Below are 72089 nucleotides of genomic sequence, written 5' to 3'. Positions count from 1 at the left end.
GGTGTACAGTAAATATTCTAGACTAGTATGCTTAGGAGAGTTTTACATCAACATAACTGTCACAATTGCAGGGTAAGTACATGTGTATTTCCCCTCTCCATGGTCCCTCAACTGCACCTATTTAAAGGTTTCTGGCTCCCAGCTGTCACCTCTCTTGAGTGGAGACCCTTGTCTGACTGCACTTTGACTGGGTTTTTTAAGGACGAAGAGCTCCGTGCTTTATACTGTAATATCCCCAGCAAGCCAGTCTGTCAATAAAGGCCAGAGCCTGAGCTAGTTTGAACTGGAATATGCAAGTCTCCACAGAAGGTGAGGTGGAGGTGTTCTTACTGGAGTGTATTTTGTTAATCACCCCATATTATTTTCATTTTCTGGAGGAGCTGTGGTAACCCTACCCGCGTGGAGTGAATACGGCCCCTGTGCCCCAGTGGTACATAACCTATTCATACACTTAAAACAATATAATTTCCCAAAGATATTGCAGGAAGTTACCCTATCTCTCACAACATTATTTTACAAAAGAAAGGACAAACATAAAACACGCACCACAGAAGTTCAGTCTGAGGTCTGTGCTCAGATATGATATCCCTGAAGGACCTATAGACTTTCACAGCCTAGCATTAGTCTTATACTAATTCAGAAGAAAAATGCATCCATTACTCAGAAAAAAATTCAGTCAATAGGCTCTTATTCCATTTGCACAGAATCATAAATCCACATTTCCCATGGTAATGCAAAGAAAATTATATCTTTGTATTTGATTATACAGAATGTTGAACAAATTCAGTCTGTTGAAATCCACTCAAGCAAGAACAGCTCTCCAACGCACATTGTCAAAATGCCAAATATCAGAGCCTTAAGGAACAATGTCTTTTATGAAAGTTTATACATTAAAATGTTGATTGAGAACATATTTTTATAGTTAGATAAACAAGAGCTGTCACCAGCTTTCAACTTACAGTGATACCTCTTCAAAATTGTCTATACGCTCTGAGCCAGATTCTGTTCTCACTTATATAAGGAGCCTGTGGATATGCACTAGTTGGAGTTGACCTACTGAAGTCAACAGTTGGGAATCATGGCATAGGAGGAAGGAAAGGGCTAAATGTCACATACTACAAGTGTAGCCTGTGCTCCTCATACTCTCTTTAGGTTGTCAATTGCAAAGTTGGTTGACCAGCAAGCTGAGATGGAATATTTCATGTAGACATGGAAACAATGAGATACAGACATCATAATTTGTTAAATGCAAAGGATATAATTTTTTTTTTTAAGTTTTTACTTACCTAGGGTAACTACATGGAACTACTTGGCAGGTTCATTCCAATGTGGATATCAATGGGTACCAATGGCCCAAATGTACTACATACCCAAGGGTGGCTATGAAGGCCATGCCCCTTCTATACTCTCAGGCCTACCAAACAACTCTGACTGGAAGCCAGAATCCCAGCCTGTTTCACTCCACCATGTTGGAGGTATGAGAGCTAAAATGAGAGGAGCCATGAACTGCCATGAACTGAACCAGATGTTGAGGCACACCCCTTCACCAATCAATGCTGTGCTTAGCACCAATGCCCAAGCAGCCCATTGGGTTACAGGAATCACAGCGTTTTTAGAACTGATCTTCCACACTGGAACCTGCTGAAGTTGCAACAATTGTCATTAAATCCCCAAAACTAGACCTCCTGCATGCCAAGTGGAAGGTGAAAAACCCCACAACAGTTTGCCAATTATACTATATGAGAATAATCCCTTCCAGACTCCAAAACTGGTGATCAGCCTAGCCCAGGGTTGGCAACCTTCGGCACGTGGCCCATCAGAGTAATCTGCTGGCGGGCCGTGAGACATTGTGTTTGTACTGGCTGTCTGCAGGCATGGTCCCCCACAGCTCCCAGTGGCTGCAGTTCACCGTTCCCGGTCAATGGGAACTGCAGGAAGCTGCGGGCCACAGGGATGTGCTGGCTGCCGCTTCCCACAGCTCCCATTCACTGGGAACGGCAAACCACGGCCATTGGGAGCTGCGGGGGGCTGTGCCTGCAGACGGTACAACATAAACAAAATGTCTCGCGGCTCGCCAGCGGATTACCCTGATGGGCCATGTGCCGAAGGTTGCCAACCCCTGGCCTAGCCCCTGACATAATCAGAGATCCCACAGCTAGATGTAGGGTGGGGTTGAAACAGGGAACCCACAATGGATACCCTAAGTAGGTAGCAAACTGTTTCAACCCCTCTCCTGCTTCACCCCAACCAACTAATGACAGCAGCAATGGGGGAGGTTGTGACCCAGGAATGTCTTCCTACCAACTGGCAGGGGGGGTTACAGGAATCTCCTGATTCCAATATGTACATTTTGGTTCACCAAAGAACATCATCTGAGGTCTCAAATGAAAGTTGTGTCACACTGACTATTAATATCTTTGTGAAATATATGTAGAAATACTATGTAAGGAGTGATATATACTGTAAATATGTTGTTAGAGTCTGTATCAAGGTATTAGTCACCAGCAAAGGTGAAAAACAGGTTTTCTATCTATCTGTTTACATGTACATTACATCTGTTACATTATGTACATGTACATCTGTTTACATGTTCTATCTCTGTGCTGATGATGCTGAAATCTCTCACTCTATCCTATATCTTTCATCTCCAACTAATTTCTTCCATTTTTCTACTCCTGGATATGCTACCACAATCTTAAACTCAATGGACAAAGCTATACCAAGGAGGAGTTTGTTCTCATATGTCCAAACCTGAATTTCTCTATTCTCTGACACCTTCTCTTCTCCCTTCTGGAAGGGCCCAGATATGAAGGGGGAAAAGAAAATCAACCGCCCCTCTGCTGATTTAAGGTTTCTGAGAATGGCAAAGCATGCCTTAAGGGGGGAAGACTGAGGAGTCACAACAAGTAGGATGTGAGATATCCCATATCTCTAGAATTATGGAAATAACTGTATCACTTGCAACTCAATCCCTTGCTTCCTTCTCTTGCAAAAATTATATTCTTACCTTGTATGATGAAGCTTTTCTTGGACTGTGTCCCATGCCAGTTTATGTAATACGATGTAGCCTAAACCTTAGCTCTTAACGTCTGGGCAACTCATTTCCTCAGATATTTTTTCTGACAATCATTCTTTGCAAAATGGCTACAAACCAACTTAGGCTATGTCTACACTATGAAATTTGGTCCAATTTATAGAAGTCGGTTTTGTAGAAAGCGTTTTTATACAGTCAATTGTGTGTGTCCCCACACAAATGGTCTTCCTGCACTTATCCGGCATTTAGTCGGCGGAGTGCATCCACAGTACCAAGGCAACCGTCGACTTCCGGAGCGCTGCACTGTGGGTAGCTATCCCACAGTTCCCGCAGTCTCCGCTGCCAATTTGAAATCTGGGTAGAAATCCCAATGCCTGATGGGGCAAAAACATTATCGCGGGTGGTCCTGGGTACATATTGTCAGGCCCCCCTTCCCTCCCTTCCTCCATGAAAGCAATGGCAGACAATCGTTTTGCGCCTTTTTTCCTGGGTTACCCGAACAGACGCCATACCACAACAAGCATGGAGCCCGCTCAGCTCACCGTCACCGTATGTCTCCTGGGTGTTGGCAGACACGGTACTGAATTGCTACTCAGCAGCCGCTCATTGCCTTTTGGCAGCAGACAGTGCAGTATGACTGGTAACCACCATCGACATACTCCAGGGTGCTCTTTTAACCGATCTCGGTGATGTTAGGGGCACCTGGACAAACATGAGAGTGACTCGGCCAGGTCATTACCCGTTTAAGTTTCATCTCATGGTGATTCAGTCATGCCAGCAGTCCTACTGCACCGTCTTTTAATGAGCAGCCAGGAGATGATGATGGCCAGCAGTCATACTGCACCATCTTCTGCTGAGCACCCAGGGCATGATGATGGCCAGCAGTGGTACTGCACAGTCTGCTGCCAGCAAGATGTATAAAGATAGATGAAGTGAATCAAAACAAGAAATAGACCAGATTTGTTTTGTATTCATTTTCTCCTTCCTCCCTCCATGAAATTAATGGCCTGCTAAACCCAGGGTTTGAGTTCTATCCTTGAGGAGGCCATTCTGTCTCTCCTTGATGCAAAGCCACCCCCTTTGTTGATTTTAATTCCCTGTAAGCCAACCCTGTAAGCTATGTTGTCAGTCGCCCCTCCCTCCATCAGAGCAATGGCAGGCAATCGTTTTGAGCCTTTTTTCAGTGCAGACGCCATAGTACTGGGAACATGGAGCCCGCTCAGATCATCGCGGCAATTATGAGGACTATAAAAACCGCGCGTGTTATCCAGCAGGATATGCAGGACTATAATCTGCAAGAAAAGTGAAACAAGGTGAGGAGGAGGCAACTGCAGCATCATGACGAGAGTGATGAGGACATGGACACAGACTTCTCTCAAATCACGGGCACCTGCAATGTGCACATCATTGTATCAGTTGGGCAGGTTCATGGCATGGAACACCAATTCTGGGCCTGGGAAACAGGCACAGAGTAATGGGACCACAAAGTGTTGCAGGTCTGGGACGATTCCCAGTGGCTACAAAACTTTTGCATGCATAAGGGCACTTTCATGGAACTTTGTGACTTGCTTTCCCCTGCCCTGAAGCACAAGAATACCAAGATGAGAGCAGCCCTCACAGTTGAGAAGCAAGTGGCGATAGCCCTGTGGAAGCTTGCAATGCCAAACAGCTACCGGTCAGTTGGGAATTGGAGTGGGCAAATCTACTGTGGGGGTTGCTGTGATACAAGTAGCCAACGCTATCATTGATCTTCTGATATCAAGGGTAGTGACCCTGGGAAATGTGCAGGTCATAGTGGATGGCTTTGCTGCAATGGGATTCCCTAACTGTGGTGGGGCCATAGACGGAACCCATATCCCTATCTTGGCACAAGAGCACCAAGCCGGCGAGTACATAAACTGCAAGGGGTGCTTTTCCATAGTGCTGCAAGCTCTGGTGGATCACAAGGGACGTTTCACCAACATCAATGTGGGATGGCCGGGAAAGGTACATGACGCTCGCATCTTCAGGAACTCTGGTCTGTTTCAAAAGCTGCAGGAAGGGACTTTATTCCCAGACCAGAAAATAACTGTTGGGGATGTTGAAATGCCTATAGTTATCCTTGGGGACCCAGCCTATCCCTTAATGCCATGGCTCATGAAGCCGTACACAGGCAGCCTGGACAGTAGTCAGGAGCTGTTCAACTACAGGCTAAGCAAGTGCAGAATGGTGGTAGAATGTGCATTTGGACGTTTCAAGGCGCGCTGGCGCAGTTTACTGACTCGCTTAGACCTCAGTGAAACCAATATTCCCACTGTTATTACTGCTTGCTGTGTGCTCCACAATATCTGTGAGAGTAAGGGGGAGACATTTATGGCGGGGTGGGAGGTTGAGGCAAATTGCCTGGCTGCTGGTTACGCGCAGCCAGACACCAGGGCGGTTAGAAGAGCACAGGAGGGCGCAGTACGCATCAGAGAAGCTTTGAAAACCAGTTTCATGACTGGCCAGGCTACGGTGTGAAAGTTATGTTTGTTTCTCCTTGATGAAACCCCCCGCCCCTTGGTTCAGTCTACTTCCCTGTAAGCTAACCACCCTCCCCTCCTCCCTTCGATCACCGCTTGCAGAGGCAATAAAGTCATTGTTGCTTCACATTCATGCATTCTTTATTCATTCATCACACAAATAGGGGGATGACTACCAAGGTAGCCCAGGAGGGGTGGTGGAGGTGGGAAGGAAAATGCCACACAGCACTTTAAGCTTTAAAACTTATTGAATGCCTGTTAGCCCTGGTCTACACTAGGACTTTAGGTCGAATTTAGCAGCGTTAAATAGATGTAAACCTGCACCCGTCCACACGATGAAGCCCTTTATTTTGACTTAAAGGGCTCTTAAAATCGATTTCCATGCTCCACCCCTGACAAGTGGATTAGCACTTAAATCGGCGTTGCCAGGTCGAATTTGGGGTACTGTGGACACAATTCGACGGTATTGGCCTCCGGGAGCTATCCCAGAGTGCTCCATTGTGACCGCTCTGGACAGCACTCTCAACTCAGATGCACTGGCCAGGTAGACAGGAAAAGAACGGTTAACTTTTGAATCTCATTTCCTGTTTGGCCAGCGTGGCAAGCTGCAGGTGACCATGCAGAGCTCATCAGCAGAGGTGACCATGATGGAGTCCCAGAATCACAAAAGAGCTCCAGCTCGGACTGAACGGGAGGTATGGGATCTGATCGCTGTGTGGGGAGAGGAATCCCTGCTATCAGAACTCCGTTCCAGTTTTCGAAATGCCAAAACCTTTGTCAAAATCTCCCAGGGCATGAAGGACAGAGGCCATAACAGGGATCCGAAGCAGTGCCACGTGAAACTTAAGGAGCTGAGGCAAGCCTACCAGAAAACCAGAGGGGCGAACGGCTGCTCCGAGTCAGAGCCCCAAACATGCCGCTTCTATGATGAGCTGCATGCCCTTTTAGGGGGTTCAGCCACCACTACCCCAGCCGTGTTGTTTGACTCCTTCAACGGAGATGGGGGCAACATGGAAGCAGGTTTTGGGGACGAAGAAGATGATGATGATGAGGAGGAGGTTGTAGACAGCTCACAGCAAGCAAGCGGAGAAACCGGTTTTCCCAACAGCCAGGAACTGTTTCTCACCCTGGACCTGAAGCCAGTGCCCCCCGAACCCACCCAAGGCTGCCTCCTGGACCCGGCAGGTGGAGAAGGGACCTCCGGTGAGTGTACCTTTTAAAATACTATACATGGTTTAAAAGCAAGCATGTGAAAGGATTAATTTGCCCTGGCATTCGCGGCTCTCCTGGATTTACTCCCAAAGCCTTTGCAAAAGGTTTCTGGGGAGGTCAGCCTTTTGTCTCCTTCATGGTAGGACACTTTACCACTCCAGGCCAGTAACACATACTCGGGAATCATTGTACAACAACGCATTGCAGTGTATGTTTGCTGGCGTTCAAACAACATCCGTTCTTTATCTCTCTGTGTTATCCTCAGGAGAGTGAGATATCATTCATGGTCACCTGGTTGAAATAGGGTGTTTTTCTTCAGGGGACACTCAGAGGAGCCCGTTCCTGCTGGGCTGTTTGCCTGCGGCTGAATAGAAATGTTCCCCGCTGTTAGCCACGGGGAGGTGGGAGGGTTGAGGGGGTAGCCACGCGGTAGGGGAAGGCAAAATGCGACCTTGTAACGAAAGCACATGTGCTATGTATGTAATGTTAACAGCAAGGTTTACCCTGAAAGACTGTAGCCACTGTTTTATAAAATGTGTCTTTTTAAATACCGCTGTCCCTTTTTTTTTCTCCACCAGCTGCATGTGTTTCAATGATCACAGGATCTTCTCCTTCCCAGAGGCTAGTGAAGATTAGAAAGAAAAAAAAATGCATTCGTGATGAAATGTTCTCTGAGCTCATGCTGTTCTCCCACACTGACAGAGCACAGACGAATGCGTGGAGGCAAATAATGTCAGAGTGCAGGAAAGCACAAAATGACTGGGAGGAGAGGTGGCCGGCTGAAGAGAGTAAGTGGCGGGCTGAAGACAGGGCTGAAGCTCAAATGTGGTGGCAGCGTGATGAGAGGAGACAGGATTCAATGCTGAGGCTGCTGGAGGACCAAACCAGTATGCTCCAGTGTATGGTTGAGCTGCAGCAAAGGCAGCTGGAGCACAGACTGCCACTACATCCCCTGTGTAACTAACCACCCTCCTCCCCAAGTTCCATAGCCTCCACACCCACACGCCCAAGAATGCGGTGGGGGGGCCACCGGCCAACCAGCCACTCCACCACAGAGGATTGCCCAAAAAAAAGAAGGCTGGCATTCAATAAATTTTAAAGTTGTAAACTTTTAAAGTGCTGTGCTTAAAGTGCTGTGTGGCATTTTCCTTCCCTCCTCCACCACCCCTCCTGGGCTACCTTGGTAGTCATCCCCCTATTTGTGTGATGAATGAATAAAGAATGCATGAATGTGAAGCAACAATGACTTTATTGCCTCTGCAAGCGGTGATCGAAGGGAGGAGGGGAGGGTGGTTAGCTTACAGGGAAGTAGACTGAACCAAGGGGCGGGGGGTTTCATCAAGGAGAAACAAACAGAACTTTCACACCGTAGCCTGGCCAGTCATGAAACTGGTTTTCAAAGCTTCTCTGATGCGTACTGCGCCCTCCTGTGCTCTTGTAACTGCCCTGGTGTCTGGCTGCGCGTAACCAGCAGCTAAGCGATTTGCCTCAACCTCCCACCCTGCCATAAACGTCTCCCCCTTACTCTCAAAGATATTGTGGAGCACACAGCAAGCAGTAATAACAGTGGGAATATTGGTTTCACTGAGGTCTAAGCGAGTCAGTAAACTGCGCCAGCGCGCCTTGAAACGTCCAAATGCACATTCTACCACCATTCTGCACTTGCTTAGCCTGTAGTTGAACAGCTCCTGACTACTGTCCAGGCTGCCTATGTACGGCTTCATGAGCCATGGCATTAAGGGATAGGCTGGGTCCCCAAGGATAACTATAGGCATTTCAACATCCCCAACAGTTATTTTCTGGTCTGGGAATAAAGTCCCTTCCTGCAGCTTTTGAAACAGACCAGAGTTCCTGAAGATGCGAGCGTCATGTACCTTTCCCGGCCATCCCACGTTGATGTTGGTGAAACGTCCCTTGTGATCCACCAGAGCTTGCAGCACTATGGAAAAGTACCCCTTGCAGTTTATGTACTCGCCGGCTTGGTGCTCTTGTGCCAAGATAGGGATATGGGTTCCGTCTATGGCCCCACCACAGTTAGGGAATCCCATTGCAGCAAAGCCATCCACTATGACCTGCACATTTCCCAGGGTCACTACCCTTGATATCAGCAGATCAATGATAGCGTTGGCTACTTGTATCACAGCAGCCCCCACAGTAGATTTGCCCACTCCAAATTGATTCCCGACTGACTGGTAGCTGTCTGGCATTCCAGAGGGCTATCACCACTTGCTTCTCAACTGTGAGGGCGGCTCTCATCTTGGTATTCTTGTGCTTCAGGGCAGGGGAAAGCAAGTCACAAAGTTCCATGAAAGTGCCCTTATGCATGCAAAAGTTTTGCAGCCACTGGGAATCGTCCCAGACCTGCAACACTATGCGGTCCCACCAGTCTGTGCTTGTTTCCCGAGCCCAGAATCGGCGTTCCACAGCATGAACCTGCCCCATTAGCACCATGATGCATGCACTGGCAGGGCCCATGCTTTCAGAGAAATCTGTGTCCATGTCCTGATCACTCACGCGACCACGCTGACGTCGCCTACTCCCCCGGTATTGCTCTGCCAGGTTCTGGCACTGCATGTACTGCTGGATAATGCGTGTGGTGTTTAATGTGCTCCTAATTGCCAAAGTGAGCTGAGCGGCCTCCATGCTTGCCTTGGTATGGCGTCCGCTCAGAAAAAAGGCACGGAACGATTGTCTGCCATTGCTCTGACGGAGGGAGGGGCGTCTGACGACACGGCTTACAGGGTTGGCTTCAGGGAGCTAAAATCAACAAAGGGGGTGGCTTTACATCAAGGAGTATTTCAAGCAGGACTTCACGGAGGGTTCCAATAAGAAATGGTGCACCTAAGTTATTATTCTTATTGGAACAAGGAGGTTAGTCTGGCCTATGATTGATACGTGGCTAGATTTACCTCACTGCACCTTCCCTGTGAGTGACTGCCGTGTGACCTAGAGGAATGAGTCCCCTAGACGGGGGAGGGGGGGAAGCAAATGAGTACAAAACAAATCTGGTCTATTTCTTGTTTTGATACACTCCATCTATCTTTTACATCTTCGGCTGGCAGCAGACGGTGCAGAAGGACTGCATGACATCCACATCTCAGGGCTGCTCGGCAGAAGATGGTACAATACAACTGCTAGCCATCCTCATCTCTTGCCTGCCTGGCAGAAGATGGTACAATACGACTGCTAGCAATCCATATCGCCTGCCTGCTCACCATAAGATGGTTCAATAGGACTGACTGCAGGACTAAAGAGAATGACCTGGTCAAGTCACTCCAAATTTAGTCCCTGCTCCCGTGTCTGTCCAGGCGCTCCCGGCCGACGCGGCCAGGAGCACCTCGGACATGACGATGACGGCTACCAGTCCTATTGCACCGTCTGCTGCCACAAGGCAATGGGTTGCTGCTACTGTGTAGCAATGCAGTACCACATCTGCCAGCACCCAGGAGACATACGGTGACGGTTACCTGAGCGGGCTCCATGCTTGCCATGTTATGGCGTCTGCACAGGTAACTCAGGAAAAAAGGCGCGAAACAATTGTCTGCCCTTGCTTTCACGGAGGGAGGGAGGGAACGAGGGCATGAGGATATGTGCCCAGAACCACCCGTGGCAATGTTTTAGCCCCATCAGGCATTGGGATCTCAACCCAGAATTCCAATGGGCAGCGGAGACTGTGGGAACTGTGGGATAGCTACCCACAGTGCAACACTCCAGAAGTCGACTCTAGCCTCGGTACTGTGGAAGCACTCCGCTGAGTTAATTCACTTAATGCACTTTGAGCATTTTCTGTGGGGACACACACACTCGAATATATAAAACCGATTTCTAAAAAAACAACTTCAATAAATTCGACCTAATTTCGTAGAGTAGACATACCCTTAGATATAGATATTCAGCCCTGTCTGTTAAGTCCTATACTCTAATTTAGGTGTATTCTTATCACTTGGCTAGTTATAGAGGTATTAAAGAAAGAATCAAAATCACTGTCTGCCGGTGTAAGGGCCTTCTCTTACTGTGACAGTCTGAGGCCCTGTTCTTAGGCTAAGGCCTTTGGCTAAGCAGCAGATGCAGCCGTAAACTGGAAAGTGAATGGTCACATCCTCACATTCCAAACTAGTCACATTGAAATAAGGTGCCATTGGGCTGTTAGGAATATAATCCTGTCCTGATAATGCCTATCACCTCCAGAGAAAGGGAAGTGCCTAGAAGATTTAAAAGAAACTTAGCTTGATAGCATCCTGTCTGGCAAGAACTCACTTATCAATAGATGAGGTGTGAAATCCTCATGTCTTTGTTGTTCTCTCACTGTAGTCCCAATTTCCCTATTGTTTGTCTGTATAATCTCTGTCTGGTTCTGTGATTGTTTCTGTCTTCTGTTTAATCAATTTTGCTGGGTGTAAACTAATTAAGGTGGTGGGATATAATTGGTTACATAATCATGTTACAATACGTTAGGATTGGTTAGTTAAATTGCAGTAAAATGATAGGTTACGGTATAGCTAAGCAGAACTCAAATTTTACTATATAGTCTGCAGTCAATCAGGAAGTAAGGGGGGGAAATGGGAACAGGGAATGGGAGTGGGAGATTGGAATCATGTTTTGCTAAGGGGGGGAATGGGAACAGGGACACAGGTAAGGCTCTGTGGTGTCAGGGCTGGGAAAGGGGACACTAAGGAAGGAAACTGGAATCATGCTTGCTGGAAGTTCACCCCAATAAACATCGAATTTGTTTGCACCTTTGGACTTTGGGTATTGTTGCTCTTTGTTCATATGAGAAGGACCAGGGAAGTAAGTGGGTGAAGGAATAAGCCCCCTAACAATGCCAGCCTTCTGTTGCGTGGGCAAGGCTCTGGGGTGGAGTGGCTGGGTGGCTGGAGGCCCCCCCACCACGTTCTTGGGCCACTCCACCCCAGAGGATTGCCCAAGCAACAGAAGGCTGGCATTCAATAAGTTTTAAAGTTTTAAAGTGCTGTGTGGCCTTGTCCTTCCCTCCTCCACCACCCCACCCGGTGCTTCCCTCCTCCAACACCCCTCCCGGGCTACCTTGGCAGTTATCCCCCTATTTGTGTGATGAATTAATAAAGAATATATGAATGTGAAGCAACAATGACTTTATTGCCTTTGCAAGTGGTGATCGAGGGGGGGAGGGGAGGGTGCTTAGCTGACAGGGAAGTAGAGTGAACCACGGGGGGAGGGGGAGTTTCATCAAGGAGAAACAAACATAACTTTCACACCGTAGCCTGGCCAGTCATGAAACTGGTTTTCAAAGCTTCTCTGATGCGCACCGCACACTCCTGTGTTCTTCTAACCACCCTGGTATCTGGCTGCGCGTAACCAGCGGCCAGGCGATTTGCCTCAACCTCCCACCCCGCCATAAACGTCTCCCCCTTACTCTCACAGATATTGTGGAGCACACAGCAAGCAGTAATAACAGGGGGAATATTGGTTTCGCTGAGGTCTAAGCGAGTCAGTAAACTGCGCCAGCGCACCTTGAAACGTCCAAATGCACATTCTACCACCATTCTGCACTTGCTTAGCCTGTAGTTGAACAGCTCCTGACTACTGTCCAGGCTGCCTATGTATGGCTTCATGAGCCATGGCATTAAGGGGTAGGCTGGGTCCCCAAGGATAACTATAGGCATTTCAACATCCCCAACAGTTATTTTCTGGTCTGGGAATAAAGTCCCTTCCTGCAGCTTTTGAAACAGACCAGAGTTCCTGAAGATGCGAGCGTCATGTACCTTTCCCGGCCATCCCACATTGATGTTGGTGAAACGTCCCTTGTGTTCCACCAGAGCTTGCAGCACTATGGAAAAGTACCCCTTGCGGTTTATGTACTCGCCGGCTTGGTGCTCTGGTGCCAAGATAGGGATATAGGTTCCGTCTATGGCCCCACCACAGTTAGGGAATCCCATTGCAGCAAAGCCATCCACTATGACCTGCACATTTCCCAGGGTCACTACCCTTGATATCAGAAGATCAATGACAGCGTTGGCTACTTGTATCACAGCAACCCCCACAGTAGATTTGCCCACTCCAATTCCCGACTGACCGGTAGCTGTTTGGCATTGCAAGCTTCCACAGGGCTATCGCCACTTGCTTCTCAACTGTGAGGGCTGCTCTCATCTTGGTATTCTTGTGCTTCAGGGCAGGAGAAAGCAAGTCACAAAGTTCCATGAAAGTGCCCTTATGCATGCGAAAGTTTTGCAGCCACTGGGAATCGTCCCAGACCTGCAACACTTTGTGGTCCCATTACTCTGTGCTTGTTTCCCAGGCCCAGAATTGGTGTTCCATGCCATGAACCTGCCCAATTGACACCATGATGTGCACATTGCAGGCACCCGTGATTTGAGAGAAGTCTGTGTCCATGTCCTCATCACTCTCGTCACTGCGCTGACATCGCCTAATCATTGTCTGCCATTATTCTGAGGGAGGGAGCGGCGACTGACCAAATAGCTTACAGAGTTGGCTTACAGAGAATTAAAGTCAACAGAGGGGGTGGCTTTACATCAAGGAGAAACAAAAAGAACTCTCACACAGAATGGCCCCAAGGATTGAACTCAAAACGCTGGGTTTAGCAGGCCAATGCTCAACCCACTGAGCTATCCCTCCCCTTGGTATTCCAGGCAGGACTGAATCTCCATTAAACTTTTCAAGGTGCCCCTGACAGACCTCACTGAAATGATTGTCGGTCTTTGATTTCTTGGAGGGATGGGGGAGCAAATGAATACAAAACAAATCTGGTCTATTTCTTGTTTTGATCCATTCCATCTATCTTCTACATCTTTGGCTGGCAGCAGATGGTGCAGTAGAACTGCTAGCCATCCTTATCTCCTGGCTGCTTGCCAGAAGACAGTGCAATGGGACTGCCGGCAGGACTAAATAGAATGACCTGGTCAAGTCACTCCTATTTTAGTCCCTGCACACATGTCTGCCCAGGCGCTCCTGACCGACCTTACCGAGGTGGCCAAGAGCACCTCGGACATGATGCTGATGGTTATCAGGCCTATTGCACCGTCTGCTGCCACAAGGCAATGAGCTGCTGCTGTGTAGCAATGCAGTACCACGTCTGCCAGCACCCAGGAGACGTACGGTGACATTGAGCTGAGCGGGCTCCATGCTTGCTGTGGTATGGCATCTGCACAAGTAACTCAGGAAAAAGGTGCAAAACTATTGTCTGTCGTTGCTTTCATGGAGGGAGAGAGGGAGGGAGGGCCTGACAACATGTACCCAGAACCACCTGTGACAATGTTTTTGCCCCATTAGGCATTGGGATCTCAACCCAGAATTCCAATGGGTGGCAGAGACTGCGGGAACTGTGGGATAGCTATCCACAGTGCAACGCTCCGGAAGTCGACGGTTGCCTTGGTACTGTGGAAGAACTCTGCCGAGTTAATGAACTTAATGCACTTAGAGCATTTTGTGTGGGGACACACACAATCAACTATATAAAAACGATTTCTAAAAAAACGACTTCTATAAATTCAACCTAATTTCGTAGTGTAGACATACCCATAGTTTGCCCACCCCTGAGCTACAAGATCACTTAGTTACTTTCGGGTTCACCAAACTACACCTAAGCTAACAACCCAGTAACGTAACCTTACCGGAATATCTCTTGTTTTCAGATTTTTTCCTCTTACTTAATCTCATTTAATTATTCCTAAGTATATTTCATTGTGCCATCTTAAACAATCTCTCAATGTTCTTGATGTTTACACTTTTTAAAAGCTACTGCATGATTCACAGAGAAGGCTAGAGATCTAATATGGGTTTAATTAATCCCTCCTGCACAAGTAACCAAAGGAAAGAATTTATATCTTATTGTATGTGCAATTAAATGTATGCATTTCTTTCAAGGTATTGTTTCCTCAAGCCACTAAGTAGTCCAATCCTCTTCCATTCTTTCCATCTGCTACTGGCTAATTTCAGTCCTTCTACACTAGATTTTCATGGATAATTTGTAAACAGATGCAAACAGTTATATGTACCAAATTAATTATTCCTAATTAAATCCACTGTGATAATGAACTTCTTTGTCAAGTACTATAATGTTTATCAGTGCATAGAGGAATAGGTGCATGCATTTATTTAGTGAATATTAAACTCACATCAGCCACACAGCTAGAAACAGAAAAGACATATGTTGTACTGAGTCATTTTACTCAGAGTATATAAATATCAGTAAGTTTTTTTTTAAATTAAAACACTGGATTTTGAATTTAAATTAGATTTTTAAATTTAAAATAAATTAAAATATATATTTAAACTTATATTTGAAATTGACAACTTATGCTAAGTCCCAGATTTATTATAATCTATTAAAATCATTTAAATTAAATACAAAAAATAATATTAAGCAGTAGGTTTTCTGCCAAGTTTTTTAAAAAAGTCAAACTACTGAACTAGTGGAAGTCAATGGCTAACCACAAAGAACCAGAGTTTTCTGATGTGCCAAGCAAGCTCTTGACAGCAGCAATCTCTTCTGAAGGTGCAGAGAGAATACTTTCTTCATTTTAATTTATTCAACTAATTCAGGTTTCAGAGTAACAGCCGTGTTAGTCTGTATTCGTAAAAAGAAAAGGAGTACTTGTGGCACCTTAGAGACTAACCAGTTTATTTGAGCATGAGCTTTCGTGAGCTACAGCTCACTTCATCGGATGCATAGCATATCGTGGAAACTGCAGAAGACATTATATACACACAGAGACCATGAAACAAAACTTCCTCCCACCCCACTCCCCCGCTGGCAACAGCTTATTTAAAGTGATCATCAAGTAGAGCCATTTCCAGCACAAATCCAGGTTTTCTCACCCTTTCCCCCCCCCCCCACACACACATACAAACTCACTCTCCTGCTGGCAACAGCCCATCCCCCTTTGAAACCCCTCTTTATAATGCGCATGATAATCAAGGTGGGTCACCTCCAGCACTAATCCAGGTTTTCTCACCCCCCCGCCACACCCCCCCCCCTCCAAAAACCACACACACAAACTCATTTTCCTGCTGGCAACAGCTCATCTTACAATGTGCACAGCAATAATCCAAGTTTAACCAGAACGTCTGGGGGGGGGGGTTTGCAGGAAAAAAACAAGGGGAGACAGGCTACCTTGCATAATGACTTAGCCACTCCCAGTCTCTATTCAAGCCCAAATTAATAGTATCCAATTTGCAAATGAATTCCAATTCAGCAGTTTCTCGCTGGAGTCTGGATTTGAAGTTTTTTTGCTTTAAGACAGCGACCCTCATGTCTGTGATTGCGTGACCAGAGAGATTGAAGTGTTCTCCGACTGGTTTATGAATGTTATAATTCTTGACATCTGATTTGTGTCCATTTATTCTTTTACGTAGAGACTGTCCAGTTTGACCAATGTACATGGCAGAGGGGCATTGCTGGCACATGATGGCATATATCACATTGGTGGATGTGCAGGTGAACGAGCCTCTGATAGTGTGGCTGATGTTGTTAGGTCCTGTGATGGTGTCCCCTGAATAGATATGTGGGCACAGTTGGCAACGGGCTTTGTTGCAAGGATAGGTTCCTGGGCTAGTGGTTCTGTTGTGTGGTATGTGGTTGTTGGTGAGTATTCGCTTCAGGTTGGGGGGCTGTCTGTAGGCAAGGACTGGCCTTTCTCCCAAGATTTGTGAGAGTGTTGGGTCATCCTTCAGGATAGGTTGTAGATCCTTAATAATGCGTTGGAGGGGTTTTAGTTGGGGGCTGAAGGTGACGGCTAGTGGCGTTCTGTTATTTTCTTTGTTAGGCCTGTCCTGTAGTAGGTGACTTCTGGGAACTCTTCTGGCTCTGTTAATCTGTTTCTTCACTTCCGCAGGTGGGTATTGTAGTTGTAAGAATGCTTGATGGAGATCTTGTAGGTGTTTGTCTCTGTCTGAGGGGTTGGAGCAAATGCGGTTGTATCGCAGAGCTTGGCTGTAGACGATGGATCGTGTGGTGTGGTCTGGGTGAAAGCTGGAGGCATGTAGGTAGGCATAGCGGTCAGTAGGTTTCCGGTATATGTTTATGTGACCATCACTTATTAGCACCGTCGTGTCCAGGAAGTGGATCTCTTGTGTGGACTGGTCCAGGCTGAGGTTGATGGTGGGATGGAAATTGTTGAAATCATGGTGCAATTCCTCAAGGGCTTCTTTTCCATGGGTCCAGATGATGAAGATGTCATCAATGTAGCGCAAGTAGAGTAGGGGCATGGATCGTGTGGTGTGGTCAGGGTGAAAGCTGGAGGCATGTAGGTAGGAATAGCGGTCAGTAGGTTTCCGGTATAGGGTGGTGTTGATGTGACCATCGTTTATTAGCACTGTAGTGTCCAGGAAGTGGCTCTCTTGTGTGGACTGGACCAGGCTGAGGTTGATGGTGGGATGGAAATTGTTGAAATCATGGTGGAATTCCTCAAGGGCTTCTTTTCCATGGGTCCAGATGATGAAGATGTCATCAATATAGCGCAAGTAAAGTAGGGGCGTTAGGGGACGAGAGCTGAGGAAGCGTTGTTCTAAATCAGCCATAAAAATGTTGGCATACTGTGGGGCCATGCGGGTACCCATAGCAGTGCCGCTGATCTGAAGGTATACATTGTCCCCAAATGTAAAATAGTTATGGGTAAGGACAAAGTCACAAAGTTCAGCCACCAGGTTAGCCGTGACATTATCGGGGATAGTGTTCTTGATGGCTTGTAGTCCATCTTTGTGTGGAATGTTGGTGTAGAGGGCTTCTACATCCATAGTGGCCAGGATGGTGTTATCAGGAAGATCACCAATGGATTGTAGTTTCCTCAGGAAGTCAGTGGTGTCTCGAAGGTAGCTGGGAGTGCTGGTAGCGTAGGGCCTGAGGAGTGAGTCTACATAGCCGGACAATCTATTCCTGTTTTTCTATTAGGGATACCATGTCCCTACCACTACTAATCACCATTTCTGGAAATAACATATATAACTGTTCTGCAGTGTACTGAGATCTGGTTATGCTTTTTCCAACTTTGAGATGGCTGCAGCATTTCTAGATGGAGTATACATAGAGAGAGACTGATTCCCCTTTCAGAGCCATCTCAAACCACTGTAAAACCATTGATTAGAGTGGATCAAATCCTGATTTACAGCAGTGTTAGTGAGAGGAGGATCAGAGTGAGAGGGCCAAGATTATTTTAAAATGGAGCCCTGGATTAGCCACACAGAGCTCTTCTGTTGTAATAAGTCTGGGAAAGGTATTCCAGACATCACAGCAACATGCAAGGTGGAACAGATTGTTTAGCATAAGTTAGTGTATATTGTAGGGGACGATTCAAGTTAGTGACCTATTAACATCTCTGCACTCACTGGAGAAAAAGAGAGGGTTAATGCTGTGGTCCCCAAACTTTCTCTGTCTCGCCCCCTTTACCAGTAATGGGATTTATCAGTGACCCCCAGCAGGAGCCATGGTCAGGAGCCAGTCCAGGGCCGGGAGCAGAACCGTGACCAGGGCCTGGGGGCTGAGTCATGGTTGGGACCCAAGACTGGGAATGGAGCCTTGGTCAGGACAGGGAGCTGGGATCCCAAGCTGGGACTAGAGTGGAGCTGAGGGCAGATCCAGGCTGGATGGCGCTCCCTCCCCAGCCTGGCCCCACTATCTCCCCCCCCCCCCCCCGAATATTCCTCCATGCCCTCTAGGGGGATGCACCCCACAGTTTGGGGACCTCTGGGTCAGTGAGTTACAGTTTATTGTAATAAGCAATAAATCCAGTGTCTCTGTTCAGTCCATGATTTTTAGTGTCTAGGAGAATAATGAATTTAAGTTCACAGTCTTGTCTTTTGAAAGCATTGTGCAGGTTTCCTTTAAGGATGAGGACTGCTAGGTTAGATATAGAGTGATCACTTTGCCAAAAGTGGTCACTCAGAAGTGATAGGTTGTTTTGGTATTTTATCATTTCCCTGTGTGAGTTTGTTTGAGAGTGCAGTGATTGTCTGGTTTCACCTACATAGTTGTTATTGTGGTAATTATTGCACTGGATGAGGTATACCATGGAAAGGTGTGTTGTGGGAGGTGTTGATCATTTTAGCAGTGGAGATATGTCTGCAGGTTTTCCATCTCTTGTTCTGGCAGGATCTGGTCCCTTAGAGAGTACAGATAATTCAGCTCCAGTGAGGGGAGACTTGATAAATTAATGATGTTTGGGTGTTATGTAATGTCCATGTGGTGGGGTACTGATGTCATGTTTTCTCCCAGTGGTGGTGTTCTGTGGGTTGTGGTGTAGTTTTAGTTGGTTCCACTTTTTGTTTTTATATTGGATGGGAATATCTTTCCCAGACTTAAACAAGAGCTGTGTGTGGTTAATCTAGGGTTCCATTTTTAAAAATCTTGGCCCTCTCACTCTGATCATTCTCTATTCCAATAGAATATATTACAATACAATATATTACAATATACAACATAACTACTTTTGTTAGACAGTCTGTTCCACCTTGCATTTTGCTGTGATGCTGGAAGTACATTTCCCAGTCCTGAAGAAGAGCTCTGTGTGGCTCAAAAGCTTGTCTCTCTCACCAACAGAAGTTGGTCCCATAAAGGATATTACCTCACCCACCTTATCTCTCTAAGAATATGATTTGTGAGGATGAAGTATAATAAAAGTTTAAAATTGGAATGAGAGCAACATACAGTTGGCAAATTTCCAGTTCTGTTCAGAGGGTTAATTTATGACATTTTGTACACAGAATTTTTGTAATGAGATTTTAATGTCTGCTAATATACATTTTTCAATGGGAGTTAAGGGTGCTCAGCACTTCCCAGGAGACACTTAGAGCTAAACTTAATGGACTCATTTTACACAGAAGGTGAAAGGAGGACATGTTAATGTCCCCCCAGGCTTATGATGCAGAACTGGAGATCAACTGCTTGTTCCTTTTAACCCTGACAATCAGATTACAGTTTCAAGGTCATTTGCACACAAAAAATGCTGTGAACTTTATTTATTAAAAAGAAAAGTGAGATTTTCCTTTGCACTTCAAATCAGTGCGACTGATGGAAAAGCCTGGCCCTCACAGTCCTGTTTCTCACCTCGGTCCTGATTTAGCAATGTAATTAAACAAGTGTTTGATTTTAGTCAATAGTCCTGTTGAAATCAAATTACCACTTACTTTCTAACATAAGTCAATGGATGACTCACATACTTAAAGAAAGGTATGTGCTTAAGTTCCTTGCTGAAATGAGACCACATATGGCATCATAAATGCTGGAACTAGGGGTGTTGCTGCACCCCCTGACTTGAAGTAATTTACAGTTTGGTTTAATAGCACTCAGCCTGCCCACTATAAAAAATGTTCCAGCACCCCTCTATGGCATGGAGATAAAACTCAAGCCTGCCAATTGAAACAAACAAACACAGGGCTGTGCTAAAGGGGAGTTTCAATTAACAGGTAATTCATAGGAAGCCTTTTATCATTTATGGACCAGCCATTTGCAGGCAGTCACATACATATAAGCTAGACGGTATATTACAAGTTACAAGTGTAAAGGAGCTTCTCAGTGCAACAAAAATAACATTCTACTCACTGGACTGTAGGCTGGAAACTTCCTCCTTTATTCAACTGTATCACAAACTGAGTGGGGGAAAAACTCCCACTGACAAATCAGGATGTGGGTTTGGGGGCATGTGAGTCCATCCCCTAGCTAACCCTATAATGGCCACTTTATTACAATAACACTTCTAATGTTGTAGACAGTGGTGCTGGAACAATTATTGTAGTGGGTGAGAGCCATTGAACTGAACTCTAAATCTTCTATATAACAGAAACCATTTCAAGACAGGGGGTGTGGCAGCACCCCAGCACCTCCAATTCTAGCACCTATGGTTGTAGATTGTGTTTAAATCACTTCAGAATTTTGAGTACATGCAGTCTAGAGAAGAAATTGATGAGACAATACTATTTCACCTCTAAAAACAGTACTAACAATATAAGCCACTGTTCGTGGCACCATACATAATTGGATACTTTTGACTGAAGCAACGAATTAGAATAACACAATATTTCAAGTTTCAGAGTAGCAGCCATGTTAGTCTGTATCTGCAAAAAGAGAAGGAGTACTTGTGGCACCTCAGAGACTAACAAATTTGTTTGAGCATAAGCTTTTGTGAGCTACAGCTCACGAAAGCTTATGCTCAAATAAAATGGTTAGTTTCTGAGGTGCCACAAGTACTCCTTTTTTTTTTACAATATTTCAAGTCAAAATTAACTATTCCTTCCAATGGTAGCAACTCATAAAGAAGATACAAGATTGTATATGTTGCCATGTTTAGTAGTATTTGCACAGATACTATGTAGAGAGAGATTTACTTTAAAAGATTACAGCTCAATACAATTTTATTTTTTAGTGTCTTTTATACAATAAGTATAGAATTAAATAATACAACTGCAGAGAGAAATTAAGAGGTGTAAGCAAAGGAAAAAACACCATGTTTTAAACTGACTTTTGAAAGAAGATGGACAGCTGACATGGTAGAATCATAGAGTCATCACAGAATCATAGGACTGGAAGGGACATCAAGAGTTCCTAGGAATGGTACAGGAAGTATGTTCCAGATTTCAGGAACTAAATTTTTGCCCAGACAATAGCTTGATTGTCTTGAAGGGACACAGAAGAAACCAGAGCTAGACAGCCCAAAAGAATATACCACAGGTTGCCTGACAGTCCCATGATAAGATCCTGTTTTCAAATGCTTATGACTTTGCCAAACTTCAACCATTCAGTCTGACGTTTTCCATGCATGGTGTCTGCCTCAAGCTGATTTTTTTAAAAATATTATTTTATTTAAATCTTAAAGTTTCAGCAAAAATGGTTCAGCCATTTCCAAGAATAAGATTAGAGAAAAAAATAAGTTATTTTGCATATTAAAAAAATCTTATATCCATTTTGCTGGATAGCACACCCATGATTGCAAGGATGGATTTGAAATTTGTCTAAAGGATAGTATTTGCAAGGGAAGTTATTTTTGTTGTTCCTGTGAAAATTGTCCAAATTTGGCCAAGCTATGAGACTTTGAAAAATCTTCTTATCACACTTGCTCAATAAAGACATGTTTGAGTTTGACAACTACATTCTCTGAAGATTCCATCTGCACTGAGAAGAGTTGGTGGCGTATGAGCCATAAACCTGGTAGTAGACAGTAGCAATGTGCCGTGGTCACCAAGGATAAGGCAACATTTGCCAAAAGGCACAATGCAGTCAGACTTGTGGTATTACAGTTTCCTCCTAAACTAAGGTGAAAAAATAGCTGCTAAGTAGAATCAGTCAAGCAATATTAAAAAAAAAATATTTGATGAGTTTTCCTCATCAAATATACTGTATGTGAATAAATGTGTTCATGATATTGAAGGGCAAAATAATAATTATTAAATTATTCACAATTTTTGTGTCTCATCAAATAAATTAATAATTCATTAATATTACATATTCATTACTCAGGTAGATCTAGTGATACATCTGTGATAATTTTAAAGCATCTGTTTGCAAATGTTGACTTTTCAAACAGTGACTGCTATATTTTATCTTACTTTGCATTGATCATTGTAGCATTTAGGAAAACTTTCCACGTGGCTCATGTTCCATTGGTATAAGTCTCACTGCACATTTTGGATCTTGCTATTCCCCAAAATCATATGTCCATTATGTTAAATGGGATTTAATATTTTTAAAATCCCTTTCCCTATTTTCCATAGATATTTAAAAGTAAAGAATCCAGGTTCTAGCTCACATGTAAGCTGATGCGTGTAGGTGTCACAAGTCCCTTTCCCTTCCCCTATGTTCCCCCTCCTCCTAAAGTTAAGCATGTGCCTACGTGCTTTGCTAGACCATACTATTGTGCTCTGTACCTGGCATAATAAATCCCGGAGGGGAAGGGGAAAGAACTCATGATACCTACAAACGTTAGCTACATTTGCAGTTGGACCTCGATTCTTTCCTTTTAAATATCAATGGAAAATAGGGAAAGGGATTTTTTTTAATCCCATTTAACATAACGGACATATGGTTTTGGTGTGTAGCAAGGTCCCAAATGTGAATTGAGACTTCCACCAATGGGACATGAGCCACATGTGTCAAACTTAACTTTATTCATGTGAGTGGTTTTATTGCAGTGGGACAATTAACATGTTTAAAGTTAACACATGCTTAAATTCTTTGCTGGATTAAATCAGAATACTCAGCAGGAAAAAGTCCTAATTCAACTGGTCCAGTCCCACAATAGCTCCAAATTCAGCTTTATGAAAGAATGTTAACACATCATGTAAGTGAGCTGCTTCACAAGTGCTACTAAATACTGCTTGTGACCCAGAGAAGAAACATCCTGTTTCCCTTTGAATTACATCTTTTTGAGAAGCTATAGCATTAAAGGGAAAGTGACACTTCTCTCCCCCAGCCTGGTCCCCAAACTTCACAGGCATCTGGACTAATTGAAACATACCTTGTATCCCATAATATCCCCAGGCACTTGCTGTCTGTAAATGCACATCCTTTTGAAGTTCATTGATACAATTATGTCAGAGATAATATAGTTTTTAGCTTCTCTTAGTGCAGCAAGAAGAAAAGGAGTACTTGTGGCACCTTAGAGACTAACCAATTTATTTGAGCATAAGCTTTCGTGAGCTACAGCTCACTTCATCGGATGCATAAAGTGGAAAGTACAGTCAGGAGATTTTATATACACACAGACCATGAAAAAATATACATTGTAAGGAGAGTGATCACTTAAGATGAGCTATTACCAGCAGGAGAGTGGGTGGGGGGAGAGAAAACCTTTTGAAGTGATAATCAAGGTGGGCCATTTCCAGCACATTTCCAGGAGTTAACAAGAACCTCTGAGGAACAGTGGGGGGCAGAGGAGGAGGAATAAGCAAGGGGAAATAGTTTTACTTTGTATAATGACTCAACCACTCCCAGTCTCTATTCAACCCTAAGTTAATTGTATCCAATTTGCAAATTAATTCCAATTCAGCAGTCTCTCCTTGGAGTCTGTTTTTGAAGTTTTTTTGTTGAAGAATAGTCACTTTTAGGTCAGAAATCGAGTGACCAGAGAGATTGAAGTGTTCTCTGACTGGTTTATGAATGTTATAATTCTTGACATCTGATTTGTGTCCATTTATTCTTTTACGTAGAGACTGTCCAGTTTGGCCAATGTACATGGCAGAGGGGCATTGCTGGCACATGATGGCATATATCACATTGGTAGATGTGCAGGTGAAAGAACCTCTGATAGTGTGGCTGATGTGATTAGGCCCTATGAGGTGTCCCCTGAATAGATATGTGGGCACAGCTGGCAACGGGCTTTGTTGCAAGGATAGGTTCCTGGGTTAGTGGTTCTGTTGTGTGGTGTGTGGTTGCTGGTGAGTATTTGCTTCAGGTTGGGGGGCTGTCTGTAGGCAAGGACTGGCCTGTCTCCCAAGATTTGTGAGAGTGATGGGTCATCCTTCAGGATAGGTTGTAGATCCTTGATAATGCATTGGAGAGGTTTTAGTTGGGGGCTGAAGGTGACGGCTAGTGGCGTTCTGTTATTTTCTTTGTTAGGCCTGTCCTGTAGTAGGTGACTTCTGGGTACTCTTCTGGCTCTGTCAATCTGTTTCTTCACTTCAGCAGGTGGGTATTGTAGTTGTAAGAATGGTTGATAGAGATCTTGTCGGTGTTTGTCTCTGTCTGAGGGGTTGGAGCAAATGCGGTTGTATCGTAGAGCTTGGCTGTAGACAATGGATCGTGTGGTGTGGTCTGGGTGAAAGCTGGAGGCATGTAGGTAGGCATAGCGGTCAGTAGGTTTCCGGTATATGTTTATGTGACCATCACTTATTAGCACCGTCGTGTCCAGGAAGTGGATCTCTTGTGTGGACTGGTCCAGGCTGAGGTTGATGGTGGGATGGAAATTGTTGAAATCATGGTGCAATTCCTCAAGGGCTTCTTTTCCATGGGTCCAGATGATGAAGATGTCATCAATGTAGCACAAGTAGAGTAGGGGCATTAGGGGACGAGAGCTGAGGAAGCATTTCCCAAACTTTTTTGGCCACGGAACACTTTTTAGCCTATTACAGAACACTTATAATATTATTTTGTAGTCGTTTGGTTTTCAAATAAAAAATTGTGTTATTTATGCTCAAATATATATGTATTTTATAAAACAAAGCAAAAATACAAATTTAAAATAACTTGAACTAACAATTTTTAACTGGAAAGCGCATACAAAGTACTACAAAAATCAAGAGCAAGAGTCAAAATTAAATTCTATAATCTTTCACGGAACACCTATTCACATCAGGCGGAACACCAATGTTCCGCAGAAAACAGTTTGGGAGACGCTGTTTTAGTGTATGTCCTGTTCTAACTTGCTGGATTGAAAGCATTCTATAATCTATGCTGCAGTGCAAGACAAAAGCATATAATAATCCTGAGCCAGAAAAACACTTAGGCGTGTGTTTTATTTTAACATGTGACTAGCCTCATTGAAGTGAATTAGAATTTTTCTCAATTAAGAGCTGGAAAATTTGGCCCATTTACAAATATAATTCTGAAAGGGAGCCAGATGCACCCATTATAATGTAATTCATATAACCAAATCAAAGAGATATTCTCAGACATTGCAACAAACAGAAGGTTTTCTTTACTATCACATCATTTTTATCCCTGACATCTCAGAAAGAAAGTCAAGATGCCAGAAATGTGGTTTGACTAGGCTGCATCTTTATTAAGTAACACATCTGGGAACTACCCCACAATAACGTATCCAATGCAAGTCACCATTCCTATTATAATCAGCCTTCCCTTCCCATCCTAGCACCATTCCTGGGACCCTACCATCTTCCCTTCATACAAGGGTTAAGGGGTTGTCTGCTTGCTGTACCAGATACTTGGAGTCCTAGCTTCATCCCCCACCATTTTTATGAGATGCCTTCTGCTAATCTACTTCAAATTCTGGTTTATCAGGGAACCACACCCTCTATTGAACAAGTATCTGTACTGGATACTTCCCAAGTTGTGACTAAATGAATTTTACCTAACCTACCCCTGCCATGCTGAGAGGAAGGTGAAAAAAATCCTATTATACTAAAGCAATCTGGTAAAGAGGAGAACATTCCTTCCCAGCTCTCACTAGATGATGAGCATGATGCTCACAACAAGGCCCCCAAACCCGGTCCTATTCAAGTCCTAGTCAGGGCAGAGAAAGGATGGCCACAGATTTTCTTCCCGCATGCCACTCCCATGAAGATGGAATAGTTCATAAACCCTCCCTTTGGTGTGTGGGAGCTAATAGGTTTATGTTGCTCCTTTCTGTCAAGCCAATCACCCACAGATTACCCCCTGTCACTGGGGTCCTAGTGGGGACCAGTTATGGTCACTCAATTAGGGTGAACTGCAAATAATGGGGCAGCCAAACCCCCCAAATCTGGTGGATATTCCAATACTTAGACTCACCAAGCCAGCATAAAACAGCTTCTTTATTACCTTACTGGTTACTCAGAAGTCCAAACAACAAAGTTCCCTTAAAGTGATCCAGCTTCAGGCCTTCATCCAGGTACCCACGTCAAATATGATGAACATTTCTCTAAATCTTATTTCATCATATAAAAGAAAAGGTTCTACCAATCCCAAAGATTAATGAATGATTCAGATCTTACCCAAATACACGCGACAGCCAATTCTTACTAACTAAACTAAAATTTATTAAAAAACAAGAGAGAGAGAGAGTATGGTTAAAAGATCAATATACATACAGACATAGTGTTCAATTCATTGAGGTGCAGATTCATAGCAGAGATGGTGAGTTTTGTAGTTGCAAAAAGTTCTTTCAGAAATAGTTCACAGTTTATAGTCCAATGTCCAAATCTCATATTCAGGGCATACCAGCATAACTGGGACCTCAGTCTTGTGACTCAAACTTCCCCATGAAGTTTAAGCAGATCTGAGACGACAGAATCAGGACCCAACGGTCTTTTTATATAGTGTTCTAGCATCCATTTGACCACACAGTCCTGGTTAAACAATAGGCTTTTGATGTAACCTTCTGCTTTCTAAATACCACCAGTAATTAGTTATACAAATTAACATAGGGCAATTTATCCATTAGGCAGTTTATCACAAACTTCAAAGAGGCATATAGACAATGACATTATTTTACTCAGGTTTCAGAGTGGTATCCATGTTAGTCTGTATCAGCACAAACAACAAGAAGTCCTTGTGGCACCTTAGAGACTAAGAAATTTATTTGGGCATAAGCTTTCGTGGGCGAAAACCCACTTCATCAGATGCATAGAGTGAAAAATACAGTTAGCAGTTACTCAAGATTCATCCAAATGTTAATATTCCCTTTTGATCTCTGAATCAATAGTTATAGTGACGGACAGGAACTGCCTGTTTATGGGTAGCATCTAAGGCCTGGTCTACAGTATGCGGTTCTTTTGGAATTAGCTGAGTTACTTCGAAATAAAACTGATTCCGTCCACATGACCAAACCAGTTTTTTTTTTTCGATTTAAAGGGCTCCTTAATCCGATTTCTGTACTCCACCTTGGCAAGTGGAGTAGGGCTAAAATCGAGATTGCAGTTCCGGGTTACAGGTATTGTGGATGCAATTCAACGTTATTGGCCTCTGGGAGCTATCCCAGAATGCTTCCTTGTGACTGCTCTGGACAACACTCTCAACTCCAATGCACTAGCCAGGTAGGCAGTAAAAGCCCTGGGAACTTTTGAATTTCCTGTTTGGTCACCATTAGCACAGGTGACCATCAGAACAGTCCACCATCACAGGCAACCGTGCAGAGTCCACCATCACAGGCGACCACGCAGTCCTGGATTTGCAGATGAGTTCCAGCATGGTCCGAACAGGAGGTACTGGATCTCATTGCATGTTGGGGAGACAAATCTGTTATGGCAGAACTACGTTCCAAAAAAAGAAACGCAAATAAATACGCTAAAGTCTCCAGGGCCATGACGAAAAGAGGCTACTCCAGGGACACAGACCAATGTCGAACAAAAATCAAGGTGCTCAGGCAAGCGTACCAAAAAGCCAGGGAGGCAAACGGGTGCTCTGGGTCACAGCCCCATACATGCCGCTTCTACCATGAGCTGCACACAATTATGGGGAGTGACGCCACCACTACCCCACCATTGTCCATGGACACCTGCAAGGCGGGAGTAGCACAGAGAGAGGAGGATGAGTTTTTGGAAGACGAAGAGGAGGAGGAGGAGGGGGACAGTGCACAGATGGCAAGTGGGGAATCTGCTTTCCCCCCAGCCAGGAACTATTCTTAACACTGGAGCCCATAGCCTACCCCCCTCCCAAGGCAGGCTGCTGGACCATGACCCTGGAGAAGGCACTTCTGGTGAGTGAGAGCTTGATCGGAGCCACATGGTGAGGGGTGGGGTGAAACCCAGCTGTGCTGGGCTGTTCGTGTTTAGTTTAAAGGGCTCATCCCTGCTCAGAGCCTCGTCGGAGCCACGCAGTATGTGTGGGAGGGGGGAGGGTGTTGTGTGAAGCGATCATCCCAGAGAGCCCGCAGGCCCTCCTTTTATATGGCAAACCCACCAGGAATTGCTTGCTATGGGAAAGGGGGCCTGGCAGTTTGAAAGCATTGAAATGAATGTGGAAGAAGCAGAACCCCGCGTGCCCCTAGGGCTTACCATGGCTGCCTGCAAGCTGAATTCTGTTGCCCGGCCGCATGTGATGGCTTACTCACACCAAAGTGGCAGGCACTTCAGTATAAGAGGCAAAATGAGACCTTGTACAGAAAGAACATGTGCTCTGTACTATGAATTGCCTGTTTCACTGAGAAAGAGTGTCCCCTTTGTTCTCTAAAATGTATCTTTTAAAATACTACCCTCCCTTTTTCTCCTCCCGCAGCAGGTGCAAATGTTTCAACATGACCCCTATCTACTCCATCCCAGAGGCTGGTCCAGATTTGAAGGTGGAAAAAACGAACTCGGGACAACATGTTTGCTGAGCTCATGCAGTCCTCCCACACTGATAGGGCCCAGCTGAATGTGTGGAGGTAAACAATTGCGGAGTCGCGTAAAGTGTTACATGAATACGAAGAGAGGAGGGACGCACGCGATGAGAGCAGGCAGGATGCTATGGTCAAGCTCATGGGGGAGCAAACTGACATGCTCCGCTGTATGGTGGATCTAATGCGGGAAAGGCAGCAAGAAAACAGACTGCCGCTGCAGCCCCTGTATAACTTCCCTGTCGTTGCTTCCTTGCCCGGTTTTGCAGGTATTGCACATACTGCTGGATAATGCGAGAGATATTTACAGTGGTTAAAACTGCAGCGGAGATCTGATCAGGCTCCATAGCTATGGCGCCTGCACGGGTAATCCTGGGAAAAGGGCACGAAACGTAGGAGAGCAGAGTGGCAGCGGAAGAGGTGCTGTTCGGTTCACGGTAGCCAAAAAAAGTCAGGAAATGGTTGTCTTCTGTAGCTTTCACGGAGGTGGGAGCCCAGGACAGACAACATGGGGAAGCTCAGAAGCACGGCAATAGAGGGAAAGCAGAGTTGGCGGCAGAAGCTATGCTGCTCGGTTCACGATGGCCGAGCAGAGTTGGCAGCGGAAGCGTTCGATGAGGAAGAGAAAAATTAGATAGTAGAGATTACATAGGAAAATGAGAGGAAATGAGAGGTGGATTCATAGTAGCAGAAAAGCAGCGGTACACCATCTGCTGAAAGTAGTATGGCATCTGCACGCCAAAAAGGCGCAAAACTATTGTCTGCCTTAGCTTCTACGAAGGGAGGAGCAACTGACAACACACACCCTGAAACACCCGCGAGAATGTTTTTGCCCCATCATGAACTGGGAGCTTAACTCAGAATTCCAGTGGGCGGCAGGGACTGCGGGAACTGTGGGATAGCTACCCACAGTGTACCGCTCCGACATTCGATGCTAGCCTTGGTACTGTGGACGCAATCCACCGAATTCACGCGCTTTAGTGGGGACACAGAAGACCAAATGTATAAAATAGCTTCTGAAAATTGGAATACAATAATTTCAAAATAATTTCATACTGTAGGCGTACCCTAAGATACACACAATTAGTATTACTTCTAACAATATAAGTTTGCATTTCAAAGTTCTAGCCTATTTAGCATGAATGGCCCTAATTATCATTCACATACCTTTCTAACATGCCTTTAAAGGTGGGCTTTGAGTCATTCAGCCTGCAAGCTGTTTAACCCCTTCTAGCCATGTGTCACACCCCCTTTTCCCCTCCTCAAGCCCATGAAGGAAGAGGGGGTGCAATCCTTAGAGGGGGCAATTTTTTTTTCTGCTGCTGCCCCTGATGCAGCCTCCCCATCTCCGAGTCTGTGGTGGGGAGCAGTCTAAAGAAAGAATACGTTTAACAGTCTCAGTTATCTAAGAACAGTCAACAAAATATTGGGCCATTGTTTTTAATCTTTATCATGAGTAGTTATATTGAAGCTGATGCGCCAGATTTTAATCTCAGTTACAATGTAACTACTGAGACATTGCAATCAGTGGGGTTGGTTTATGAAACAGAGCAGATTTAGCCCCTCAATTTTTTTTAAAATATCTCTTTATTGTTGAAATTGAAATTAATATTTTTTATTTCCAATACCTGAAATTGTCTAAAGCAGTGTTTCCCAAACTTGGGACGCCGCTTGTTCAGGGAAAGCCCCTGGCGGGCCGGGCCGGTTTGTTTACCTGCCACATCCGAAGGTTCAGCCGATCGCGGCTCCCACTGGCCACGGTTCTCTGTGCCCAGCCAATGGGGGCTGCAGGAAGCAGCAGCCAATAAGTCCGTCAGCCCACGCCACTTCCTGCAGCCCCCATTGGCCGGGCACAGCGAACCGCGGCCAGTGGGAGCCGCGGTCGGCTGAACCTTCGGATGCGGCAGGTAAACAAACCGGCCCGGCCCGCCAGGGGCTTTCCCGGAACAAGCGGCATCCCAAGTTTGGGAAACACTGGTCTAAAGCCATTTGGCACACAGGTAGTTTTAAAAACTACCATTAGACATAAGCCTTCAGAAAATGCTCGTTCCATTAAAGATTTTGTTTCTTCACAACTTATGGAAAAAATTTAGAAAACAAGGTGTCATAAATATAAAGGGAAGGGTAAACCCCTTTAAAATCCCTCCTGGCCAGAGGAAAAATCCTCTCACCTGTAAAGGGTTAAGAAGCTAAAGGTAACCTCGCTGGCACCTGACCAAAATGACCAATGAGGAGACAAGATACTTTCAAAAGCTGGGAGGAGGGAGAGAAACAAAGGGTCTCTGTCTGGCTATATGCTGCTTTTGTCGGGGACAGAACAGGAATGGAGTCTTAGAACTTTTAGTAAGTAATCTAGCTAGGTATGTGTTAGATTATGATTTCTTTAAATGGCTGAGAAAGGAACTGTGCTGAATAGAATGACTATTCCTGTCTGTGCGTCTTTTTTGTAACTTAAGGTTTTGCCTAGAGGGATTCTCTATGTTTTGAATCTAATTACCCTGTAAGGTATCTACCATCCTGATTTTACAGAGGGGATTTCTTTACTTCTATTAAAAGTCTTCTTGTAAGAAAACTGAATGCTTTTTCATTGTTCTCAGATCCAAGGGTTTGGGTCTGTGGTCACCTCTGCAAATTGGTGAGGATTTTTACCAAACCTTTCCCAGGAAGTGGGGTGCAAGGGTTGGGAGGATTTGGGGGGGAAAGACGTGTCCAAACTACATTTCCCAGTAAACCCAGTTAAAGTTTGGTGGTGGCAGTGGAGATCCAGGGACAAAGGATAAAATTAATTTGTACCTTGGGGAAGTTTTAACCTAAGCTGGTGAAAGTAAGCTTAGGAGGTTTTCATGCAGATCCCCACATCTGTACCCTAGAGTTCAGAGTGGGGGAGGAACCTTGACACAAGGCTTAATATCTATATCATTGTGTTTATTTTCAGTACATGTTTTACACTTCCCTGGCTTATTGTTATTCTTCTCTTTTCTATGTAAAAAATTGACTTTTTTTTTTACCAAGGGAAAATCTTATACTGATTAAATAGCCCAATAATTGAATTTCATATCTGTAGCCAACACATCTGTGTTATTTATAAATGTGTGACCACAATAAGGAAGCAGCATGTCTGGAGTCTTCTCCAGCTCCTTTTGTCAGGCGCCTTCTGGGTAGGTCTGCACTCCACCCCAACCTCCTCCTTCTGAGCTGGGTTGCTCCTTTTTTAACCCTGTCTCCATTTGGAACATGCTCTGCAGGGTTGGAGAGGCAGGGCTACCTGGGCCCAGGGTAGTCCTTTAACTCCTTCCATTCCACTGTGGGCTTTGTTTACCCCATAACAACCAGATAGTAGTTTCAGCCATGCTCTGGGAAAGTAACTATGAGTATGATCTCTTTAAACTTAGTTTGCCAGCATCCTTTCAAAAACACATTTATAGGTTTTGTACCTCTTCACTGGATCTGTGGATCCTTAAAGGGGGATCTGCAACCATAGACAGCAGCCAGGAGGCAGGGCTGATGGTGGGGAAAAGGGAACAATTGTACTGGGACCCTGAGCACTGGCATGTGGAAAAGTGGTGGATCATGGATAAAATGTTATGTAACATATATTTAAATAAAGTAAAATGGGAAGGAGTGGGGACCCACTGAACATGATGTACCAGGGCCCCAACTTTCTCTTAATGAACCTGCAAGGAGGGAGAACCTCTCCACCCCAAATACTAAATGCTTCTTCCCTGAAAGAGGCTTTAACCTTCTTATACTTGGTTAGATTTAAATGAAGCTTCCAACAGGAACAGTTACACTCCAGCTCCAGGTAGGATTCAAGCAGCTGATAACACAATGACTGGTCAGACAAGTCCTGCATCCCTGTGGAGGGCCCTGTAGCATCCCACATTGTTACAATATCATTTTGAAGACTGACCATAGGAAAGATCTGGAACCATATAACACAACTTCAAAATGTTTTTTAAAACAATTTTATAATTCTGCATGCCCAGTTTTAAAAAAAAAAACTTTTCTATTTGTCAGCAAAGTATGTTAGGTCACTTTCAAAGTCCCCAATGGTGTCTCTTAGCTAAGTAATTCTCTCAAAGCTGCTAAAACTATTACACTATGTATAATGAACACCTGAATCAAAATGTGTTACTACTCAGTGTTTTAAGTGAATAATTAGGGAAAGAGAGAAAAATGGTTCAGACTTCCATATACCTTTCATTTTGTCTGTATAATGACTTTTAATATGAAAAATGCAGAAGAAATCTCCATATTTTTCACTTTTCATAAATTTGATGAGAACATGATTTTTCGCTAATTTCACCAGCAATGTTGAATTTGTCCCAATTCTCCATTCTGAACCTCCAACTCACTTAACTGTGAACTAGAAAATGTGTGGTTATGTTTCATGAACGAAGACTAAGTATTGACCATCAATTTTGCATTTGTGTGTCAAACTGCCATTTCCCCCTCATTTTTCAGGGATTTGTGTATTGCCCCCTAAACACTTAAAACAACCCCATAACATAAAGCAACTATAAATGTATACAACTAGTGAGGACATGCACAAGTAAAGGTTGGAATAATTCATTTCTAACAGATCAACAGAGAGATACAGCGGGAGCTACAGAGGTTCCACAGATTGGTGCTAAAAGACAGGAAAGTGAGTAAAACCCACAATATGCAGAAGGATAATGGATAAAATGATGGGGGGGGAAGGATACCAAGAAAAAAAAAATAGGAAGACTATTTGAATGACCAGAGGATAGTGGAGGGAAATAGAGAAAATAAGATAAGGAAGACAGGTTATAAAACATTCAGAAATGGTGGGATGGTCCAATAATAGAGAAAGGTTCAGACAATAACATCTGTCTCAAAGAGAGAGAGAGAGAGAGTGAGTGACAGATGGTAGGATTGGAAAATAAGCAAGAGTGGATTAGAAGCAAATAGTTAGTTGCTCCCATAGGGACAGTTCAGAGCAGCATTCAGCCTGTTTTAGCATTTGGCATGGAATCTAAAATGATATAGTACAGGAAAGTGAAAGCTTGGCAATACAATCTAATTATTTTTAATGTGTATTTTTAACCCTTGTCAGACTCCAATATTCCATGTGGGCAGGGGAAAGCAAAAATGGTGTGTGGTGCATCATCAAGACAGAGGACAACCTTCCCAGACTCATATGGTCTCCTCTTAGCAACAGTCACATGAGCAATGAGAAACAGAGCTCATTGCAACCACTCCCACCTGTATGCTGTATGCTTCAATATGACCATTTATATCATTGACATTGCCACTGTTTCACAAGTGCAACAAATCCTGAACAAAATGTGTCATGTAAGGTGTCAATGGAAAAGTTATGATTTGCTAACTATAATTATTCTATTTATATGCATGTATCATCTTTGTATCTGAAGTTATGAATATTGGCTATGCACTAGTGTCTTACATATGTGCTGTATTTCTGGGTAACACCCAGCAGATAAGATTTACATCAAGGCTAGACAGTTATGTGCTGATGGCTCATTAAGGACACTTCACTCTAACAATGAGCCATAGAGGAAACTAATCCCACCCCAGTAAGCCTTCTAGCAAGAATATGGGTAATGGCTACCCCCTGTGAGTTATCAAGCCATGTAAAGACATGTGATATGCTCATGTGACCCTGGACGCCACCTTGAGCCATTAATTTTCCACAAACTAGACTGTGAGCTTTGCTTGAGACAGTAGATTTCCAGGCACATGGCAGAAGATATAAAATACCATTGAGATATCTCCATTTTGTCTCTTTCCTACCCTGATTCTCTGAACTGTGGATTTACAACTAAAAGGAACATTTTGAACTATGGTCTGAGGACCTTCCAATCTTTTGGAGGTTACCAGAGAGACTTTACAAGCCAGCAGTTTATACCTTCATTGTTATAAACCTGATATAAGGACTTTGTAATTATTTGTATGTATATCATCTATTAACCATTATTAACTCTCTTCTTATATTTCATTATTAAATCTTTAGATTTTAGTTACCAAAGGATTGACAGCAGCGTGGTTAGAAAGATCTAAGTCATATATTGACCTGGGTATGTGGTGATCTCCTGGGATTAGTAAAACACTATGTTTGATTAAATTGGTTTCCAGTAACCATTCATCATAGAGTCCAGTGTCTGGGTTGTGAGGCAAGGGCTGGAATGCCTAAGAAGACGGCATCTTTGACTTCCTGTTAAACAGTGTGGTGGTGCGTCAGAAGTTTGCTTTTGTTATTGGCTTGGTATGATCTAATGATAGAATAACCACCTGTTTGGGGTGAGATTGCCCTATATCTCAGCAGTTTGTCCTGAATCTGTGACCATGAGGCACATTGGCACAGCTCACAGCCCTCAGCATTCACTTTCACAGCAGGCCAGGCTGTGTATGGAACACTAATTTCATCTGGGATTCCATCAGAGGAGAAAAACTTTTGGGTGAAGGCAGGGTTCCATGAGAGTTCTTTTGGTGGAAGGTACCCAAGGAATGTACTGAATTATGTTCTCTGGCCATCTAAGCCATGCAGCTTCCTTGCATATTAACATCCATATTTGAGGCTGGACTTACAGTCTGTAACCTCCACTCTTAGCGGCAGAGTTTGAGGGCTTGTTCAGGTGGCATAGATCTGAATCAATCCCTATATACAAATAATGTATTTGTGGAACCCTTTGAAAATTTGCCCCCAAATTCTCTTGTAAGGCAGGGATAAACTTAGAATGATTTATTGCTACTATTTCAGCCACAGACTATTACTGATATCACTAAAAATTGTGATATATTTGTACAGAAGTAACACAGCCATTCTTTGTGTGTTCTGTGTTCCCCACAGGTAGATGTTATTTAAAATTTCCAAATTATGAGACAATACAGTTTGTTTTGCTTCCCCCGCTCAGATTATTCAGGAAGTAATACTATATATTGTTAATACAAAAATTGAAAAAATGTGCTCTGAGTATAGACATGAAAAGGTAGCCAGATATGCAAAATAAGATTTGTGTGCTGTTTCATTGTTGTTTTCTCCTAGTAAATTATTAAGAACCTGTAGAATTGGCTGAATTGTTAAAAAAAAAGAAAAACATTGTAAATATGTTTGCAAATAAATATGACATTTGTTGTGCTGTAATTTGCAGGGTCATATTATTCATTGCTCACAAATATTTGGACAACTACCAGTTTATGTGGATCTTCAAAATGTCATGATGGTGTAGGGTACTATAAACGTTTGATCTGCATGATCATGATCTCACATTAGTTTGTACTGGTTTATCCACACTGACTTCAGTGGAGTTACTCCAGAAGCAAGTCCATATTATTACACATATAAGTATTTTGAAGACCTATTTTTAATACTCACATCTAATTCATCAGTACTTGCAAATCTATGAAACAGTGATCATGGAGTGTCAGATGTAAGCATGTAAGCAAAATCTCTATTTTCCCAGAACAGGTTGAGTTGTGTAATGAATTTTAAATAAAGCTTTGTGATTTTAGTACTAAGGCAGCTCAAGCAACATAAAAGTTCTACTATCCCCTTAAGTGGTTCAATTCTTTATCAGCAGACTGGAAAAGGTGAAGAATTATTTTTTTTGCCTCTTAAAACATTAAAACATCAAAGAAACATCAAAGAAAATGTATTCCATACTTATCCCTACAACCAAAATAATAATCAATTAATAAAGTTACAGTAGTGCTTAAGGGCTCCAAACAGAACTGGGAATTCATTGTTCTATACACTGTATAGACATATAGTTATTTGCACTGCCTCTCTGGCCTAATGACTCTAAGAATTTACCAAAACTGGAACAGCTTGAACAAAAGAGATTGCAGGAATACCACATCAAAATATCCCATAGTGCAATGGCTAGAGCATACTCCTAGATGGTATGGGAGAACCCCGTTCAATTCCTCTCTCCTCCTCCTCCTCACGCAGAGTGAGCAAATGAACTTAGCTCTCTCACATCACAGGTAAATATTCTAACCATTAGGTTAAAAGCTCCTCTTTCTCCAGCTGTTTTGTGGGGTAGGAAACAACTTAGGTGCCTAAGCTACCTGACTCCATGAGAGGGGTTCCTAGCAGTAGATTGTTAGCATATATAGGTGCCTACCTGGAGCCTGGATTTAGCTGCCTAACTCTGTGAGAGGGCAGGGCTTAGGACACACCTCTCTCATCAGCATCTCCCATGGGTTAGCTTAGCATGGTGGCTTTTGTGGATCACATTCTGATGCACCTGTCTCTCCTCATTCATTGTATAGGAAGTGTAACCATCTAACTCAAGCAATGTTACTTTATGGATTGCAATGTTCTTTGTACGATTTTCTAAGCATTTAAAAGTTAGGCATTGAAGAACCCAAGTCCGTCTGTGTATCCAGGCCTAACAGTCTAATTTAAGACACAACATATGATTGTAACAAGCATATAGGGGGAAAGAGGCCAAGGATAACTAATAATATCATGTAGTTACCTGGGCTAACAATCTGCTTGACTTCATAGCTCTGAATCATTTAAAACATTAAAAACCACAGATTTTTTTAGAAAAAATGGCTACGCAGGTGGTGTCGGAGAGAAGGCTTTGGATTCTTTGACCATGGGACGGTGTTCCATGAAGGAGGAGTGCTGGGCAGAGATGGGCTCCATCTTACGAAGAGAGGGAAGAGCATCTTTGCGAGCAGACTGGCTAACCTAGTGAGGAGGGCTTTAAACTAGGTTCACCGGGGGAAGGAGACTAAAGCCCTGAGGTAAGTGGGAAAGCGGGATACCGGGAGGAAACACAGGCAGGAACGTCTGTGAGGGGCGGGCTCCTGCCTCATACTGAGAAGGAGGGGCGATCAGCAGGTTATCTCAAGTGCCTATACACAAATGCACAAAGCCTTGGAAACAAGCAGGGAGAACTGGAGGTCCTGGTGATGTCAAGGAGTTATGATGTCATTGGAATAACAGAGACTTGGTAGGATAACTCACATGACTGGAGTACTGTCATGGATGGTTATAAACTGTTCAGGAAGGACAGGCAGGGCAGAAAAGGTGGTGGAGTGGCACTGTATGTAAGGGAGCAGTATGACTGCTCAGAGCTCTGGTATGAAACTGCAGAAAAACCTGAGTGTCTATGGATTAAGTTTAGAAATGTGAGCAACAAGAGTGATGTAGTGGTGGGAGTCTGCTATAGACCACCGGACCAGGGGGATGAGGTGGATGAGGCTTTCTTCCGGCAACTCACAGAAGCTACTAGATCGCACGCCCTGGTTCTCATGGGTGACTTTAATTTTCCTGATATTTGCTGGGAGAGCAATACAGCGGTGCGTAGACAATCCAGGAAGTTTTTGGAAAGCGTAGGGGACAATTTCCTGGTGCAAGTGCTAGACGAGCCAACTAGGGGAGGAGCTTTTCTTGACCTGCTGCTCACAAACAGGGAAGAATTAGTGGGGGAAGCAAAAGTGGATGGGAATCTGGGAGGCAGTGACCATGAGTTGGTTGAGTTCAGGATCCTGATGCAGGGAAGAAAGGTAAGCAGCAGGATACGGACCCTGGAGTTCAGGAAAGCAGACTTCGACTCCCTCAGGGAGCGGATGGGTAGGATCCCTGGGGGACTAGCATGAAGGGGAAAGGAGTCCAGGAGAGCTGGCTATATTTCAAGGAATCCCTGTTGAGGTTACAGGGACAAACCATCCCGATGAGTCGAAAGAATAGTAAATATGGCAGGCGACCAGCTTGGCTTAACGGTGAAATCCTAGCGGATCTTAAACATAAAAAAGAAGCTTACAAGAAGTGGAAGGTTGGACATATGACCAGGGAAGAGTATAAGAATATTGCTCGGGCATGTAGGAATGAAATCAGGAGGGCCAAATCGCACCTGGAGCTGCAGCTAGCAAGAGATGTCAAGAGTAACAAGAAGGGTTTCTTCAGGTATGTTGGCAACAAGAAGAAAACCAAGGAAAGTGTGGGCCCCTTACTGAATGAGGGAGGCAACCTAGTGACAGAGGATGTGGAAAAAGCTAATGTGCTCAATGCTTTTTTTGCCTCTGTCTTCACTAACAAGGACAGCTCCCAGACTGCTGCGCTGGGCATCGCAACATGGGGAGTAGATGGCCAGCCCTCTGTGGAGAAAGAGGTGGTTAGGGACTATTTAGAAAAGCTGGACGTGCACAAGTCTATGGGGCCGGACAAGTTGCATCCGAGAGTGCTAAAGGAATTGGCGGATGTGATTGCAGAGCCATTGGCCATTATCTTTGAAAACTCGTGGCGAACGGGGGAAGTCCCGGATGACTGGAAAAAGGCTAATGTAGTGCCAATCTTTAAAAAAGGGAAGAAGGAAGATCCTGGGAACTACAGGCCAGTCAGCCTCACCTCAGTCCCCGGAAAAATCATGGAGCAGGTCCTCAAGGAATAAATCCTGAAGCACTTACACGAGAGGAAAGTGATCAGGAACAGTCAGCATGGATTCACCAAGGGTAGGTCATGCCTGACTAATCTAATAGCCTTCTATGATGAGATTACTGGTTCTGTGGATGAAGGGAAAGCAGTGGATGTATTGTTTCTTGACTTTAGCAAAGCTTTTGACACGGTCTCCCATAGTATTCTTGTCAGCAAGTTAAAGAAGTATGGGCTGGATGAATGCACTATAAGGTGGGTAGAAAGTTGGCTAGATTGTCGGGCTCAACGGGTTGTGATCAATGGCTCCATGTCTAGTTGGCAGCCGGTGTCAAGTGGAGTGCCCCAGGGGTCGGTCCTGGGGCCGGTTTTGTTTAATATCTTCATAAATGATCTGGAGGATGGTGTGGATTGCACTCTCAGCAAATTTGCGGATGATACTAAACTGGGAGGAGTGGTAGATACGCTGGAGGGCAGGGATAGGATACAGAGGGACCTAGACAAATTGGAGGATTGGGCCAAAAGAAACCTGATGCGGTTCAATAAGGATAAGTGCAGGGTCCTGCACTTAGGATGGAAGAACCCAATGCACAGCTACAGACTAGGGACCGAATGGCTAGGCAGCAGTTCTGCGGAAAAGGACCTAGGGGTTACAGTGGACGAGAAGCTGGATATGAGTCAGCAGTGTGCCCTTGTTGCCAAGAAGGCCAATGGCATTTTGGGATGTATAAGTAGGGGCATAGCGAGCAGATCGAGGGACGTGATCGTTCCCCTCTATTCGACATTGGTGAGGCCTCATCTGGAGTACTGTGTCCAGTTTTGGGCCCCACACTACAAGAAGGATGTGGATAAATTGGAGAGAGTCCAGAGAAGGGCAACAAAAATGATTAGGGGTCTGGAACACATGACTTATGAGGAGAGGCTGAGGGAACTGGGATTGTTTAGTCTGCAGAAGAGAAGAATGAGGGGGGATTTGATAGCTGCTTTCAACTACCTGAGAGGTGGTTCCAGAGAGGATGGTTCTAGACTATTCTCAGTGGTAGAAGAGGACAGGACAAGGAGTAATGGTCTCAAGTTGCAGTGGGGAAGGTTTAGGTTGGATATTAGGAAAAACTTTGTCACTAAGAGGTTGGTGAAACACTGGAATGCGTTACCTAGGGAGGTGGTAGAATCTCCTTCCTTGGAAGTTTTTAAGGTCAGGCTTGACAAAGCCTTGGCTGGGATGATTTAATTGGGGATTGGTCCTGCTTTGAGCAGGGGGTTGGACTAGATGACCTCCTGAGGTCCCTTCCAACCCTGATATTCTAAGATTCTATGATTCTATGAAATCATATCTAACAGTCACACCCTGTGGTCCCTTAACATTCCTCCCGTCTCATCATATCCATAAGAAAGGCTACCCTGGGCATCCCTTCTGACCTATACATTTCTAGAGACTATTTAAAACAACATCTCTACCTAGCATTATTAGCTCCTTTATTAAAAATTGAGGGTCTAATTTTACACTGTTTTTCTAGAATTATACACAAGGGTAACTCCACTGGAATGAGTGGAATCATGTTAGCATAATGCTGGAAAAGCAAGGCAGTGGAGAAACAGGCTCATAAAGTATTCCTGTAACTATTTCTATAGCAGCCACCCTTTCTCCTGGACTGCCTGTCCAATGTGTAGTTGAGAGACAACTAGGGCACTGAGAACTCTTCTGCTCTCTGCTGCTCTTCAAGGGACAGGGCTATCAAGTGCACTGACCAATATGCATTGTATAATTGAGAAAGCGAGATTTGATGTACATATTTGAATTGTCACTAGGAATTATTTAGTCACCAGGAATCACTAGGCAAGATTCAGCTGCATATACAGTATATATTTTCAGTGCAAAATAAGGGGACTCATACTTAATTTTTTAAAGATATAACACTATCAAACTTCAGTCACCATTTTGAAAGTATATATATTAAAGGCTGTATTTTATTTCATGATAAAGTGTTTCAACACCTGGGATGCTGAGTTTTAAAACCCTAGAATGACAAATTACAGCGTGCACTATCAAGTTGTTACAGATGTACTTCACACATTCATATTTATTTTATGTCAGCAAGTAACTCTGATGATTTTCAAACTAAAATTTCTTACAACAACCCTTAATATGTTAAAAAAACCATGAGCTGCCTGTTTTCTTCAAATACTTTAAATGAATGAAGGTAATTTAAACTCTGAAGTGCTTTCCTATCCTTCCTGTAATTGAAACTCATTAGTTGATACATTTTGTAGATTAGCAAAGACAGATGTAGATAACCATTTAACAAAATACATTAATTACCATTTCCACCCTCATTTTACCTCTTGGAACACAAGCTCTTTCACAAGTTAATGAATTACTTTGTCATACTAATTACACTGGCAAAGAAAGAATATACTATAGCAACAAAAGATAGATCTGGATTTCAGCAATGAGTCAAACTGTTCTAAGTATAGTTGGCTCTACTTGAAGTGCCTGCCAAGATATACACATTGTGATCATTATTTTATGTTTATAAATAATAGACAACTATACATACAGTTTATAACATCATGGGTTACCAGTGCAAAGTGAGAAAAGTTCTGGTGGTTTCCATGAAGTCATGCTTGTATGTCTTTTCCGCAAAGTTACCACAGTGATAAACAATATAAAAATTAAGACTATTTCAATGAAAATAAAAGCAAAGCTAGAAATTGCTGACTGGTAACACTGGTAAATTGGGAAACTTTGAGGTTTTGTTTTGGAAATGTTTGATGATCTTATTAGGAATGAGCCAGTGAAAACAGTCATTCTTATTTCAGATCAGAGGTTCTGTAATGCCTAGCTGACCCATTAAACATCTGTAAGTACAGTATTAATCTCCAGTGACATGCTTTCCTGAAAGAACTGAAGTCGCCAAGCTGCTAGTAATAAAGAGAACCTGACCTTCTGCAGGGCAAAAGTTGGGGTCTTTTCATATTACATTTTGCACTCATGAGCGAGCAAATTTTTTGTAGAATCCGAGTGAAAGCAGCAAAGGATTGGAGAGAGGTTGTTTTAATGTTATATCCCTTTAGGCTTCATTTGAACTTCATGAAAGCATATTTATTTTCTCTGACAATTTTATTGCTGAAAGAACAAACTTGTGGAGAGTCACAATGCTCTGAGATTTCAGATTCACTGTTTTCTGTAGATTTGATAAGTTATTTCTTAAATATGTGTTTATTAGCTTTGCACATGTTACATACAGCTCTCTTCCATTGGTCTTGTTTTGCTTTCCTTGACTGTGTGAGGGTTTGGGATGGTCTTTTCTGTTTATTTATTTATTTATTTATTTCGGCTGTATATTTGATAGATATACAAATAGATAATATTCTGAATTCCTGTTCTCTTACGGTTATTCAGCCCTGTTCAGTAGCATGTACAGCATTTCTGCTTCAGAGGGTTAGGCACCCTTCTTTCCCCATGATATTTACTATAGCACTGGTGATTGGCCAACCTTGAAGTGCGGAATCCACATTGACATCTCTTTGGCCTTGAATGATGAGATGATACATTGAGACTATACGTTTAATATGCCAACATTTGTCCCACTATATCTTTCCGTGCAATTACAGAAACTTTAAATAGCTTCTAACAGCTCACTGTAAACTCTGAAACACAGGTTGTTCATGCACTGAGTCAACGTCTCCAACTAATGTGAACACTGTAACTCCACTGACTTCAATATATTTGTATCACCTGAAGATCTGGCCCTATATTTTGTACTTTATTTGTATAAACATTTGTATGAAAAAAACCCGTTATTTATTCATTTATTTTATAAGTACACATACTCCTGTTGCTATTTCATTACCTGAAATCTTAATCCTTTGTTTGTGACACCATTGTCACAATTTCAGAGTAACTATACCTGTATACCCCCCTCCATGACACTCTCCAAAAGTGCCCCATTGGCTCTCCAACCATTACCCCTCTCTGAGCATGTTCCACTTCCTTCTGACTAGGGGTTCCAAGACTGCACAGTCCCCTGCCGTATGGTGATATCCCTAGCAAGCCAGTCTGTCCAATGACCAGAGCCTGCACTTTGCTTTCTCTCCCAGGGCTGTGATTCGTGTATTGCCAGAAGTTACAAGTGACCACACAGCTCTCTCAGCAGTACATTTATTTTTAAGGTAAAAACATTATGTAGAAAATATATATTTAAAAATAAACAAATTTAATCACACACTAAACATACCAGGAAACACCCATTGGTTTTATCAGGCCCTATTGGGCCACAGTCCTTCCAGTTCTTAAGCAGGATTGGGGAACCCTGGGATAAAATTTCAATATCCATTTGCTGGATCTGAAAGAAGGCCCTGGGTCAGTTTAAACTTAACCTTTTTATACCAAAAGCCCTTTCTTAGACTGTTGGTATCTGGAAAACTGAGTTTGAACTGGTATATGCAAACCACTCTAGGGGGTGGTACCTCTCAGAGTTGTTTACAGTTTCTGTGACTCACTTTAGTAACCCTTCCACAAGGACTCCTCATTGTTTTTGCCTTCCATAATAGTTATTAGTTCCTGGAGGAGCTGTGGTAAGCCTCTTCCATGGACTAGAACACAATCATGCACAAACCATTCATAAAATTAATACAGTGGTCTGCAAAGATATTGCATGGGATTGCAATATCTGTCATAACCATTATTCAATACAAAACAACTGAATCTGAAGTAACAGATCTGCAGCATCAGGTGGGGAATAAACAGTAGAAGAAGATAAAATATTTATTAAAAATTTAATTTCATTCAAATATCATTAGAAAGAACGGTTGCTTGAAAGAAATACAGAAAGTACATACCACCCAGCTCTTGTAGACAGTAGGGGTTTAATCCAATTCCAGCTATCAGTGCCTGTCACCGTTGCAGCTGCACCAGCACAAAACCCCACTGCAGACAAGGAAAACCGTGATTTGCAGAGGTGAATGTTGCATCTCCTTGAAATGGGGGGAAAATCTCAACTTTCTCTGTTTCAGTATCCACAGCAGAGTTATGGCTTACAATAGAGACTGCAATCCCCTGTGTCGTGACTAATGAGGCAAAGAAGATCTTTTAAGCAGTGTTAATGACAGGAAGAATTGTGTTTAAAAAGAAAGAATTTTCAGAAGTTGACAGGAAGGATGGTTTGGTAGAAATGCCTTTCCAGCGCCTCCAGGAACTAATTCCTCATCTTTCCCCCTCTATAAAAATGGAATTTGCTATATTTGAGTTTGTAACCCTTTTATATTTGTTGGCAGGACTGTTTGTGTAAGCAACACGTTAAGTGATTATTAGAGCATATTCAAGGGAAGTGAATTCTGAACTTATAAAGAGGTGACAATTCACACTGGAAACCTGATTCTAAATGTTATGCTTATCCAATTAAGGAACATAAAATTTCAGTTGGGACTCATGTAACTAATCCTAGCTAACAAATACAGCTTAAATTCAGAATATCCAATACTCACAATGAACTGCCCTGGAACAATCTGAGGACCAAAAACTTAATTGCTGGAAGTATTCTAGGAATTAATTCAAATAACAAATACATTTGAGACAATCATACACTGCTCACAGATGAAACTTAAAAAGAGACTAAATGTAGCTAATATATGATTTGCTATTACTTATATGTACAGTTCCATTATTAATTATTTTGTTTAGTTAGTTCTGAACAGTGTTTATCTGTATCCTATGATAATTATTCGAAGGCCTTCATTTGTTTGGTTACTTGATACCAGTAATTATGGTTTCCGTCCTGCAAAGAGTGCAATATGGGAAGACCCTTACGCCTGTAGGGAGACCTATTAAAGTCAATGAGACTGTAGGGACTGGGATCTCACTTTGTGGTTTCTCTTTTCAAATTTGGGACTAAGAACACACATGGCATAGTTTATGTAGCCACATATTAATGTCTGGGTTCTCGGGAGACATCCTGCTCCTGCTGAACTCAATGGCAAGACTCCCATTGATTTCAATGGGGCCAAGGTTTCACTCTCTGAGTTTGGACTCCGATCTCACATCAAAAGTGCATGGTATCTTGTTTTGGTAGGTGTTCTGTGAACTGCTACCCTTTATATAAATTCTGCTACATTGGTTAATAATACCTTGTGTAATAAATAAGGGTTTGGCTAATATGCTCATAATTGCAATCATAAGCCATTGTGTGGGAGTTGCATTGCTAACTTGGTCCAGTTTTTTTCTGTGGCTTTGAAATTATTGTTATAAATACTATTTAAATGCAATGGGATAAAATCACTGTACCAAGGATAGATTTGGCCCATTTTATTCAGCGAGCTTTGTTCACTCCAAGATATTTTTTGCATGTTCATGTAAAATAAGTATTTATTAAAAAAAAACATTTCATCACTTTTAAGTTGTCTGGAATTGTAGACCCCTGCTGTTTTAACATACAAGATGTTTTGTTTTTAAAAATGATTTTTTTTGTGTTATATATAATTCTTAACAAAAAGAAATTGCTGGTAAAAACGCATTTTGCCAAGCTCTTTGAAATTCTAGCTATCAAATATAACATTTTTTTAAATAAGTCATTAAACTAATATAAAGTACCCCCCCCCCAAAAAGTAAATGTTTGAAAATCTTCCATACCAACTATGCTATACCTTGGGTAATAGAAGGACTGCAAAAGGTAAGGAGCAATGCCCCACCACCAACCTGACCCTCCCAAAGCTCAGGCCCCTACCCACACACATACCAGCAACGCCCCCCTCCATACACACACACACACACACCAGCCAACCCTCTTGAAGCCACTGCCTGCCTCACCCACCAGCCTAACTCTCCTGGAGGCCCTGCCTCGCCCCACTCCCCACTTCCTGCTCCTTACTTTCCCCTCCCTCTTGGTGAGACTGAGGTCCTTGGGTGACAGGTCCATCTCACTTCATGGACTTGGACAGTCCCTGGCACTGAAAGGAGACACCATGGAAGTTTAAGCAGCCAGCAGGCATGGTGGATGCATAAATGGTTTGAAAACCATTCCCAGAGAGTTATCAGTAGTTTGTAGTCAAGCTGGAAAGAAATATCAAATGGGTCCCAAAAGGATCAGTTCTGGGTCCGGTTCTATTCAATATCTTCATCAATAATTTAGATAATGGCATAGAGAGCACACTTATAAAGTTTGTGGATGATACCAAGCTGGAAGGAGTTGCAAGCGCTATGGAGGATCAGATTAAAATTCAAAATGACCTGGATAAACTGGAGAAATGGTCTGAAGTAAATATGGGGCAATTCAATAAGGACAAATGCAAAGAACTCCACTTAGGAAGGAACAATCAGTTGCACACATACAAAATGGGAAATGACAGCCTAAGAAGGAATACTGCAAAAAGGCTGCTGGGGGTCATAGTGGACCACAAGCTAAATACAAGCCAACACTGTTGCAAACATCATTCTGGGATGTATTAGCAGGAGTGTTGCGAGCAATACATGAGAAGAAATTCTTCTGTTCTACTCCAGCTGTACTCAACTGGAGTATTGTGTCCAGTTCTGGGTACCACATTTCTCGAAAGATTAGGATAAATTGGAGAAAGTCCACAGAAAAGCAACAACAATGTTTAAAGGTATGGAAAACATGACCTATGAGGGAAGACTGAAAAAAATAGGTTTGTTTTGTCTGGAGAAGAGAAGACTGAGAAGGGATACAATAGCGATTTTCAAGTACATAAAAGACTATTATAAAGAGGAGGGAGAAAAATTGTTCTCCTTAGCCTCTGAGGATAGGACAAGAAGCAATGGGCTTAAATTGCAACAATGAAGGTTTAGGTTTAACATTAGGAAAAACTTCCTAACTGTCAGGGTGTAATAAATTGCCTAGGGAGATTGCGGTATCGCCATCACTGGAGGTTTTTAAGAGCAGGTTAGACAAACACCTGTCAGAGATGGTCTAGATAATACTTAGGGATGCCATGTGTGCAGGGGACTGGACTAGATGGCCTCTCGAGTTCCCTTCCAGTCCTATGATTCTATTATTCTATGACACAGAGCAGGACTTGGTGGCTGGCCGGCCAGGCCAAGCCATAACAGTCTCCCTCCTGGCCAGATTTTAAAAAGGATGTAGGGGGAATGCCCCATTGCCCATCCCATCCCATCCCACCCCTCCCCCAGAACCTATATTCTATACTAGTAACAATTTCATTTTGAAATAATCTTTTTATATTAGAAATAATAGGTATAGATCATAAGTGGACCTCAATTTCTGTACCTCCTGAACTTGAGGTGTCAGGTGGTCATGAAAATAAACTTGACCCAGGGATTTAGTCCCTTTCTAGAATAAAATCTTGTGTTTCTGGGTTGAGTATTCTGGGTTATGTCTTTCCTCCTTCTCTGCAAATCCTTCACTCTTCTCATGAATAAAGAATCAAGACCTATCCCTATTTTTAAATCCAGTTACCACCAATTGTGTAGATTCAAATCTGGGAGAAGTTTATTAGGCTGAGCCTTTGATCATCCCACTAATCGGTCCTTTCATTTTATAAAGGTTTTCAAGATTTCTAAATACTCACTGAGTCCTCATCAACCAGCTATGCCTGTTTCATTTCATCAACTCATGTGGTGGCCATAATGTCTCCATATAGCAAAAAAAATCTGATTTACTGGTAAAACAGTTGCTAATCTAACTATCAAGTTGGTTTGTAGCAAAATATCCACCAGAGAACAGACATATCAAGAAATATATATGTATTTAGGAACTGGATGGACGAGAGGTGAAGATCTGTAATAAATTAAACACAACTTTTCTGCTACCAAGTATATCCACGTTATCTGATACTTAGATCCTGCCAAACAATGATCCCCAACTCAGGGAAGATTAAGGATAGGCTGCCATCCTTAAAGTCAAATCATAACGTGATCCAAGGTAAGGATATGAGGCAATAACACTTGGGAGTTTTGTGATTCTAATTTGGCTGGCTGTCCTGGGGTTATGATGTTTTGGGGGTGAGGATTCTGAGTGGGAGGATAGATGACTCCAGTCTCAGTATAGTTTTAATTTATCTCTGCCAAGAATTTTTATTATAACAATTTTGCTATGCTAGAACCAGGTGAACTTCTATTTATTTTTTTTTAATAATAGAGTTAAGATGATATTTAGTTTTAGCTAGCTTATGCAAAGGAATTGTGTTAAGGTCAACTTTTCACTGCCACTCTCAATCATTAATTAATTTTAGGAGATCAGATTTTTCTTTCTTCATGAGTGAATTCTCAGCTTCCATAAATTTTGTAGATAATGGTTTTAAAGCATCTTACTTCTATTTAATGAATTTGGACAGAGGGCATATTACCAGATAAAACTCTGCTAAAGGTTTCCATCAATTTGACAAAGTAACAGTATAGTTTTGGTAGCAAAGTTATATCAAAAGGTTATGGTTCATCAAAGTGCACTGTCATTTGTAAGGGGAACTTTCTGTCCCCTCAATACATATATGTTGAATACATTGACATCTTGTTCTTTTGGAAGGTACCCAAACCCCTGTGACACAATGTTTTGGGTTTTTTTTTCAAAATGGAAAGTTTTGTTTTATAATCTGAAATGACTTTTTTGTTTCAAATTTGTAGTTAATTTATTTAGTTAAAAATGTCAAAATTGAAATTAAATGTTTTGAAATGACCACAGTGAAAGAGTCCATTGACCCAATGTGAATGTTTTCAAAATTTCAAGTCTTGATCCCAGCTAGGATGGACAAAAAATTAGAAATCTCAAGAACTCTCATTGGATGGGAAAACTATTTCTCGCCCAGTTCTACATATCTGCTACTTTTGCCCTCATGGACAAAATGCAAATGGAAAGAGTAGTAAATTTAAGGCCTTCTGGATTTGTTTCCTATTTTCATCAACCCTTCTAAGAGGGAAGAGATAGTTCAATGGTTTGAGCATTGGCCTGCTAAACCTAGGGTTGAGAGGTCAATCCTTAAGGGGGCCATTTAGGGATCTGGGGCAAAAAAAAATTGGGGTTTGGTCCTGCTTTGAGCAGGGGGTTGGACTAGATGATCTCCTGAGGTCCTTTCCAACCCTGTTATTCTATGACCCATACCTTTAAACTTTTTCCATGGATGAAAATTAAGCTTGCATACACATAGCTCTATGAAGAAGAAGAAAAAAAAAAAAAAACACAACACTGTTTTGTGGGTACTATAATGAATCGTAGTGGCTGTCCAGAGCAGCCACACAGCTTGCTATTTTCTCATAGCTTGGGTGGCTCAACTTTAGTTCAACAGTAAATACATGTTATTTTGGTGCTGAAGATCTGAGGCTTAATTCCAGCAGAAGACCATGATGTCTATATGTGTGTGTGTGTAGTCATGGCCTATTATATATATATATATAAGCCAAGAAGAAGAAAAAAAAAAACCACAACACTGTTTTGTGGGTACTATAATGAATCATAGTGGCTGTCCAGAGCAGCCACACAGCTTGCTATTTTCTCATAGCTTGGGTGGCTCAACTTTAGTTCAACAGTAAATACATGTTATTTTGGTGCTGAAGATCTGAGGCTTAATTCCAGCAGAAGACCATGATGTCTATATGTGTGTGTGTGTAGTCATGGCCTATTATATATATATACAGCTACCCCCACTTTCTCTTTTGAAGTTGGCGTGACAAAACATTCACCACCAACAGAACAAGCAAAACAATAAAAACTGATTACTTTGGGTATTTATGAATTTAGTTAAGCTGTTCCCCATTCTGGGGCAGAATACTGAATTACTGTTTTTAATTACTTGATTTACAATTTGTAATAATTTATAACAACCTCTCTGATTGAAAGTCCAAATGCTTTTTAAATGAAAAACATTCAGTGGATGCATATGCCTCCCTAAATTTCACAACATTTACCTCCCACTGATATAAAGATTTTGAAGTCAATGAGAGTTGTGGGCATTCAGCACTTCAGAAACAGCCTCATCTAGTTCCCACAGAATACAATGGAAATTGAATTGTGGCCATTTTCAGGTCATTCTGACCAGGTGTCTCAATGTAGATTTTAGGTTCTTACTCACAGGTTGTTGAGTTTGAAAATATTGTCTTAATTTTTCTCAGTTCCTTATATATCAAAATGGATGAGTAATTAGTTGCCACATCTGGATGTGTAAGGCTGCATTGATTGATGGGTTAAGATCCACAGATGGAAGTGCTGTGTAAGTGTAAAATATTATCTAGATTCACCTCATATTATTATGTACTTAAGAAAGATGTAAGCCTTTCAGCCTAACGTCAATTCTATGCAAGATAATGGAGCAACTGATATGGGACTTGAGTAATAAGGATTTAGAGGAGAATAATGTTATAAATGCTAATCAGCATGGGTTAATGTAAAATAGATCCTGTCAAACTAACTTGATATCTGTTTCTCATGAGATTACAGGTTTGGCTGACAAAAGTAATAGTGTTGACATCATATACTTAGACTTATGTAAGGTGTTTGACTTATTACCAGACAACATTTTGATTTAAAAATAGAAAGACATAAATTAACATGGTACACATTAAATGGATTACAAACTAGCTAATGACAGGTTTCAGAGTAACAGCCGTGTTAGTCTGTATTCGTAAAAAGAAAAGGAGTACTTGTGGCACCTTAGAGACTAACCAGTTTATTTGAGCATGAGCTTTCGTGAGCTACAGCTCACTTCATCGGATGCATAGCATATCGTGGAAACTGCAGAAGACATTATATACACACAGAGACCATGAAACAAAACTTCCTCCCACCTCACTCCCCCGCTGGCAACAGCTTATCTAAAGTGATCCTCAAGTAGAGCCATTTCCAGCACAAATCCAGGTTTTCTCACCCTTCCCCCCCCCCCCCACACACACACATACAAACTCACTCTCCTGCTGGCAACAGCCCATCCCCCTTTGAAACCCCTCTTTATAATGCGCATGATAATCAAGGTGGGTCACCTCCAGCACTAATCCAGGTTTTCTCACCCCCCCCACACACCCCCCTTTTCCAAAAACCACACACACAAACTCATTCTCCTGCTGGCAACAGCTCATCTTACAATGTGCACAGCAATAATCCAAGTTTAACCAGAACGTCTTGGGGGGGGGGTGGTTGCAGGAAAAAAACAAGGGGAGACAGGCTACCTTGCATAATGACTTAGCCACTCCCAGTCTCTATTCAAGCCCAAATTAATAATATCCAATTTGCAAATGAATTCCAATTCAGCAGTTTCTCGCTGGAGTCTGGATTTGAAGTTTTTTTGCTTTAAGATAGCGACCCTCATGTCTGTGATTGCGTGACCAGAGAGATTGAAGTGTTCTCCGACTGGTTTATGAATGTTATAATTCTTGACATCTGATTTGTGTCCATTTATTCTTTTACGTAGAGACTGTCCAGTTTGACCAATGTACATGGCAGAGGGGCATTGCTGGCACATGATGGCATATATCACATTGGTGGATGTGCAGGTGAACGAGCCTCTGATAGTGTGGCTGATGTTGTTAGGCCCTGTGATGGTGTCCCCTGAATAGATATGTGGGCACAGTTGGCAACGGGCTTTGTTGCAAGGATAGGTTCCTGGGCTAGTGGTTCTGTTGTGTGGTATGTGGTTGTTGGTGAGTATTCGCTTCAGGTTGGGGGGCTGTCTGTAGGCAAGGACTGGCCTTTCTCCCAAGATTTGTGAGAGTGTTGGGTCATCCTTCAGGATAGGTTGTAGATCCTTAATAATGCGTTGGAGGGGTTTTCGTTGGGGGCTGAAGGTGACGGCTAGTGGCGTTCTGTTATTTTCTTTGTTAGGCCTGTCCTGTAGTAGGTGACTTCTGGGAACTCTTCTGGCTCTATCAATCTGTTTCTTCACTTCCGCAGGTGGGTATTGTAGTTGTAAGAATGCTTGATAGAGATCTTGTAGGTGTTTGTCTCTGTCTGAGGGGTTGGAGCAAATGCGGTTGTATCGCAGAGCTTGGCTGTAGACGATGGATCGTGTGGTGTGGTCAGGGTGAAAGCTGGAGGCATGTAGGTAGGAATAGCGGTCAGTAGGTTTCCGGTATAGGGTGGTGTTGATGTGACCATCGTTTATTAGCACTGTAGTGTCCAGGAAGTGGCTCTCTTGTGTGGACTGGACCAGGCTGAGGTTGATGGTGGGATGGAAATTGTTGAAATCATGGTGGAATTCCTCAAGGGCTTCTTTTCCATGGGTCCAGATGATGAAGATGTCATCAATATAGCGCAAGTAAAGTAGGGGCGTTAGGGGACGAGAGCTGAGGAAGCGTTGTTCTAAATCAGCCATAAAAATGTTGGCATACTGTGGGGCCATGCGGGTACCCATAGCAGTGCCGCTGATCTGAAGGTATACATTGTCCCCAAATGTAAAATAGTTATGGGTAAGGACAAAGTCACAAAGTTCAGCCACCAGGTTAGCCGTGACATTATCGGGGATAGTGTTCTTGATGGCTTGTAGTCCATCTTTGTGTGGAATGTTGGTGTAGAGGGCTTCTACATCCATAGTGGCCAGGATGGTGTTATCAGGAAGATCACCAATGGATTGTAGTTTCCTCAGGAAGTCAGTGGTGTCTCGAAGGTAGCTGGGAGTGCTGGTAGCGTAGGGCCTGAGGAGTGAGTCTACATAGCCGGACAATCCTGCTGTCAGGGTGCCAATGCCTGAGATGATGGGGCACCCAGGATTTCCAGGTTTATGGATCTTGGGTAGTAGATAGAATATCCCAGGTCGGGGTTCCAGGGGTGTGTCTGTGCGGATTTGATCTTGTGCTTTTTCAGGAAGTTTCTTGAGCAAATGCTGTAGATGCTTTTGGTAACTCTCAGTGGGATCAGAGGGTAATGGCTTGTAGAAAGTGGTGTTGGAGAGCTGCCGAGCAGCCTCTTGTTCATATTCCGACCTATTCATGATGACAACAGCACCTCCTTTGTCAGCCTTTTTGATTATGATGTCAGAGTTGTTTCTGAGGCTGTGGATGGCATTGTGTTCTGCACGGCTGAGGTTATGGGGCAAGTGATGCTGCTTATGATGATGATGCTTATGATGATGCTCATGCGCATTATAAAGAGGGGTTTCAAAGGGGGATGGGCTGTTGCCAGCAGGAGAGTGAGTTTGTATGTGTGTGTGGGGGGGGGGGTGAGAAAACCTGGATTTGTGCTGGAAATGGCTCTACTTGAGGATCACTTTAGATAAGCTGTTGCCAGCGGGGGAGTGAGGTGGGAGGAAGTTTTGTTTCATGGTCTCTGTGTGTATATAATGTCTTCTGCAGTTTCCACGATATGCTATACATCCGATGAAGTGAGCTGTAGCTCACGAAAGCTCATGCTCAAATAAACTGGTTAGTCTCTAAGGTGCCACAAGTACTCCTTTTCTTTTTACAAACTAGCTAATGGATAGGTAAGCAGGGAATTGACATTGAGGGGTTTGTTTCCATTGGGATCCCACAGGGATCAGTTTTTAGCCCTCTTTCATGTAATATTTTTATCAAAGACCTGGAATGAAACATAAAATCATCACTGATATAGTCTGCAGATCACACAAAAATTAAGGTTCTGATCAATAATAAAGGTGATAAGTCACTAGTTCAGAGAAATCTGGATTGATTGGTAAAGTAGGCTCAAGCAAACAATATGTGTTTTAATATGGCTAAATGTAAACAGATACATCTAGGAATAAGTAATGTAGGCCATACTTGCAGGATGGGACTGTATTCTGGAAAGCAGTGTCTCTGAAAAAGATGTGGGGGTCTTAGTGGATAATCAGCTGTACATGAGCTCCCCTTGTGACACTGCATCCTAAAATGATAATGCTATCCTTGAATGCATAAAGAGGGGAATCTCAGATAGGACTGAGCAGTTATTTCCCCTCTGTATTTGGCATTGGTATGCAAGCAGGTGGAATACTGTGTCCAGTTCTGGTGCCGCAATTGAAGAATGATGATGATTAATTGGAAAGAGTTCAGAAAAGATCCACAAGAATAATTAAAGGATTCAAAAACATTCCTCATAGTTATAGATGGAGCTCTTTGAGACTGTTTAGTTTAAGAAGGAGAAGGTTAAGAGGTGATGATTGCAGTTTATAATTATTTATATGGGGGATAATACATAATAGTGAGCTCTTCAATTTAACAGAGAAAGGTATAACATGATCCAGAGGTATTAAGTTGAAGGCAGGCAAATTCAGACGGGAAATAAGGCATACATTTGTAATGGTGACAGTAATTAACCATTGGAACAATTTGCCAAGAATTCTGGTGGATTCTCCACCATTGACATTTTTTAAATCAAGCTTGTACCCCCCCCCCCCCCCCCCACCCCCAAAAAAAGAGCTATGCTCTAGGAATTATTTTGGGGAAGTTCTATGGCCTGTGTTATACAAGAGGTCAGACTAGATGATCACAATGATCCCTTCCTGCCTTCAAATTCTTTAATCTATGAATTTATTTAAAAATATACCATTAAATATTCCTGTAGTTACAAGAGAAAACAGAATGCTCTGTAGATGAAGAATTTGGTTAGCAAATCTGGTGCTGACCAGTATTTGTAAACCTAAACATGAAATCAACAGAGAAAGCAGTGGTATAGGAGATTTCAAAAATTGGCAGTGGGATTGATAACTGATTTCACAGTGGTAACCTCACGTATGCAAATGTTCTCTGTCACATAGTACAAAAGCACATCAGAAAATAGTGTTGGCTTTATGTGATGTGTAGGTTTCCTAAATGTTAGATTTTTTCCACTGAATGCATACGATGAAGTGAGCTGTAGCTCACGAAAGCTTATGCTCAAATAAATTGGTTAGTCTCTAAGATGCCACAAGTACTCCTTTTCTTTTTGCAGATACAGACTAACACGGCTGCTACTCTGAAACCAGATAAATGTTAGATGTTATTTAGATTCGTTGACAGAGGCTTCTGCTGCTCAGCTACTCTGAAGACTTATTTCTGATTCGTATCTTTGCTGCTTTCGCTTCATACATTAAAAACAAAACAAAACAGAAACCCTGGTGCCTAAAGACGGAGCTTCTTTTTTTTTTCTTCTTCCTATGATACCTGGCATGAAAACAGAGGCATTCTTCTGCAGAATCTTAGGAAATACATTTGCATTGAGGACATAGCTGTTGGGAGTTGTCTGACAATATTTAAGCAGCAGATCACTTGACAAACAGAAAGTTGTAGACCTGCACCAAGAAGAAAATATTATGGTTTCCAAAATCATGGGCACATGAGTTGAAGACAATGCACAGTCATTTTTATTTTTAAAAGCAGTAAGCAGCAACCCCTATATCCTGAATATGATGAGGGTTTGTTTGTTTGTTTGTTAGTTTGTTGTTTGCTTTTGTGGTAGTTGTTGGTAAAGGAAGTTTGTGCCTGACTGTAATGGGTAATACAGATGGCCAGGGTAGATGCCTAAAAAAATAAGATTTCCCTGACTTGGAAAATTCATACCACTTCAGCCAGTCAGCCTTAACCAGTTGAGAAAGGAAAGAAAAGGGGAAATATCAATAAATATATAGCAGTGGTAGTCACCCCAGCATTGCCAAAAAGGTGATCAGAGACCCTTCATTCTTTGTGTCAAAAAGATTCTTCTCAACTCACAATTATGATTCAGTTATGGACCAAAACATTTCTCACTCCACTGCTGACACAGGTACGTGGTTTCAGAGCTTGTCTTACCATCTAAAAACTTTAAAAACGACGATACCGATCTACCATGATATTTATGGAGAATCAATTTTCATAGTAACTAAGCATAGCTAAGCATTCCCTCTTAGAGCTTTGGATGTAACCCTTCCACAATCCCTAGGAAAGGTATTGAGCCAGTCCTTGACTGTAGCCAACAGACTAATGCTCCAAACTCAAATCGAAGGAAAAATTATATAAGAATCTAAGAATGGACATACTGGGCCAGACTAAAGGTGCATCTAGCCCAGTATCCTGTCTTCTGACAGTGGCCAATGCCAGATTCTTCAGAGGGAATGAACAGAACAGTGCAATTACTGAGTAATCCATTCCGTATTGTCCACTCCCAGCTTCTGACAGTCAGAGGGTTAGGGACAACTAACCCTTAATCTTCTAATATCTATCCTAAGAGGTATATTTTACTTTCAGTGAGGGGACTGTCTGCTCAGATACATTTTGACAGAGATCTCTCTGTGACCCTAGGCACCCCAGGATTCACACACTAAACACTACTGCAACACCATTTGTACAAAATATGCCTTATGAGGTGTCATATGACAACTAATAAGATGCTGGTGTGGTGGAAAATTAACCACACTTTCTGTTTGGATCAGAACAGGCCTGAGGCCCCTTTATTGATTACAAGCGCAGGAGGGTAACAGCTCGAAGTACCTGCCCCCCGATGCAAGGCACACACAGTTTTTTAAAGCTGAAAACCACAGACAAATTGCACGTACTTCCGTATTAATTACCTTATTTGGAATACATTGCAAAATTAACACTGGTCAAGAGCAAAAACAAGCGTTTTCTCCACTAGACCCCTTCTGTTATTCACAGTCTGTTCTTTTGCGGTCAGCGACCTTTCTAACACAACTGTTGCGGTTATATATTTCATAAGCTTGACTATTGCAAATTTGTTCTGTCTGGGGACTTTTCCATCCTGCCCTTCATGCCCCTTATGCACCGAAAACCATTGTTCCGTTTTGGGGACTTTCCACTGTGACTTCTCCTACCCCTTGACACACATAAGCAAGCAGGATCTCAGTTTACGGCCTGCAGGTAAGCTTGACCAAAGTCAGGGCCTTGACCTGAGTTTTATGTCCTGTTAATTTTTCCTCACACTGTTTATTAATATCATGGTACACTGCCTGGTTATCGTTATATGTAATGTTATGAATTCCCTCTGTATGTTGTTACTAAAACATGTTTAGGACCAGAAAGCCAAGCCTAGGTAAAGGTAATAATCAGATCTGCCCTAGACAAAGAAATGTGTGTTTACCTCAATTTACATATTAGCAGTAAAATAAAGCCATCAAGCTAAATCAGCAGCAGTTATCCTGATCCTGAGAGACAAAGAATTAACATGGCTCCTTCACCCTAGAGAGACTTAGCACACTGAATCCCCAGGAGGCTTTCCTTACTTGTAAGACAAAGACATCCTTTTGGAGATATAAGAAACAAAGAAATACTCCATCATTATTCTTCACCTTAAGAGACAAAAAAAACAAGTAATTTGATCATTGTGATGTGTCCTTGTCAGGATGTCAGCAAAAGCTGCAAAGGAAACTGTTCATGACAGAAACCATCTTGTACAAAGATTGTATCACACAACATTAAATTTTAGTTTTTTAGATGCGTGTTTTTACTTGTATTTGCTTGTAACCTTTTCTACCTTTATTTATTTTATTTAGTATCACTTAATCCATGATTCTTTTGTAAATAAACTTGTTTTGTTTACTTATAAACCATCAGTGCTATGTAAGCTAACAGGTTGGAGTGTTTTACTTTCTCTGTAAAGGCAGAAAACTTAACACTTTCTCTATGAGGTCCAGTGAGAGAGCCTGGTCCTGCAGTAGGATGATTTTGGGGTAAACTTTGGGCTGGAAGCATTTTAAGTTTAGCTTGCAAGGAGCAACCGGCTGGACAAAGCCAGGGGAGGCTTCTGGACTGCTGCCAGGCTGTTAGAGTCAGAACTCTGGACCAAATCTGCACAGACACAAGAGACCCAGGGTTACAATGCAGACAGTGACCAAATCTGTTACAGGTTTGGGTGAAGCCCAAATAAACATCATATTGGCATAGTTGGAAGGATTTACACACAGCTTGTTGGTTAACTGAGGTTCACTCTTTCAGCACTGATAAGCTGGTTTTAAGTGATTCACAAGTGCAAAGGTTGGGAACAGGTTCAAGAGAAATTACAGTTTTATTATTTTCTGTTAGTTTGTTTTGGACAAGGGAAATAGTACAATAGTAAAGCATGAATGTGAGCATCAGTGAAGCAAACACAAAATTAGAGCTGACTAGTTTGGAAAATGACAGAATAAAAGAGGAACATGAACACCAAAAACGGTTAGGCAAAAAGACAAAGAATTCAAAAAATTGGAAGCTACCAAGAGAGACAAAGAAAAGGAGGAAGTACATCAGAGAGTGCCAGAATGTAAATAACAGGAAATCCAAGAAAAGGAAAAGCTGCATAATGGACAAGCACAAGCAGATCACACAGTTCTCAGGTATTTCATCCATTGAAGGGATGCTCATCTGGGACAGCATACAACAAAACAGACTGTATTGAAGAATACCTGACCAATTTTGAAAGGCTTTGTGGTACATACAGTTCCAGAGGACAAAAAGTTTCCAAGTTTGATTAGAATGCTTTCATGGATAACTTTTTAAATACATTTAATGAAATGGAAATTGAAAAAATGAAATATGGTGAATTAAAAAAAGTTGTATTGCAAAGGTCACAGATTACTCTTGAGGTGTATAGAACAACATTTAGAAGCCTCAAAATGAATAACAAGATGAATCATAAAGAATGTGTGTAAAAATTATGTGATTTGATGCAAAAGTTGGTCAAGAAGAAGGGGGCAGATATTTATGAACAGCTGTTTGATCTGGGATCACAGAAGAATATTCCTTTTTGCTACAGGATACAATATTAATCATTCTGGACATAGTTCAGATCACATTTCCCACCAGCATTTCCATTGGAATACAATCCAACACCACAACTTTTAAGGTGCCCTTTGAATCTTTCCACTCCAGATGCACCTTAGTCAAAGGCACAGTAATTATATATCTTCCCAATGTCAGGAGGTCTGCCTTTCACTTTCTTTGACCATTCTTTCCCTGACCAGAGAAATCTGGTCCCTGGTGTCTCTCAAATCCAGGCATTCTTTGCCATTCTTCTTAACAACTTCCATAAATTCCATGTTCACCTGCAACGGATCAGACCTCAAAAAATTAATCAGGTGCCCTGGAAGCACTTCTGAGCTAATGAAGGTCCTGGGTTGGACAAGGTGTGGGCTTAGATTCTTTTAGTGTAGGGCAATTGTTATATGTTTAGTAGAACACATATGAAATATCTTCTTGGCCTGTTCCCTTGCATCGTGGGTCTGGGTGTGTGATTCTAGGAAAGAATTCATACTGGGGAGATAAGTACCTGGGCTCTCAACCACTCTTTCTTCCCAGGAGTAAAATGAGGTTCCCCTTTCACACCAGGCTTCTGCCCCTTCCTCTGTGTCTTGTGGTCACTGGGTGCTTTAGCTTGCATGTATGGATCAGCAACACTGGCAGTTTTTTGGACTGAATCCAGGGTTTATCCCAGATAGCTTGTGTGACTTCTTTATGACGTATGCTCAGGAACTGATCCTGTGCAAAAAGATCAAACAGCTGTTCATAAATATCTGCCCCCTTCTTCTTGACCAATTTTTTCCATCAAATCACACAATTTTTACACACATTCTTTATGATTCATCTTGTTATTCATTTTGAGGCTTCTAAATGTTGTTCTATACACCTCAGGAGTAATCTGATTATAGTCAGGTGTTAAAACTTCCTGAAACCTAATGGAATTTTACTTCTTTTGTTTTCACTTATCCATTTCTAAGATAATGTGGTGGCAGGAATTTACACTATGCATATCCTTGTAACTAAAAAATAGGAGGACTTGTGGCACCTTAGATACAAGTCCTCATATTCTTTTTGTGGATACAGACTAACACAGCTGCTACTCTGAAACCTTGTAACTAAATAACCCATTAAATGCAGGTGAAGCCTTGGGGAAATGTAAATGAAGAAAAGTGCTAACTTCAAGGCAAAGGACTTGACTCAGTCCACATTTCCTACTCATCAAAACCTATGCGGGTGAAGACACTGTTCATATTATTTTCTGGTGAAGCTCTAAAATGGATTTCAGGGAATGGTCCTGTATCTATGAAGTGTTTGGACACATACAGGAAAGCATTCCGGATGCAAGGCAGAGATTCCCACGAGTTATTCTGGGTGACCCTAAGACACTTTTGGAAAGCTAGCAGATTACTACATCTCTGCTATCATTTGAAACAAACTTTGACTCACCTGTTAATATATTTTACCTGCTTTAACCTCCCAGTAACTCTCATGTCTTTTTCTTAGCTAAAAAATCTTTAGTTAATTTACTAGATAATTGGCTACTAGTGTTGTTGTTTTTGGTGTAAGATCCAGAGTACCAATTGATTTGGGGTAAGTGACTGATCCTTTGGGATTTGCAATGGCCTAACGTAATGGGATTTTTGGTTTTAATAACCTTCTGTCTTGATGGCAAGATAGGCTAGAGCATCTAAGGGGACTGTCTGTCACTAACACTAAGACTGGTATAGTGATCCAGGAGTTCACATTTTTTACTGGCTTAGTAAAATTTAATAATAGAACACACCACCAGTTTGGGGTGTTTGCCCTTGTTTTCTGAGAGTTTGCCCTGAAATAGGCACTCACAGTTGTGAACCACTCCAGACAACATGATAGGGGAAGAGATATATTTCGGTTGTAATGAATTTTGCCACTAGATATCCAGAGTTAATACTCTATCTAATATAGATGCTGACTTGGTGATAAAAGCTCTTTTCACTGTTTTCAACAGAGTGGATTTCCCTAAAGAAATTTTATGAGCTCATGGGTCAACTTTCATGTTTGAACAGTTCATTGAATTATGGAAATTGAGTGGAGTAAAGCAACTAAATGTTGCTCTATATATCCAACAGGCAAATGATTTAGGGGAAAGGTTCAGTGGGACACTGAAATGAATGTTGGGGATATATGCCAACAATGGGATCCAGGGCAGGAAATTAAATATTACCATACCTGTTATTTACTTATAGGAAAGTGCCCCAAGGGTTGACAGAGTTTGCCCCATTTGGTCTTCTCTACAGAAAGTAAGGAGACCTCTAGATGTCAAAGATTCCTGAGAAGGGGACACTGAGGCAGCGGGAGAGCCAGTGACTGAGTATGCACAAAAGCTTCAGAAAATAGTTAAGGAATATGATGGATGTGGTTCAAACTATCCTCACTCACAGCCAAACCAAAAAAGGCACAGTCTGATAAACATGCTTGTAAACACTCTTTTGAAGTAGGGGACTTGGTGTTGGTGCTTATCCTTGTGAAATAAATACAAAATGCAAAATTGATGGGAGGGACCTTTTGAAGTAGTAGAAGAGGTAAATTAATGTACATATCATGTTTAAAGACCACACAGTAAGGTATCCCACAGGTGTTTCATGTAAATAGGCTTAAAACTTGCCACACTAGGGAAGCAATGATAAATAGGATTTGTGGTGCTGAAGATAAAACTAAAGTGTCACGTTTGACTGATGTGATAGCTGAATACCAAAATGACTCATCACTTGAAAATGTTGCGGTATGCCATGTGTTAACACCAGCTGAAAAGGCAGAGATCATGGCTGTGGTATAGGCATACAAGTAAGTGTTCTCCAGCAAGCAAGGGAGGAGTCACATGATGACCCATACAATCATCATTGAGGGATCTCAGCCTATACCCAGCCAGGCCTACTATACCACTGGCAAGATGCAGGAGCAAATTCACACAGAAATACAGAGCATGCTGGATATTGGTGTGATTAAAGAGTGTGACTGTTCCTGGGCATCACTGGTTGTCTTGGTCCTTAAAGAAAGAAAACACTACGATTTTGTGTTGATTGTAGAAAACTCAGTGCTGTTATTGTTCCAGGTGCTTATCCTATGTACAGAATTGTTGATATGCTTGATATTTTAAGCAAAGTAAGATATCTTAGCACAGTGATCCTCAATCAGGAGTACACATACCCCTGGGGTACATAGAGGTCTTCCGGGGGTACATCAACTCATCTAGATATTTGCCTAGTTTTACAACAGGCTACAGAAAAAGCACTAGCAAAGTCAGTACAAACTAAAATTTCAGACAGACAATGACTTGTTTACACTGCTCTATATATTATACACTGAAATGTAAGTACAATATTTATATTCCAAGTGATTTATTTTATAATTATATGGTAAAAATGAGAAAGTAAGGAATTTTTCAGTAATCGTGTGCTGTGACACTTTTGTATTTTTATGCCTAATTTTGTAAGTAAATAGTTTTTAAGTGAGGTGAAACTTGGGGTATGCAAGACAAATCAGACTCCTGAAAGGGGTACAGTAGTCTGGAAAGGTTGAGAGCCACTGTCTTAGCACATTTGACTTTGTGAAAGGTCCACATTCCTTTGGACCCTGAAGAACAGAAAAAAAAAATCAGCTTTTATTACTGATATGGGATGGTATGAATTCAAAATGTTATCATTGGGGTTAATTAATGCAGGAGTCACTTTTCAGAGGCTTGTCAACCAGGTGTTAAGCAGTTTACACAATTTTGCAAGAACATATGTCGATGATATAGCAACTCTTGTTGTGATCATAAGAAGCACTTGTGGATTGTATTGTCAAAGCTCAAAGAGGCAGGCCTGACTGTGAAAGCCTTTAAAATAGGAGCGACAAAGGTTCTTTATTTGGGTCATTGGGTAGGGAGCATCAGCGCTCTCCTAATTCCTTAAAGGTAGAAGCCATTGTAAACTGGCACGTGCCCTAGACCAAAAAGGCAGTTCAATCTTTTATAAGCCTGGTGAACTATTACCAGTGATTGGCGTGTGGGTTCAGTGACACTGTAGCTGCAGTCACAGAGTTGTGTAAAAAGAGAAAGTGGAACATAGCTGTAAACTCACAATCCTGTTAGGAGCTATTTAATAAGGTAAAAAAGATATGTTCTTACCAGTCCAGATTTTGGCAAAATGGTTGAACTTTGTAGTGACACATCAGACATTGGTTTAGGAACAGTGGGTTAGCGGGGGAAAGCAATAAAAAGCACCCCATTACTTTCTTAAGCAAGAAACTGACACCCACTGAACAGAATCATGCAGTCATAGAGAGTGTTATACCCGAGTGTGGGCTTGCAGAATATCAGAGAACAAGGTTGGTGTGTTAATATGTTTTATTGGACCAACTTCTGTTGTTGAGAGAGACAAGCTTATGAGCTGACACAGAACTCTTCTCCACTTATGGGAAATATACTCAGAGTGTCACAGCTAAATACAAGATGGAACACTAAATACAAGATGGAGCATAAGTAGTTAACACGTAATTCAAGGGACCATTCAAGGTAAAATGTCTGGTTTACACCCCTCAGAATGCAGGGGAGAAAGGAAGTATGTATGCAGAAATGTCATTGATTCAAAGAATTACACACAATTTAAAATTATTTTTCGAACATTAATAAATAGTCAACAAATACTTTTTTTCTCAGCACAATCTACGGAATTTTGCAATGTGTAAAGAGTCATCTACCACTCGCATTCTCTTTTAGAGTTGGCATGACACACCATTCACCACCAGCAGAACAGACAAAACAATAAAAACTGATTACTTTGGGATTTATGAATTTAGTTAAGCTGTTCCCCTTTCTGGGGCAGAATACTGAATTACTGTTTTCATTACTTGATTTACAATGTGTAATCATCATAACAACCTCTCTGATTGAAAGCCAATAGCTTTTAAAAAGAAAAACATTCAGTGCATGCATATCCCTCCTTAAACTTCATATCCCTTACCTCCCACTGATATAAAGATTTTTAAATCAGTGAGAGTTAGGGCATTCAGCATTTCGAAAACAATCTCATCTAGTTCCTACAAAATATAATGGGAATTGGATCAAGCCCAGTGTGATAAAGTCAGGCCAGACGGCTGCAAGAGAGTGTGGGAAGGTAGTTATGTTAGCCCTAGAATGTTAAAGGCCCTCTTCCCTGTAAGCTGAGAAGGGGTTACTGCAGGTCAATTAGGAACACCTGGATCCAGGTAAGGGCTGCCTGAGACCTTTTAAAACCAGGAGGGAGAGAGAGACAAATGGCTACCACTCTAGTGGCAGCAGGGAAAGGAAGTAAGCTTCTCCAAAAGGGGAGGCTGCGCTCTTCCCCATAGGGCAAGCAGACAAGCCTGAGTGCCTGCTAGGGGAAGGACTGACACCCCACGGTAGACTACAGCATGACACCCAGCCCCAGCAAGGAGGCAGGGGAAGGTATCACCCTTTGGTTTTGTGTTTATGGGACTATTCCCCTTTGGTTTGGTGGAGGATCACCCTGTAGGCCTGCCTAGGAAATATGGCCAAAGAAACACAGAAACAGGGAGGACAAATGCTGCTCAGAGTGGGTTGGGGCTGATTTACCCCAGGCCTGCTATTGCCAGTGGGGGAAGTGCTTGGTCTGATGAAACGAAGGCGGTGCCTTGCCACACCATTTTCAGATCACTTCTGATTAGGTGAAATAATATGGATTTTAAGTTCTTATATTTAGGTTCCTCAATTTGAAAATATTTCCTTACATTTTCTTAGGGCTGGTCTATGCTAGGAACTTACATTGATATAGCTATAGCTCTCTGGGCTGTGGAGAACTCCAGACCCCTGAGGGACATAGCTATACCAACCTAACCCTTGGTGTACACAGTGCTAGGTCAGTTGAAGAATTCTTCTATCAGTGTAGCTACTGCCTCTCAGGGAGGTGGATTACCTACACCATGGGAGAACCCTCCTGTCAGGATAGGTAGTATAAATCTTGAAGTGTGACAGTGGTGCAGCTGCACCGTGATAGTGTTTTAAGTGTAGACATGACCTGAGTTTCCTTATATGTAAAAACAGAAATACTAATTAACTTCCTCAGCCTTAACTGCCTTGATTGATGTGTTAAGATCTCCAGATGGAAGGTATTGTTTAAGTGTAGGGTATTATCTAGAATCACCTCATATTATTATGTATTTAAGAAAGATGTCAGCCTGTCAGTCTGATATCAGTCTGAGTAAGATAATGGAGCAGCTGATACAGGACTTGATTAATAAAGATTTAAAGCAGAATAATGTAAAAATGTAAATCAATGTGTGTTTATGGAAAATAAATCATGTCAAACCAACTTAATATCTTTTTTTTAAAATGAGATTACAAGTTTGATTACGAAACGTAATAGTCTTGATGTCATATACTTAAGACTTCTGTATGGCATTTGGCTTAATACTGCATAACATTTTGATTTAAAAAATGGAGATAAAAAATACATGTCACACATAAAATGGATTAAAAACTGGCTAACGGATATTTTTCAAATGTAATTGTAAGTGGGAAATCATCTGGAGGGTATGGTTCCATAGGGGTTCCACAGGGATCAGTACTTAGCCCTAAATTATTTAAATGTTTTATCTATGATCTGGAAGAATACATAAAATCATCACTGATAAAGTTTGCAGATGTGAGAAAAAATAAGGTATTGGTAAATAATAAAGAGGACAAGTCACTAGTTGAGAGCAATCTGGATTAGTTGTTAAAGTGGGTGCAAGCAAGCAATATGTGTTTTAATATGGCTAAATATAAATGCATACATCTAGGGAAAAGGATCATAGGTCAGACTTGCAGGATAGGACTCTATCCTGGGAAGCAGTGACTTTGAAAATGATATGGCGTTGATGGTGGATAATTAGCTGAAGATGAGTTCCCTTTGAGATAATGGGCCAAAAGAGATAATGTTTTCCTTGGATGAATAAACAAGGGCATCTTAAGTAGGACCAAGAGGTTATTTTCCCTCTATATTTTGTGGTGCACACAATTCAAGAAGGATATTGATAAATTGGAAAGAGGTTCAGAGAAAAGCTACAAGAATAACAAAAGAATTAGAAAACATGCCTCATCGTGGTGTATTGAGCAATTTGAAACTGTAGGGAGAATTTTTTTATTTTACTGTTATCTCCTTTGTGCCATCTTGGATCCCTTTAACAACAACAGGGAATCCATATTGGTTGTCCTTCTTCCTCAGCCCCATTATACTTTTGATGCCCCTTTTGCCCTGAGGTGGAAAGCTGGGTGGGTCACCTGACCTGTAATCTGCCCAGAAACCGTACAATATAAAAGGGTCAGCACTTCTGTCAGACGGGGGCTGCCCATCTTGGAGGTAGCGTGTGCTGCTGCTGCTAGTGCCCAGATGAGAGGCAGACTGTGGCAGTGTGCTACTGCTTACCCTGGAGAGACATAGGGTTGTAGGGAGAGTTTCTTACCTGCATTCACGAATGAGCTGTCATCTTCCATTCTGATCCTGCCTCAGACATCCACCCATGACAACGCAGGGAAGAAGAACTGCAAGAACATGACAGAGCTTCCATCAGCATGTACTTGAAGTCCTGTCTTCCACTTGCCTTACCATCTGGATGGGGTCCAGAACCAGTCCTGTCATGCCGGTGCCAGGAATAAAGCTGCAGGATATAGACTCATTTGTCCTCCATCTAACCTACCAGGGGTCAAAGTTGGGAAGGGAGCTACGCTCTTTTTGTCACAGCCAGTGCCCTTTTGTATTTGGTTCCCTTGTTTTCTCGGTTATAGTTTGGGAGTCCTTATAGTTACCTACCTGTTATTTACCTGAGTTATTCTTACCCTTGTTAACTGTTGTCTGTCCAATAAATCCGTTCTTGTTTTGCACCCTATCCATTGTCAGACTGGTCCTCTGGCCAAGTATAAAATCCAGTCAACAAGACATTTTAAACCTAAATAGGAAATCCCACAGAGAAAGTCGTGTAAAGGTACATCTACAGAGCCATGGCTGTTCTGAGTCAGTTGACTCGATCTAGCAGATCTCTGACCTTGGGGCTAGAATTTGCTGTATAGATGTTCGGGTTCGGATTTTAGCTGGAGTCTGAACTCTGAAATCTTCCACCCGCACAGGGTCCCAGAGCTCAGGCTGCAGCCCAAGCCTCTGCTAAAGCAGTTTTTCAGCCCCGCAGCCTGAGCCCTGTGATCCCAAATCAGCTGACCCAGGCCTGCTGCTGGATTTTTATCCCAATGTGGACATACCCTATAAGGGCACTGGAGTAAAAGCTTTGAAGAAGTGGCAGTGGGATTGACAACTGAATTCACAGTAGTGAAGGATACTAAGGTCAGCTTGCAAAGGGTAACCAGGTTGGGCAAATCAAGGGTGAGGTTTGTGGGCTGCTGGTATCAGAGCTCTGGAACAAATCTGCACAGCCATAGCACTCTAAGGCAGACAGCAAGCAAACCCCATACTGGTTTGGGATGATCCCTGAAATTGTACATCCTCCCTACTGCTAGGTGACAAATCAGAAGTTTCTGAATCCTTAGAAATGGTACCAACTGCAGACAGTTCTGGGTATAGATAAGCTCCATGATTGCAATATTAAACTCCACAGGAAAGTATCACCCAGTTCTAAAATTAAAACCACTTAATCAGTTCATGGCTGCCAAGTAGTTTCACATGGACAGTTTCAAGGACTTAAAGGCCTTGGTTACAAAAGGGAATTTTATAGAGAAAACAGACATAAATAAAGTATTTTTCAGCATTTCTATGCATCTGAATTGCAAACTCTTCAACGGTTCTCCAGGAAAGGAGAGATGTATCACTGGAGGGTATTAGTGTTTGGCCTGTGCATTGCCCCCAAGGGATTTTACTGCAGTAATGAGACCATTAATTCATCTTCTAAGGTTTCTGGGAGTAAAAATGCTCATTTGTTTAAACAATATATTGAATGCTGAAGTCAAAAGATCTCTGAAGTCTGCAAATTTCACCCACAGTGCATCTGTTAAAGGCTTTGGAGGGTGTGGTATAAAGGAATAAACCCTACTACGAGTCTTTATTTAGAAGGAAATGTGTAACAAGTATGTGGAAAGAGATTATTTTTGTTCCCTTTGTCACTAAAAGGTACAGAACTTAGCAAAACTTCTCACTTCTCAGGCAGGTCTGCACCCTGCTTTTCCTATGATCACTTTTAATGGCACCTATAGACATTACTGAACCATGGGGTACAACATACTGAATACTCTCAGTAGACATGACCATTTACAGGAGGTAGAGATGCAACAAGCTACACACCTATTAGTCACCAGTCTGCAGTAACTGTCCTGCAGTTTTAGGTGATCCATTCACTCTTCCTGCCTAGAATCCTGGGCCTACCAGAAGATTCCATCACTCTCCCCAGAGTGGCTTCTCCATTCTCTGACAGTTACTACAATAATTATTTTCAGGAAATTAAAGTCAGATGAGCAGAGTGGTTGGCAGAATCTTTCAAACAGTAGTGATGGATAGGATCTCATAAAACCAAAGGGAAAAAATAAAACAACTGAAAACAAATGGAAAAAAATGGAGAAAAAAATACATGGTATCACAAACTCTACTGATTTAAAAAAACAAATCAAGGTCCTGTTGACATGTAATTGTACAACATGCTGACTGCTGGCATCTCTTTCTCCGTTACATCTTTGTTTATATTCTTCTTGTTAGCCTACAAGATTGCATCACTATAGTATCTAGACACTATAAGCCAACTTAATCCCGGGTCTAAGCAGAAGCAAATCACACTGGCCCAGTTCTCCCCGCACACTGATTTTACACCACTTTAACTCCATTGACTTCAATTCAATTATTCCCAATTTAGACCTGTGTAGGTGAGTGGAGAATCAGGCCCATAGTTTTCAGTGGGACTTGTTCCTGCTCACACCAGAGTTAAATTGCCTTATAGTACTCTTGCATTATGGTGTCTCATTTCAGAGATTTTTTTCACATATTACCACAACATGAATGTCCTGTGAAATCCTCTCTTTTGTCCTGCCACTAATAATGCTTTTTATTGCTGCCTTGATGCTCACAATTAAAAAATAAAGCCCAAATCCTATAATGTGCTACATAGGTATGCTGTGGAGGGGAGAAGAAAGCTCCCAGAACTTCATTCACACACCTCAGTGCACTAAGCACTCACCTAAGCAGTAGTGCACGATTTGCTAGGTCCAGATTCAGAAAATCACTGAAGCGTGGGATGTGAGCACATAATTGAGTACTTTCCAGAATAGGGATGGATCATTAATGTGTTTGTCATTAAGCATGAATTGGGGCCCTAGAGTGCAGGACAGTGCTATGTAGGATCCCAGCCTTAGCATCTCCAAATATGCAGGAGCCAGGATTTTGTCCTACTGTATGTGTGTCACACTTTCAATGAGATGATTTTTCCTCCAGTCAAAACTGGAATGTTATGTAAATGTTCCTCTGTTATACTTTGTCAGTGCTATCCAAACGGCCTATTTATACATGTGAATTAATTTCACAATCCAAATTAGATTACCTATACATTAAAATTAGTGCTTGTATATTTTTTTGTTTTGTTTTGTTTTTCTTCCCCAATTAATTCTATGCCAAGAATGTCCACAATCATCCACCATTCTTTTCCATCAGGGAGCTTGACCTTAAAAAATGGTTTTAGATTGAAATATGGCACTTTGTCAAAAATAAATATAAAAAATCCTAAATCAACTATGTATTATTTTGGGTTCAATGAAAGGAATTCCATAATAATACAATATTATCACCAGTTAATAGAGCACTGAGTGTAGCTAAATGTCTTCACAATGGAAGAGCTTTTTCAAAAGACTTTCAAAAATCACTTTACGTGACTTTGATATCTTTCATTGTTCCAGGACAGGATATGACAGAAGAAGTTGTTGACCTTACTCAGCACTTCTAACTGCTCCTGTTGGCAAAGGACAGACTTTGTCCAGAGGTCTCCAAAAATATTTGCTACTTTTAAAGCAGGAGTTTCAGTTTCAGAAATCACCCTCTTTGTCTTAATTTGCAGTGACATATATCTTGAGAAGCAGAAGGATCTGAGACTTTGGCAAAAACTGGTTCCAGAGGAGCAAGGTTTAAAGATTAAAATGAATATACTTTCTGAACGATGTCTACACAATGGGGACAATATTACAAAAATGCAATTAATCTTATACATTATATGCCATGTAAGGTATCAGTGGAAAAATTATGATTTGTTAAATATGCTAAGCTTGTTTGTATGTATGTGTCATCTTTGTACTGTGTAGCTCTCCTTTATAATAGCATAGCATTTGGATTATACTGAGCATGATCTGAGGGGGCGGGACTTCCTCCTCCCATAGTGTGGGATTAACCGTTTCCTGGCTAGTGCAGGGTATGCAGACCCCATCGCCTGCCCCCCATTGTCTGACACTCTCTGCTCCTATTACTGTACAACCACTGTAGAAATCTCTGTTGCTGCATTTCTGAGACATAATCTACCCTTAAATCTTAGGCAGATATATTTATGGGCACACAGGGTTGGGAAAAATCCACAACACTCAGGATCGTGTAGATGTGGTTAGGTCAATGGAAGAATGCTTCCATCCACTGTGGAGTTGGTGTTCCTACAGTTACATAAAAATCACTTCCATTGCTGTAGGCTGCATCTATGCTATGGGGTTATGCTGGAATAACAATGGCACTGTTGCTTGCTGTCTGCCTTAGAATGCTGTGGCTGTGCAGATTTGTTCCAGCGCTCTGACACCAGCGGCCCACAAACCTCACCCTTAAGGAGAGCAGCCCAGCTCAGTCTGGGTTGACCACAAAGGAGGAAGTTTGCTTGGTGGAGGCTACAGCCCAGGAGCTGTTACAGCCCTTGTCTTCGGGAGCTGGAGATCCTGAGAGACAGACCAGAGACTGTTGCATACAGCTGACTGGCTGGAGTCAGAGGCCCAGGGAGTTATCTGTGCCAAGGAGCCCTGAGACCCCAATGTCATATGTACTGAAGCTTCAGGAAGCCCAGTAGAAAGTGACCGAGAGAATGGTACCTCCCACCATGTAAGGTCAGTGTGTTGTGGTTGAATTCCCCACTGACCCAGTGGCAGACCACTCCGCCACTGTTAGGGCCCTGGGTCAGGACCCAGTGGAGTTGGATGAGCCTGGGTCCCCCTAACCTGGCTGTCACCCTCTTTGGTGACAGCTCCTAGATTTGGCCATTAGGCAGTGTTGTCCTGTATTTGAGGGCTGCTCTATTGACTCTGGCTGCTAGGACACACAGCCCTGCTCATGAGGTCAGTTATATTGACCCCAGCCAACACACCACACCACCCTGTGCTCATGCGTGGCCATATTGTCTCGGGCCATTAGGCCATGCAGCCCAGAACCCAAGGGCCACCACTTTGACTCTGGCCATTGGGCTGCACTGTAGTGAGGTCCAGGATAGTCTGGTAGACTGTACCTGCGGTGTCAGTGCAATCCTGATCCACCCCAAAGGAAGACAGGTTGTGCATATACCCGCCACAGGGGGACACAACTTTTCAACATTTTTCTGGCTTCTGGAAGATATGAAAGAATCAGGAAGAGATGCCAGTGATTGAAAAAGTAAATTTAGATATTTTGTGTGCGTTGGAGCTAGTGGTACTTGCTTTGTCTATTTCAATCCAACACAGTCATCCGGGGTTTGAAATTCAGACATGGCCATTAGATCATCAGGTTTGTTTTCCAGGAAAGATAGTATGAAGACTAAGAGGCATGTGGGATTCTTTCCTGAAGCAGCAGGCAGAGAAGAGAAACTGACAGATGTTGTGTTTACTCTCCCTCCTGGACAGCAGCAAAAGAGAGCAGAGAAGGACGGCTCATGTTCCCACAGGCTTTGAGAGCTACTCCTCCTGAAGGTCGAGACAGCAGACTAGACTTCTACATAGAGTGCTTCCGCCGACGTGCACGGTCTGAAATTGTGGAAAAGCAGCATCACTTACCCCACAACCTCAGCCGCGCAGAACACAATGCCATCCACAGCCTCAGAAACAACTCTGACATCATAATCAAAAAGGCTGACAAAGGAGGTGCTGTTGTCATCATGAATAGGTCGGAATATGAACAAGAGGCTGCTCAGCAGCTCTCCAACACCACTTTCTACAAGCCATTACCCTCTGATCCCACTGAGAGTTACCAAAAGAATCTACAGCATTTGCTCAAGAAACTCCCTGAAAAAGCACAAGATCAAATCCACACAGACACACCCCTGGAACCCCAACCTGGGATATTCTGTCTACTACCCAAGATCCATAAACCTGGAAATCCTGAGCGCCCCATCATCTCAGGCATTGGCACCCTGACAGCAGGATTGTCTGGCTATGTAGACCCTCTCCTCAGGCCCTACACTCCCAACACTCCCAGCTACCTTCGAGACACCACTGACTTCCTGAGGAAACTACAATCCATCGGTGATCGTCCTGATA

The sequence above is a fragment of the Chelonia mydas genome, chromosome 1 (assembly GCF_015237465.2).
Source record: "Chelonia mydas isolate rCheMyd1 chromosome 1, rCheMyd1.pri.v2, whole genome shotgun sequence".
In the NCBI taxonomy this organism is placed as follows: Eukaryota; Metazoa; Chordata; order Testudines; family Cheloniidae; genus Chelonia; species Chelonia mydas.
This window is presented reverse-complemented; position numbering follows the sequence as displayed.